At 38.0% G+C, this 63744-nt stretch overlaps 1 protein-coding gene, 4 non-coding genes and 2 pseudogenes across 5 annotated transcripts in view; all 7 read right to left on the minus strand.

Annotated features, from left to right (window-relative positions):
* nr3c2 (nuclear receptor subfamily 3, group C, member 2) overlaps nt 1–7361 on the minus strand; it is a 281598-nt gene extending 274237 nt beyond the window's left edge. The window contains exon 1 of the mRNA XM_061922877.1: nt 7299–7361. The gene's annotated coding sequence lies outside the window, so the exon portion shown is untranslated. The remainder of the gene's footprint in view (nt 1–7298) is intronic.
* Nucleotides 7362–25837: 18476 nt separating this feature from the next.
* On the minus strand, nt 25838–25956 carry LOC133570415 (5S ribosomal RNA). The gene has a single exon (XR_009810183.1). It is a non-coding gene; the product is annotated as a 5S ribosomal RNA (ribosomal RNA).
* Nucleotides 25957–28377: 2421 nt separating this feature from the next.
* On the minus strand, nt 28378–28496 carry LOC133570447 (5S ribosomal RNA). The gene has a single exon (XR_009810214.1). It is a non-coding gene; the product is annotated as a 5S ribosomal RNA (ribosomal RNA).
* A 3422-nt stretch (nt 28497–31918) lies between these two features.
* LOC133570332 (5S ribosomal RNA) lies at nt 31919–32037 on the minus strand. The gene has a single exon (XR_009810107.1). It is a non-coding gene; the product is annotated as a 5S ribosomal RNA (ribosomal RNA).
* A 2419-nt stretch (nt 32038–34456) lies between these two features.
* LOC133570390 (5S ribosomal RNA) lies at nt 34457–34598 on the minus strand (annotated as a pseudogene).
* A 3411-nt stretch (nt 34599–38009) lies between these two features.
* Nucleotides 38010–38118, minus strand: LOC133570355 (5S ribosomal RNA; annotated as a pseudogene).
* A 3402-nt stretch (nt 38119–41520) lies between these two features.
* LOC133570303 (5S ribosomal RNA) lies at nt 41521–41639 on the minus strand. The gene has a single exon (XR_009810080.1). It is a non-coding gene; the product is annotated as a 5S ribosomal RNA (ribosomal RNA).
* Nucleotides 41640–63744: the final 22105 nt, after the last annotated feature.

Consider the following 63744-nt stretch of genomic DNA (forward strand, 5'->3'; position numbering starts at 1 on the left):
ATAGGGTGTAAATCCTGTCAACACACCTTCAACTGATTTTACAAGCGAGTGTTCTCGTTTGTGAGACCCACTGGGGCTCAATCCTGTCAACAGATCCAACCTAAAAAAATTGCATTTTTAAACGAAAAAAAAACCTCTTGTTCGTACGACAACTATAGGAATCAACAGTGTCAATTCACTCAATACCACCATGGAGTGCATCCTGTCAACACACCTCTAAATCAATAAGATACATTTAAACAATGGCATCACTAGCTTATAACACAATCATGGGGTGTAAACCCTGTCAACGCACCTCCAAATCAACAAGATAACGTGTTTTTAAGCACTACCTTATAACACAATCATAGGGTGTGAATCCTGTCAACATACCTCCAACTCAATTTTTTTTTTTTTTGTACAACCAACAGCACTCGTTCCCAATATCCGCCATAATATGAGTCAATCCTGTCACAAATCTAAATAAATAATATTGTATGTAATTAGTGGCAGCAATCACTAAAGTAAATATGTGGCGTGGTCAATCCTGTCAACACAGCTCCCACCTAAAAAATTGTTTCCATTTTTTACACAAAAAAAACCCCCCTTGTTCTTAAGACAACTATAGGAATCAATCATGTCAATTCACTCAATGGCATCATGGAGTGCATCCTGTCAACACACCTCCAAATCAATAAGATAAATTTAAAAATGGCAGCACTAGCTTATAACAATCATAGGGTGTAAATCCTGTCAACACGCCTTCAACTTAAGACTGATTTTACAAGTGTGTTCTCGCTTGTGAGACCCACTGGGGCTCAATCCTGTCAACACTCGAACAAAATGATTATTTGCACAGACAAGTGGCAAAACTAGCTTACAATCATAATGGACTCAATCCTGTCAACACACCCCTTACTCAAATAGATTGTATGCTTCAACAAGTGGTAGCCTTTGCTCACAACCAGTTCTGTCAGCACTCCTCTCACGCTTCAAGCTGGTATTTTTACAAGGGGGTAGTACTCCCTCATACCACCAACAAGCCTGTCACTCCTGTCGACCACAGCATGTACTTTATCACCCTGACTGAAAGGTCAATCCCACTTAACACCGCTGCTTTAACGAGAGACTGACATCAGCGTATACAAATCTTAAACCTCCACACTAGCGAGACTTTTTAATCAACCTGGAGCTGACGTCGGTACGTTTTGTTCATCCAGAACATCAGCGTTGTCTTTTTGTAAAATAAAAAATAAAAAATCTATTGTGGCTGTACACGCTCAAAACAAACAAACTTTCAATTGGAATGAATAAAAGGAACAAATTCTTCAACATGCGAGCTGTGCCGGGCCAACGTGAGACGGAACCAAATGAAAATGAGCAACAGATGGCTGGAATGGAAGAGGAGATGAAAACGATGCTGTCGACTTTGAGCTTGGAGAGGCTTTGGAGGCAGATTTTGCTCCTTTGTTCCCTCCCCGCTAATAAAACAATTCATTGTGATTGAGATTTATGTGAGAGTAAACACACTCTTATTACCTTGTACACCTTAAAGACGTTACACCAGCTGCACTGACAAGTGAAAAAAAGCTGCACAATCAATAATAGCATCATTACTTCTAACTTACTTATATTTTTTTCAGGTCTTTTATTTTGAAAGACTACACTTTTAGTCATGATTCAAGTGTGATGAAGCTGTTTTATAACTACCGATTAATCAACATAAGGGGGTTTTGCTTTTTGACCTCAAAGTGCTGAAGGGAGCACCTTTGTAGGTTGCTCTGCTGCCCCCAAGTGGCCGAAGAAAATAATTGCTTTAGCTTTAATGATAAACTTAACATTCATTAAGTGCATTGTGATATTATTTGATCATTTAGTCGATTGAGAGGTATTGATTTGTTTTAATAGCGTAGATGTTCTAGGGGGATATATATATATATATGTGTGTGTGTGTATGTATACATATATAAACACACACACAATCATAGGGTGTAAATCCTGCCAACACACCTTCAACTTAAGACTGATTTTACAAGTGAGTGTTCTTATATACAGGTAAAAGCCAGTAAATTAGAATATTTTGAAAAACTTGATTTATTTCAGTAATTGCATTCAAAAGGTGTAACTTGTACATTATATTTATTCATTGCACACAGACTGATGCATTCAAATGTTTATTTCATTTAATTTTGATGATTTGAAGTGGCAACAAATGAAAATCCAAAATTCCGTGTGTCACAAAATTAGAATATTACTTAAGACTAATACAAAAAAGGGATTTTTAGAAATGTTGGCCAACTGAAAAGTATGAAAATGAAAAATATGAGCATGTACAATACTCAATACTTGGTTGGAGCTCCTTTTGCCTCAATTACTGCGTTAATGCGGCGTGGCATGGAGTCGATGAGTTTCTGGCACTGCTCAGGTGTTATGAGAGCCCAGGTTGCTCTGATAGTGACCTTCAACTCTTCTGCGTTTTTGGGTCTGGCATTCTGCATCTTCCTTTTCACAATACCCCACAGATTTTCTATGGGGCTAAGGTCAGGGGAGTTGGCGGGCCAATTTAGAACAGAAATACCATGGTCCGTAAACCAGGCACGGGTAGATTTTGCGCTGTGTGCAGGCACCAAGTCCTGTTGGAACTTGAAATCTCCATCTCCATAGAGCAGGTCAGCAGCAGGAAGCATGAAGTGCTCTAAAACTTGCTGGTAGACGGCTGCGTTGACCCTGGATCTCAGGAAACAGAGTGGACCGACACCAGCTGGACTGCTGCTGAGTGGTCCAAAGTCATGTTTTCTGACGAAAGCAAATTTTGCATTTCCTTTGGAAATCGAGGTCCCAGAGTCTGGAGGAAGACAGGAGAGGCACTGGATCCACGTTGCCTGAAGTCTAGTGTAAAGTTTCCACCATCAGTGATGGTTTGGGGTGCCATGTCATCTGCTGGTGTCGGTCCACTCTGTTTCCTGAGATCCAGGGTCAACGCAGCCGTCTACCAGCAAGTTTTAGAGCACTTCATGCTTCCTGCTGCTGACCTGCTCTATGGAGATGGAGATTTCAAGTTCCAACAGGACTTGGCGCCTGCACACAGCGCAAAATCTACCCGTGCCTGGTTTACGGACCATGGTATTTCTGTTCTAAATTGGCCCGCCAACTCCCCTGACCTTAGCCCCATAGAAAATCTGTGGGGTATTGTGAAAAGGAAGATGCAGAATGCCAGACCCAAAAACGCAGAAGAGTTGAAGGCCACTATCAGAGCAACCTGGTCTCTCATAACACCTGAGCAGTGCCAGAAACTCATCGACTCCATGCCACGCCGCATTAACGCAGTAATTGAGGCAAAAGGAGCTCCAACCAAGTATTGAGTATTGTACATGCTCATATTTTTCATTTTCATACTTTTCAGTTGGCCAACATTTCTAAAAATCCCTTTTTTGTATTAGCCTTACACAATATTCTAATTTTGTGACACACGGAATTTTGGATTTTCATTTGTTGCCACTTCAAATCATCAAAATTAAATGAAATAAACATTTGAATGCATCAGTCTGTGTGCAATGAATAAATATAATGTACAAGTTACACCTTTTGAATGCAATTACTGAAATAAATCAAGTTTTTCAAAATATTCTAATTTACTGGCTTTTACCTGTATATATACATATACACACACATCTAATACATATGTATACATAAACACACATATATATATACACATACACACAATATATTATATATATATATATATATATGTGTGTGGATATATATAAATGTGTATTTATGAATATATATATATTCATAAATACACATTTATATATACACACACACATATATACTGTATATGTGTGTACTTATGAATATATATATATATATATATATATATATATATACACACACGAAATGATAGCTTTAAGGTATATGTATGTAAAGTATGTGTATATACTGTACATATATACATATACAATGAATGTGGAAATACTGTGAAAACGCTTTGAGTTCCTTAAAAAAAAGGTAGAAAGTTGTTGTTTTTTTCTGTTTATTTAATCGATGTATTTGTAGATATTACTTTGTTTTTTTGTTGTTACTTTTTTTTTGGGGGGGGGGGGTATGGATGGGATATAAACAAAAATATTTTGACATTTAGGGCAGACAATAGATATGATTTATGTGAATATGATGTAATGGATAGGAATGTCTGATGCTGGATGTCAATAAAAATAAAATGAAAAAATGAAAAAAAATTTTTTTTAAAAAGGTAGAAAAGCGCTATAAAAGTACAATGATTCAAGGAGCCATATTTAATGGGAGGGTGGATGGATATTTAGTGATCGCCACAGGCATCATATACATATATTTTAGTATTATTATACGTACTGTGCTGCTGTAACGTAAAATATTGAAATCTGGATATTACTATTTTTTTTAAGTAATTAAGAACAAATAATAATGTACATGTATTTCTGATGTTACTTATTGTGACATGTTTATGGTGAAAAAAATATATGTATAATATATGTATATATATTTGTACAGTACAGGCCAAAAATGTTGGACACACCTTCTCATTTCAATGTGTTTTCCTAATTTTCATGACTCTTTACATTGTAGATTGTCACTGAAGGCATCAAAACTATGACACCTGTGAAGTGAAAACCATTTCAGGTGACTACCTCTTGAAGCTCATCCAGAGAATGCCAGGAGTGTGCAAAGCAGTAATCAGAGCAAAGGGTGGCTACTTTGAAGAAACTAGAATATAAAAACGTGTTTTCAGTTATTTCACCTTTTTTTTTTGTTAAGTACATAACTCCACATGTGTTCATTCATAGTTTTGATGTGACAATCTACAATGTAAATAGTCATGAAAATAACGAAAACGCATTGAATGAGAAGGTGTCCAAACTTTTGGCCTGTACTGTACAAATATACATACATATACATATATTATACTTTTTTTTTTTCACCATAAACATGTCACAATAAGTAACATCAGAAATACATGTACATTATTATTTGTTCTTAATTACTTTAAAAAAAAAAAAAGTAATATCCAGATTTCAATATTTTACGTTACAGCAGCACAGTACGTATAATAATATTAAAATATATGCATGTGGCTGCTCTGCTGTTTTACAATGATGCCTGTGGCGATCACTAAATATCCATCCACCCTCCCATTAAATATGGCTCCTTGAATCAATACACCTGAAAAATGAAGGCAGAGACTTTCTGATACAGATTCTATTGGATATGGTATGTAAAATAAGTTTGTCAGTAACTTTCCCCAATAGCACACAAACAACAGTGTTACATCACCGCCATCGTGGCTCACTCGAGCACAGCATCACTTCCTGCCATCTCACGCCACAGACCACAATGGGGAGTCGTTACCAGGCGACGGATGCAAGGTGTGACTCCCACTAAACAGGATAAATAGGCCAGTCTTAACCACTTCTAATCTATTGTTGTGTGAGGAAGGCAAAAAAAAAAAAACAAAAAAAAAAAAAACAGACACAGGTTGTAATAAAACACACTAATGGGTCGTATTGTAATCTTTACAATAATATTACACAGTCCACCTCCAAAGTGGCCATCAAACCATTTTTTTTTACATGAGATAGGTACCTTTCACATTTGAACGGATACAGTGCCAATTCCCGACATCTGGGAATTGATACCGGTACACAACAATACCAATTTTAGGTACATCTAATCAGTAATAAATGTATAACTTTTGAATTTAAAAACATATAATTGTATCATGTAACATTTAACAGTGATCTGTAGGGCTGTAACGGTACACAAAAATTTCGGTTTGGTACGTACCTCGGTTTAGAGGTCACGGTTCGGTTCATTTCCGGTACAGAAAGAAAACAAAATATACATTTTTTGGTTATTTATTTACCAAATTTGTAAACAATGGCTTTATCCTTTTAACATTAGGAACACTATAATAATTCTGCCCACATTAATCAACATTAAACTGCCTCAGATTACCGTAAATAAAATGACAAAACTTTTCTTCTACATATAAAAAGTGCAACATTATACAGTTTCAAGTCAACTCATCATGCTTAATTTATTACAGCATTTGGGAAGCCTGTAGTTGATTTTTATTATGTAAATGTTATATTTTTATGATAGCAGGGACCCTGCCATTCAAAACTAGGCTGCTGCATTACTAATGATTAATGTAACTATAGCTGAAAAAAAAAAAAGAGTACAATAGCAATAGGAGAGACTATTCATCCCTGAACACCATGGAGTTCCTGTAGGCTTAATGATGCACTTACATTATTATATCAACTATCAGAGACAGAAACTCTTCACTTAACATAATGTCATTTTTTGTTGCTTCAACACAGCTCAATCAACACAGAAAAAGGTAAAGTGAAATAACAGACATGGCTTTGCTGTCCGTAACACACACACCGCAAAATGAGCTAACGTTACGCTAAAAGCGAATTAGCCTTCACCTCAAGCCAAGACTGCGAACGAGCTGAGCTGCCTTTTATATTTCTAGGTCAATGGACTCACAGTGATGTTACTAGTAGTTGATTGGGAGGTGTTTAATATAATTTGGGGAGAGTCCGCTGCCTGATGCTTACCTGCTAAACGCTAAGCACTGACTACATGCGCTCTGAATACGCACTGCTGATTGGCGGTTACCGCTCTGTTTGTAGCCAATCAGATGGTTGTGTGGGTGGGACAATGCTGGGTGCTGTGTAGAGGACTGACAGAGACAGAGGCAGAAGGAAGCGGAGCAGCTTGTTAAGACTTTAGTTTAGGCGGGTACTTAATACGTTTGTGTGGAAACTCGTTCGGTACACCTCCGAACCGAACCCCCCGTACCGAAACGGTTCAATACAAATACACATACCGTTACACCCCTAGTGATCTGACAACAGTAACTGTGTTGTCCACTTGCTGGTATCTGGTTTTCTTACACTTCTGAGTCTCATTTGCAAGTATTATATGGCTGACTTTGCATGCAGTTGCAATTCCAAGACATCGGAAGGCAATGGCCGTAGACTACGTAGCTAAGTATGAATTCACTTCAGTTTGACCTAAGAGTGTTGCCGTAGTCAGGAAGTAGTCTTTGCCAATAAGTCGAATGTGCCAAACTTGTCTTTTGTTAAGTCCTACAAAGTGCTTATGCTGCAAATATATTACACGCATGGATTTCCTACTAAATATAGGCGTACATTCAAATTTAAAAAACAGCATACGTAAGAAAAAGTTCAAATGTAACAAATTGTGTGGGAACGCCCCGAGACCACTCCCCCTTTTGAACACACAAATCATATTAAAAAGTGGTCACGTACCTGAGAGCGGCACGCTCTGCCCAATCAGGACTCAGCATGACTCAGTAGGAGGTGCTTGTTTTTCCGGTTTCCAATTGTGAGATGGCATCAGGAAGAAGGTGAAGAAGATGAGCGTGCATGACCAAAACGGATGAGCGTTTGAAAAGGTAGTCATTGCAATGATACGTAAAACTTTAGAAGAGTGGGGGATTATCCCCAATATAAATATAATTTGTGTAATTTACAACAAAATGTGTTCATACAGTAGCCTGCGCACAGCCAGATTAGAAGGTCATGTGAAAATAACGGCACTTTTGATTTTAAAACAGGCCAGCTTGTCACAAAGGATACAAAAGACTGACTCGGCTTGATTACTCAGTTTATTATTACAACCCAGGAGAGTACTTGCTGTCGCAGCCGTCGGTGACACATGCATATAAAAGTATACAATTGAATACCCATCCCTACTGTACGTTCATTGTTTTAAGTCAGTGGTCCCCAACCCGGTACCGGGCCGCACAAGAAATTAAAAAAAAATATATATATATTTTTTTTTATTTTTTTTTATTTTATTAAATAAACATAAAAAACACAATATATACATTATATATCAATATACTGTAGACCAGAGGTCGGCAACCCAAAATGTTGAAAGAGTCATATTGGACCAAAAATACAAAAAAAAATCTGTCTGGAGCTGCAAAAAATTAAAAGCCATATTACATACAGATAGTGTGTCATGGGATATAAATTGAATTAAGAGGACTTAAAAGAAACTAAATGACCTCAAATATAGCTACAAATGAGGCATTATGATGCAATATGTACATATAGCTAGCCTAAATAGCATGTTAGCATCGATTAGCTTGCAGTCATGCAGTGACCAAATATGTCTGATTAGCACTCCAACAAGTCAATAACATCAACAAAACTCACCTTTCATGCACAACCTTAAAAGTTTGGTGGACAAAATGAGACAGAAAAAGAAGTGGCATAAAACACGTCCTCGAAAGTCGGAGAAAGTTATACATGTAAACAAACTACGGTGAGTTCAAGGACCGCCAAAATTAGTAGGACAAAACGGCGCTCGCCAAATACTTGAATCAGTGAAGCATGTTTAATATAAACAGTGTGTTTTATAACAATTAGGGAGGTTTGTGTCATGTTTGTCCTCCTACAGAAGCCATATTAAAACAAAAAATAGATTTTTTTCCCCTCATCTTTTTCCATTTTTCATACATTTCTGAAAAAGCTCCAGAGAGCCACTGGGGCGGCGCTAAAGAGCCGCATGCGGCTCTAGAGCCGCGGGTTGCCGACCCCTGCTGTAGACCAATACAGTCTGCAGGGATACAGTCCGTAAGCACACATGATTGTATTTCTTTATGAATATACTCCATAAACAAGAGCAGTAAAAATAAATAAATAATTAGTGAAGTAAGTTATATTTCATATAGTGAGATAAATAAGATTATCAATTAGTTTAGAATGTTAGTCATGGTTTTTCTTAATTGTACTTTGTAAACACTTAAATTGTATCATATTAGTACATTGTTTAATTTCTTTACTTAATCCATTCCATCATTTAATTCCACATACTGATATACTAAAGGTTTTAAGTGTTGTACGTGCATACACATGTTTAAAATTACATTTTCTCTAAGGTTATATTCCTGCTTCCAATAGTATTGGTTTCAAGTTTGTATTTTAATAAGCACACTCAATTAAATAAAGTTACTTTATGGGATTTCAGTTAGGGTCTGAAAAAAAAAAAAAAAAGTTTCATATCAGGGGTTCAAGCTCGGGCTTATTAAAAATATTTCATTCAGACAAGGCTTCTTAAAGAAGAAAAACCTCCGGAAACATAACACTTGGAGAATTCTGGCATTAATCCCTCCACGTGTTCTATGACGTGAACCTCGCTTATAAGAAGTTCAACTTTGAGCCCAGTAGACCGAGTCCAAACATAATTAAAAAGACGAGGTGGCTGAGAGGTTGATGCGGCGGACCGCTGATCCATTGTGTTCTACACAGGTGGGTTTGAATCATGATGTAGGGTTTCAAGTTGAGTTTAGGGTTTTATATTAGGTTTTCAAGCTAGATCTCCGATTTCAAGGGGTCTGACTGTGGTTAGGGTAAGATTTCAAGCTTTACAAGAGTTAACGGTTTAAATTTAGAGTTCCTAGTTAGGCTTCACATCGGACAAAATAACCTAAGTTGGCTCGGTGAATTGGGGGCTATCCCAGGCTAATGCCTTAAACATAGGTTTTTTGTTTTGTTGTATCTATTTTTACTTACATTCTGCCTGAAAACATTTTTTATAAGGATGGCTGCACCTGTCTCTTTTTCTCGTCGTGTTGCAGTCCACATTTACATTAGGACACAGTGCTGTTCAAGTCCCTGGAGGACTGAGACTGACTGACAGACATGAATCCGGGTGCACTTGACTTTCCAAGAAATTAGACAACAAAAAAATGACTACCTTACCGGAGGAAAGAGTGCCATCTACTGGTATGGCTTCTTCCTGACGGACAGTCATTCCAGATCATTCCTTCGCCTGACATTTCATTGAGGACGTCCGCACTAGCTAATGACGTCGCACACACTGAGCCCGCCAGCCTGCTGGTTGTTATTCACAGCGAAAGACAACCGTCAGTGTCCAACTGCTCACCATGCTAATGTCCTGACACCTTCCATTCCAGTGCAAGGCTGCAGTGACCACGCAAGTGTACATTATTCTTCACGTTAGGTAACCACGCAGAGGGAGGTGGAAATCATACACAGACCAATATTTCACCCGTCTTATAAACAGTGGAACCTCAATTTGCAATTGTGAAGCATTTGTTTCCATAAGAAACGATGTACCGTATTTTTCAGACTATAGAGCGCACTAGGATATAAACCGCACCCACAAAATTGTCGAGGAAAAGGTTATTTTTCTACATATTAGCCCCACTGGACTATAAGCCGCAGATATACAATGCAAAGTTAGTTATTTACGCAGAAATTTACATACCTTTAATTGTTCCCAAAAGTGTCTGTAACACGGCAGTAAAACGTCCGATCAAGCAAAACAGAAGTCATCGTCATGGACCCACTAGCTGAGGAAGCTTGCTCTCCAATCCGCTCAACGGACCCAACAACTCCAAGGTGACGTCTTGGTGAATTTACTGAGGAATTTGTGAATCTGAAACAATACAAAAAGAATGCTATTGTAAGTTAATAATACCAACACAGACACTTGTAAACACGCTAGCGTCATTACATCGCGATAACAGGTACAAATATGCACGAAAACACTCCTACAGACGTCACACATGGCACGGTTTAGTAAGTATCAACAGTTGTAGTTATATTGTAAAACTTACAAACATCGCTTGGAGTGATGAATGAAGACTCCATACCAGTAGGAACGCTATGGACTGCTGGCAAAGTTAGTTTTTTACGCAGAAATTGACATACCTTTAATTGTTCCCAAAAGTGTCTGTAACACGGCAGTAAAACGGCCGATCAAGCAAAACAGAAGTCATCGTCATGGACCCACTAGCTGAGGAAGCCAGCTCTCCAATCCACTAAACAGACCCAACAACTCCACGGTGACGTCTTGGTGAATTTACTGAGGAATTTGTGAATCTGAAACAATACAAAAATAATGCTATTGTAAGTTAATAATACCAACACAGACACTTGTAAACACGCTAGCGTCATTACATCGCGATAACAGGTACAAATATGCACGAAAACACTCCTACAGACGTCACACACGGGACAAATTATATTGTAAAACTTACAAACATTGCTTAGAGTGATGAATGAAGACTCCATACGAGTAGAAACGCTATGGACGGCTAGCAAAGTTAGTTATTTACACAGAAATTGACATACCTTTAATTGTTCCCAAAAGTCTGTAACACGGCAGTAAAACGTCCGATCAAGCAAAACAGAAGTCATCGTCATGGCCCCACTAACTGAGGAAGCTTGCTCACCAATCCGCTCAACGGACCAAACAACTCCAAGGTGACGTCTTGGTGAAATTACTGAGGAATTTGTGAATCTGAAACAATACAAAAAGAATGCTATTGTAAGTTAATAATACCAACACAGACACTTGTAAACACGCTAGCGTCATTACATCGCGATAACAGGTACAAATATGCATGAAAACACTCCTACAGACGTCACACACGGGACAAATTATATTGTAACACTTGCAAACATCGCCTAGAGTGATGAATGAAGAATCTATACGAGTAGAAACTCTATGGACGGCTAGCAAAGTTAGTTATTTACACAGAAATTGACATACCTTTAATTGTTCCCAAAAGTCTGTAACACGGCAGTAAAACGGCCGATCAAGCAAAACAGAAGTCATCGTCATGGACCCACTAGCTGAGGAAGCCTGCTCTCCAATCCGCTCAACGGACCCAACAACTCCAAGGTGACGTCTTAGTGAATCTGAAACAATACAAAAATAATGCCATTGTAAGTTAATAATATCAACACAGACACTTGTAAACATGCTAGCGTCATTACATCGCGATAACAGGTACAAATATGCACGAAAACACTCCTACAGACGTCACACATGGGACGGTTTAGTAAGTATCAACAGTTGTAGTTATATTGTAAAACTTACAAACATTGCTTAGAGCAGTGGTTCTTAACCTGGGTTCGATGGAACCCTAGGGGTTCGGTGAGTCGGGCTCAGGGGTTCGGCGGAGGTCGAGACACACCCGACTCATCGTGTAAATAAAAACTTCTCCCTATCGGAGTATTACGGATACGGCAACAGCAGAAGTCACACTGATTTGCAGGTGTGTAATTTGTTGTGAGTTTATGCACTGTGTTGGTTTTGTTCTTTGAACAAGGTGATGTTCATGCACGGTTCATTTTGTGCACCAGTAAAAAAACATGGTAACACTTTAGTATGGGGAACATATTCACCATTAATTAGTTGCTTATTAACATGCAAATGAGTAACATATTGGCTCTTAACTAGACATTATTAAGTACTTATCAATGCCTTATTCGGCATGACCTTATTATAACCCTAACCAAACAACTCTAAATTAAGTCTTTGTTACTTAGAATATGTTCCCCATACTAAAGTGTTACCAAAAACATATAACTTTGTCTTGAATTTGAAAAAAAACTATTTTATTTTTCACTAAAGAAGGGTTGGGTGAATGCACATATGAAACTGGTGGGGTTCGCTACCTCCAACAAGGTTAAGAACCACTGGCTTAGAGTGATGAATGAAGAATCCATAAGAGTAGAAACACTATGGACGGCTAGAAGACTGTATGGTACTCCGGCTGGAAAAGAAAGAAAAAAAAAAGCACTCGCAGAAGGACTCTGCAGCAGCTGCAGAGAGCAAACTCCTCTAAAAATTGTGTCATAACACAAACAATAACACTTTCTCACTGTATTTGCTCGTTTTATTGGAAAACTTTTTTTTTTTTTTTTAATGTGAGCCATTGGCTTGGGAATCATTTTTTAATGGTTGGGCATTAAAAAAATTCTACAAAAAGTCATGTTTAAAAGGAAACTTGGCAGCATATATATTCACACAATATATATAAAATGTTTTATAATACCTATATTTTTATTATTTTGAATCTCTTCTGTGTCATGAATATGTAGTGCCGTATTTTTTGGACTATAAGTCGCAGGTTTTTTTTTTTCATAGTTTGGCCGGGGGTGCGACTTATACTCAGGAGCCACTTATGTGTGAAATTATTAAACACATTACCGTAAAATATCAAATAATATTATTTATCTCATTCACGTAAGAGACTAGACGTATAAGATTTCGTGGGATTTAGCGATTAGGAGTGACAGATTGTTTGGTAAACGTATAGCATGTTCTATATGTTATAGTTATTTGAATGACTCTTACCATAATATGTTATGTTAACATACCAGGCACGTTCTCAGTTGGTTATTTATGCCTCATATAACGTACACTTATTCAGCCTGTTGTTCACTATTCTTTATTAATTTTAAATGTCTATTCTTGGTGTTGGCTTTTATCAAATAAATGTCCCCCAAAAATGCGACATATACTCCAGTGCAACTTATATGTTTTTTTCCTTCTTTATTATGCATTTTCGGCCAGTGCGTCTTATACTCCAGAGCGACTTATACTCCGGAATATACGGTAGCTCAAGCGTACACACACCAGGTAGGGTAGTCCAATGTTGTACTCACATTTTTATCCTTCTTTTTTTTGTTCGAGTTTCAACTATACTTAGTTAATACATTTTATCCTGACTTACTATTTAGTGTGTACTACTAAAATGCTCTCGTGCTAAAGCGTTTTTAAAAAGGTGAGGGAACATTCAAACTAGTGCAGTGGTTCTTAACCTTGTTGGAGGTACCGAACCCCACCAGTTTCATATGCGCATTCACCGAACCCTTCTTTAGTGAAAAATAAAATGTTTTTTTTTTCAAATTCAAGACAAAGTTATATGTTTTTGGTAACACTTTAGTATGGGGAACATATTCTAAGTAACAAAGACTTAGTTTAGAGTTATTTGGTTAGGGTTAGAGGGTTAGGGTTATCATAAGGCCATGCCGAATAAGGCATTAATAAGTACTTAATAATGACTAGTTAAGAGCCAATATGTTACTAATTTGCATCTTAATAAGCAACTAATTAATGATGAATATGTTCCCCATACTAAAGTGTTACCATGTTTTTTTACTGGTACACAAAATGAACCGTGCATGAACATCACCTTGTTCAAAGAACAAAACCAACACAGTGTATAAACTCACAACCAACTACACACCTGCAAATCAGTGTGACTTCTGCTGTTGCCGTATCTGTAATACGCCGATAGGGAGAAGTTTTTATTTACACGATGAGTCGGGTGTGTCTCGACCTCCGCCGAACCCCTGAGCCCGACTCACCGAACTCCTAGGGTTCCATCCAACCCAGGTTAAGAACCACTGAACTAGTGATATAATTGTCAAAGCATGAACATGTGACATCGCCATATGGAATGTTTACAATGAAAAATATTTCAGAATAATTACCGCCAAAAAAGTCTTTAGACCGACTCCCTTCAACAGGCCCGGCCCTAACCAATCTGGCGCCCTAGGCAAGATTTTAGGTGGCGCCCCCCCACATCGGCAGTGAAGTGTATATACTCACAAGAAACCGAATAGCTTTGTCTTTGACCTTTTTTTTTTACTTACAACCAGAGGTGGGTAGTAACGCGCTACATTTACTCCGTTACATCTACTTGAGTAACTTTTGGGATAAATTGTACTTCTAAGAGTAGTTTTAATGCAACATACTTTTACTTTTACTTAAGTATATTTATAGAGAAGGAACGCTACTTTTACTCCGCTACTTTTATCTACATTCAGCTCGCTACTCGCTACTAATTTTTATCGATCTGTTAATGCACGCTTTGTTTGTTTTGGTCTGTCAGACAGACCTTCAAAGTGCCTGCCTTACTGGTGACGTTTCACTTCGTTCCACCAATCAGATGCAGTCACTGGTGACGTTGGACCAATCAAACAGAGCCAGGTGGTCACATGACCTGACTTAAACAAGTTGAAAAACTTATTGGGGTGTTACCATTTAGTGGTCAATTGTACGGAATATGTACTGTACTGTGCAATCTAATCATAAAAGTTCCAATCAATCAATCAAAAGTGTGAAGGAAAAATATACTTTTTTTTATTTCAACCGTACATCCCGTCAAAAGCCTCAAGACTGACCGCACATGAGGACGTTCCTGTCTTCACAATAAAAGTGCCTCTCCATCGCGCCTGCGCTTTCAAAACAAGAGTCTCCGAAAGCCAGCGCAAACAAGCTAGCAAGCTACGGAGTTTGACGCCAATATATTTCTTGTAAAGTGTATAAAAACGAATATGGAAGCTGGACAAATAAGGTGCCAAAAACCAACCACTTTCATGTGGTATTAGACAGAAAGGAGGAACTTTTCTTCTCCTCCATTTGAAAACGTGGACGTTATCATCACTACTGTCTGATTACAATCAACGCAAGTCATCAGAATCAGGTAATACACCAACTTATATTCTAGTCTGCATGAAAGAAAGGAATCTATATGTTAAACATGCATGTATATTCATTAAAACATCTTTAACATGTAAACAAAAACAGCAAAATAAATACATATAAATGATATACTGTATATATCAATGTATATGTATGTATGTATATATATATATATATATATATATATATATATATATATATGTGTGTGTATGTGTATGTTACTCATCAGTTACTCAGTACTTGAGTAGTTTTTTCACAACATACTTTTTACTTTTACTCAAGTAAATATTTGGGTGACTACTCCTTACTTTTACTTGAGTAATAAATCTCTAAAGTAACAGTACTCTTACTTGAGTACAATTTCTGGCTACTCTACCCACCTCTGCTTACAACTATACCTAATATATAAAGGGGTGGAAAAGTGACTATTACCTGCAGGGCAAACATTAGCTAACCAGAAGGCAATAACAATGTAAACAAAAACACCTGCTTAAAAGATCTAATACAAATGTCCCTGAGGAATGTAAGGTGGGAGTACTGTAATTACCTAACGTTACATTATTATTTTCCATAACAATTTAGCCCCCTCCACAATATTAACCCGACGTTAAAACAGAACTAGCTATTTATTGATTAGCAATTGCCGAATCATGTAACATTAGCTTAATGCTAAAAAGCCAGGTTACTATCACATTCTGTAACAGACAAATAATTTCATGTAGGCTAACATTACCTACTTGCTACCTCTGTCTTTTCTCGTTTCTCCTCCTCTTCTTTTCTCTTTTTTCTTCCCTGGGCACCTGACAGTTTTGGCCGTTTTGACATCTTGTGTTGATTTTTTGATGTGGTGACGTCCAAAAAGAGTCATGATACGGGAAGGGGGGGGGGGGGGGGGCGTAATGTTGTAACAAATAATATTTCTATTAAATAGGCTTTAATTTGCATTTTAATTAACGTGGGATTATTTTTTGTATTTAGAAATAATAGTACCAACTTTCTTTTTTTTTTTTTTCTCCAACATTTGTGACACTGGCATGGCGCCCCCTGATGGACGGCGCCCTTAGCATTTGCCTATACGGCCTATGCCACGGGCCGGCCCTGCCCTTCAAAGACCCATAAATCTCATCTTAAATTAGGATGACATATCCACATTTTTTTTAAAAACAACTCATTCCTCTGCTCACTGATTCCGATCTGCAAGGAAAACATCCACATTGTATTCCTATCACCTCCCACATCCGTTATGTTTATTGCGTTACACAATAGTACTATTGTTCCACTAGCTGGGAAGTGTGTCTCTGGGTCAATTGTGTTGCTATGAGCTATGTTGCAACCCACAAAATAAATACTCAAAACGTTTCATAGCATTCATTATACACCATGTGCATGGAGCATTGAAAATAGGTACAACAGCGCTCTCTAGTGGTTAAAAACACCATAGCTGCTAGTCTCATTTTCATGTAAACCAGGGGTGTCAAACTCAAATACAGAGTGGGCCAAAATTTAAAACTGAACAAAGCCGCGGGCCAAGGTTGAACAAATTAACCTTTTAATAGGGACCCAAACAAGTTTTGTATTGAATATTGAACAAGCAAGGCTTATATAACTTTATAGTGACATGCAAAATCGAGTTTCAAATAATAATAATAATTAAAATACATCAATGGCATATCAAATAAAATTTAAATAAAAATTGAATGCCTCTTTTCTATTTGCAGCCTTCTGAGGTAAATATCAAAATAAACTTTTTCCACAGGCTAGTAATACATTTTAAAATAAAATAATAATGAATGAATCAAACATTCAAGCCTTGAAGTAGCAAGAGAAAGTGCATGAATAAAACGTTAATTATTGCTCAGTTTGCTACACTGATTTGCTTTAACACTGAATATGGAACAAGCAACGCTTATATAACGTAATAGTGCAAAATCAACTTTCAAAAAACAAACGAAAAAACATCAATGGTATATTAAATAAAATTTAAATAAAAAATGGAATGCCTCTTTTCTATTTGCAGCCTTCTGAGGTAAATATCAACATTAACTTTTTCCACAGGCTAATAAATTTGAAAATAAAATAATGAATAAACCAACCATTCAGGCCTTTTTACTGCTCAGTTTGACACACACTGATATAATCTGATGTGCCCAAGCCAGATACCTGCCATCTTTTCTGGGATGCTAGTTCAATAATATCGTGGTTGAGGTAGGCGGGGTTGGGGTTGGGGGGGCGGGGTTTGGTGGTAGCGGGGGGGTGTATATCGTAGCGTCCCAGAAGAGTTAGTGCTGCAAGGGGTTCTGGGTATTTGTTCTGATGTGTTTATGTTGTGTTACGGTGCGGATGTTCTCCAGAAATGTGTTTGTCATTCTTGTTTGGTGTGGTTTCACAGTGTGGCGCATATTTGTAACAGTGTTAAAGTTGTTTATGCGGCCACCCTCAGTGTTGACCAAGTATGCCTTGCATTCAGTTATGTGTGTGTAGAAGCCGCATATATCATGTGACAGGGGCCGGCACGCTGTTTGTATGGAGGAAAAGCAGACGTGACGACAGGTTGTAGAGGACGCTAAAGGCAGTGCCTTTAAGGCACACCCCCAATATTGTTGTCCGGGTGGAATTCGGGAGAATGGTTGCCCCGGAAGACTTTCGAGAGGGGCACTGAAAATCGTGAGGGTTGGCAAGTATGAGTATTAGCGTTGAATGCGGTGTTACAGTGGCACCACCGCTGTATAATACCGGCGGGCCAGCTCTAATGTTAATTTGATATTGCCTCAAGGGCCAAATGAAATTACACGGCGGGCCAAATTTGGCCCGCGGGCCAGAGTTTGACACCGATGATTTAAACAATTAAGCGGGTTGTTTTAATGCTTTTATACATTTTTTATTGATTGCTTTTTAAAGAACTTAGAAGCTGATATTTTAATAAACAAATTAGAACGATATGGCATCAGGTTTGGTCTTGAACTGGGTAAGAAGCTATTTAACCAACAGGAAGCAATATGTGAAAATGGGTGAAAATATGTCAACACGGCAAGATATAAGGTGTGGTGTACCCCAGGGATCAATCCTGGGACCAAGATTGTTTAATCTTTAAACAAAACGACATTTGTAAAGTTACAAATGACTTAAAGTTAGTTTTATTTGCTGACGACCCAACTGCCATGTGTTCGGGAGAGAACACACAGAAGATAATACAAATATTAACAGAATAAATGAACAAATATATACTACACATTTTGCAGGGTTTGGTGAAAGCCCAAAAACAAATGGAGTCTTCTTTTTATAGTTTGACAATTTATTATTTTGGGGGATTTTGTGTTCTGTTTATGCTCAAGGCAAGCTTGTTATGAGTTTATAGGAACAATGTGGCAACTCATTTGGGTTAGGGTTCTCTCTCTCTTTCTCTTTCTTTCTCTCCCTCTCAGACAGGGGTCGGCAACCCAAAATGTTGAAAGAGCCATATTGGACCAAAAATACAAAAACAAATCTGTCTGGAGCCGCAAAAAAAATGTAAAAGCCATATTACATACAGATAGTGTGTCATGAGATATAAATTGAATTAAGAGGACTTAAAGGAAACTAAATGATCTCAAATATAGCTACAAACGAGGCATAATGATGCAATATGTACATATACAGTAGCTAGCCTAAATAGCATGTTACCATCGATTAGCTTGCAGTCATGCAGTGACCAAATATGCCCGATTAGCACTCCACAGAAGTCAATAACATAAACAAAACTCACCTTTGTGCATTCATGCACAACGTTAAAAGTTTGGTGGACAAAATTAGACAGAAAAATAAGTGGCATAAAACACGTCCCAGAAAGTTATACATGTAAACAAACTACGGTGAGTTCAAGGACCGCCAAAATTAGTGGGACAAAACGGCGCTCGCCAAATACTCGAATCAGTGAAGCATGTTTAATACAAACAGTGTGCTTTATAACAATTGGGGAGGTTTTTGTCATGTTTGTCCTCCTACAGAAACCATATTAACACAAAAAACATATTTTTTTCCCCTCATCTTTTTTCATACATTTCCGAAAAAGCTCAAGAGAGCCACTAGGGCGGCGCTAAAGAGCCGCATGTGGCTCTAGAGCCGCGGGTTGCCGACCCCCGCTCTAAGAAAAGCTTAAAATGTTGGCAATTATATGAAGAGTCATAATTTTACTCAACAAAAGTCACAATTTTATAAGAAAATTGTAAAATGTTGGCAATATTATGTATATATTAGGGATATCCGATAATGGCTTTTTGCCGATAACCGATATTCCGATATTGTCCAACTCTTTAATTACCGATACCGATATCAACCGATATATACAGTCGTGGAATTAACACATTATTATGCCTAATTTGGACAACCATGTATGGTGAAGATAAGGTACTTTTTTTTAAAATAATAATAAAATAACATAAGATAAATAAATTAAAAACATTTTCTTGAATAAAAAATAAAGTAAAACAATATAAAAACAGTTGCATTAAACTAGTAATTAATGAAAATGAGTAAAATTAACTGTTAAAGGTTAGTACTATTAGTGGACCAGCAGCACGCACAATCATGTGTGCTTACGGACTGTATCCCTTGCAGACTGTATTGATATATAATGTAGGAACCAGAATATTAATAACAGAAAGAAACAACCCTTTTGTGTGAATGAGTGTGAATGGGGGAGGGAGGTTTTTTGGGTTGGTGCACTAATTGTAAGTGTATCTTGTGTTTTTTATGTTGATTTAATAAAAATGAAAAAAAAATTGAAAAAAAATTGAAAAAACGATACCTATAATAAAAAAAAAACAATACCGATAATTTCCGATATTACATTTTAACGCATTTATCGGCCTATAATATCAGCAGGCTGATATTATCCATACTTGCCAATCCTCCCGGATTTCCCGGGAGACTCCCGAAATTCAGCGCCTCTCCCGAAAACCTCCTGGGACAAATTTTCTTCCAAAAATCTCCCGAAATTCATGCGGACCTGAGTGACGTGTCGACAGCCTGTTTTCACGTCCGCGTTCCCACAATATAAACAGCATGCCTGCCCAATCACATTATAACTGTAGAATGATCGAGGGCGAGTTTTTGGTTTCTTATGTGTGTTTATTGTTAGGCAGTTTCATTAACGTCCTCCCAGCGCGGCAACAACACACAACAACAGCAGCAGTCACGTTTTCGTCTACCGTAAAGCAGTTTGTCTGCCGTAAACAGCAATGTTGTGACACTCTTAAACAGGACAATACTGCCATCTACTGTACATGCATATGTGACAATAACATCTACAGCTTTTAGAGAGTGCAGTGCACAACTGGAGACGAAGCAGAATGCATCATCAGAGAGGGTGTTCAGCATGGTTAGAAAAATAGTGACAGAGAATAGAACAAGGATGGACAATTCAACCCTTAACTCAACAATGAGTAGATGAGTGTTATGTGTGTGTATATGTAGAAATAAATGAACACTGAAATTCAAGTATCTCTCTTATGTATGTATGTATATATATATATATATATATATAGCTAGAATTCACTGAAAGTCAAGTATTTCTTATATATACGTATATACATACTTGCCAACCTTGAGACCTCCGATTTTGGGAGGTGGGGGGTGGGGTCGTGGTAGGGCGTGGTTGAGGGCGTGGTTAAGAGGGGAGGAGTATATTGACTGCTAGAATTCACCAAGTCAAGTATTTCATACACATATATATACACACACACATATATACATATACATATACATATATATATATATATATATATATATATATATATATATATGTATATATCTACTACCTGAAAATATGCAAACAAAACTGTGTTTAGATAATTGATACTTCAAACTTGCATAAATAAATATTAAGGAATATAACATAACTTGGCTTCTGAGAGCTTCAAAATGTAATGAATAAAATGCTAAAGTTGTTGATAAACAAGCAATTATTTTAAAAATTAAATATGGTAATTTTAAATTAATTATTATGATAATTTAAAATTAATTATTTCAAATATGTTTATTTTAATGTATAATTCTAATGCCTTTATGTAATAAGGAGTCAGAAAAAATACAAATAAAAATACAATTAATTTTGATGTTTTTAGCAAAATATAGTAAAAATGTATTTAGTTTTTTTTTGTTTTTTTTAAATTAATAAATATATTTATTTGTAGGTAAGATAAACATAATACAATTTATCTCTAGTCTGGATGATTTATTTCTTGTCACCCAGTTGTCCTCCCATCGAAAAAAGGCTGTCCTCACTCAGGTCCGCATGGAGCTGGAGGGGGCGTGGCCTCCAGCTCCGGCTGAAAATCGGGAGATTTTCGGGAGAGGCGCTGAATTTCGGGAGTCTCCCGGAAAATTCGGGAGGGTTGGCAAGCATGACCGTATATATATATGAAATACTTGACTTGGTGAATTCTAGCTGTAAATATACTCCTCCCCTTTTAAACACGCACCCGACCACGCCCCTCCCCCTACCCCCACCTCCCGAAATCGGAGGTCTCAAGGTTGGCAAGTATGATATTATCAGACATCTCTAGTATATATATATATATATATTAGTGATGGGTCCGGCAACACCGATGCATCGGCGCATGCGTCGAGCTCATAGAACAAAACCCTGTGTCGGTGCGCGTACCGCTTTTAGAAAGTCACGTGACCGATCATGAGCTGTTTTGGTCACGTGACCGATACGCGAACTGTGTCGCACTGACGCCTCCTCTGTGCCCTGTGAGCGGGTCTTTTCTACGGCCGGAGAAATAATAACTAAGAAGAGAAAGCGTCTAAAATTGAATACGTCGGAAAACCTTTTTTTTTTTCTTTTTTTTTTTCAACGTGTAAAAAATAAAATTAAAAAAATTCCCAGTCCACAATCATCCACAACACGTTCTCTTAGATTTCTATGTAATGATACATGTTCACATTATTTATTGACTGTATCTAAAAATGATAAAAATATATTTTTATTTAAATGAAGATATGAAATAATCCTAAATGAAATACAATGACTTGGTTTATATTATTGTATATACTAGGGCAGGGGTCACCAACGCGGTGCCCGCGGTCACCAGGTAGCCCGTAAGGACCAGATCAGTCGCCCGCTGGCCTGTTCTAAAAATAGCTCAAAGAGCAGCACTTACCAGTGAGCTGCCTCTATTTTTTAAATTTGATTTATTTACTAGCAAGCTGGTCTCGCTTTGCTCGACATTTTTAATTCTAAAAGAGACAAAACTCAAATAGAATTTGAAAATCCAAGAAAATATTTTAAAGACTTGGTCTTCACTTGGAATAAGCGGTAGAAAATGGATGGATGGATGGGTCTTCACTTGTTTAAATAAATTCATTTATTTTTGACTTTGCTTCTTATTACTTTTAGAAATACAATTTTAGAGAAAAAATACAACCTTAAAAATGATTTTAGGATTTTGAAACAAATATACCTTTTTACCTTTTAAATTTCTTCCTCTTCTTTCCTGACAATTTAAATCAATGTTCAAGTAAATTTATTTATTTTTTATTGTAAAGAATAATACATATTTTAGCTTCTGTTTTTTCGACGAAGAATATTTGTGAAATATTTCTTCATACTTACTATGATTAAAATTCAAAAAAGATATTCTGACAAATCTGGAAAATCTGTAGAATCAATTTAAATCTTATTTCAAAGTATTTTGAATTTCTTTAAAAAAAATTTGTTCTGGAAAATCTAGAAGAAATACTGATTTGTCTTTGTTAAATATTCTAACAAAGTGCAGATTGGATTTTAACCAATTTAAAACATGTCATCAAAATTCTAAAATGTATCTTAAATCAGGAAAAATTACTAATGATGTTCCATAAATTCTTTTTTAAATTTTTTCAAAAAGATTCAAATAAGCTAGTTTTTCTCTTCTTTTTGTCGGTTGAATTTTGAATTATAAAGAGTCGAAATTGAAGATAAACTATGTTTCAAAATTTTATTTTAAATTTTTTCTTGTTTTCTCCTCTTTTAAACCGTTCAATTAAGTGTTTTTTTCATCATTTATTCTCTACAAAAAAACCTTCCGTAAAAGGAAAAAAAATGTACGACGGAATGACAGACAGAAATACCCATTTTTTTATATATATAAATTTATTTATTTAGCTATTTTTGTTTAAATCACACTTACGTGTAACTTACAAATGACAATATATTTATTTATTTAAGTGTGTATTAAACTGGTAGCCCTTCGCATTAATCAGTACCCAAGAAGTAGTTTTTGGTTTCAAAAAGGTTGGTGACCCCTGTACTAGGGCAAAAAATCAGTCAGTTGAGTCGGTCCATAGGTTGCCTGTAGGGATTTTTAATGTCCAGCAGATGTCAGTATTTAGTGACACAGTATCGACACAGTATCAATACAGTTTTGCAATGTGTCAAAACGCTTCATGACGCCTCATCAACCCATCACTATATATATATATATATATATATATATATATATATATATATATATATATATATGCAAAGCATTTTGATCGTCATCAAATGAAGCATATTCACCCGACCATTGGTGTGTTTGGAGAAATTTGTAGAGTAGATCTTGCGGTTGTGTCTGCTTGCTGTTCTTCCTTGCATGCAGCTTGTTTGGTGAATGACTCTGACTGAACCTCCTTCCTTTTCAGGTGCCTTCAATCAGTAATTTGGCGGCAATTTTCCCTTGGCATTCTGGGAATTGTAGTTTTCAATGATTTTGACCATGTAGGGGCATGGATTACTGACACTTCTGAGGTTTTTAACTCCACAGTGAGTTTTACTAGATTCAGATATTTTTGTAAGGTTTGCAAATAAAAAACATGTGGTTTTACTCAATGTGGAATAACTTGGAATATTTATCACGCTATCTTTAGGCAGTCACATAGCCACAAAAGAACTAAACATTAATGTGTGCACTAATTTGTGAGTCATTTTCATAAAAGGGTCATTTTTGCAGCTCCTTTGCAGGTTCAGGCCTGGTTAGTACTAGAATAGGAGACGACCTGGGATAAACAGGTGATGTAAACATTTTACACTTGCGGCACTCTCACAGCAGAGGGCGCTGTTTCTGACATGCTGAGAGAAAAAAATCAGTTGAGTTGAATTAACTTTCAATTCAATTCTTGGCTATTATCTACTCTATGGACAGTTTTTTTTGCCATTTTACTCAGCCACACAGACTTGATGTATGCTGAATATGCTATTTTTGACCTCTTTTCTCTCTGCATCTTTTTTTACCCCTCTTCTTCCCCATTTTTGATGGATTGTTGTTCCCCAAAAAATGAGTTTGACACACAGATAGACAGACAACATTCACACACTAGGGACTATTTAGTGTTGTTAATCAACCTATCCCCAGGTGCATGTTTTTGGAGGTGGGAGGAAGCCGGAGTACCCGGAGGGAACATGGAAACTCCACACAGAAACAATGAGATAGAACCCAGGACCTTCTTATTGTGAGGCACACGAACTAACCCCTGTTCCACCGTGCTGTCCCAGTCTAAATCCATTAATAATACATAATATCGTTCTCAATAAACAGTTAAACATGTTGTAATTCACATTATGAGATGAGCAAGATTATCTCATTTTTCTATAAGGTTTAAAATGTTTAAAAGGATTCTTCTTCTTCGCACTTTGTAAACACTTTGGCTTTGAACAGTTTCTTAAAATGGATCCTATTATTACATTGTTTAACTTTGTTGCTTAATCCAGGGATTCTCAAACTGTGATGTGTGTACCATTAGTGGTACGCTGGCTCCATCTAGTGGTACGCCAAAGAATCACTTCATTAATGTACAGTGTTGTATTTTCCTACGTATAAACACAGTGCTACTGGCCAAAAATATTCAATATAATTGTTATATAATACCTCTGCCTTGTTTTTTTTGAATGAATACTTAAGCCTATTATGCTTCTGTATTTTAATGTTGGTCATTATGGTGGTGCTTGCAGAGACAAGTTTTTTTCTGAGGTGGTAAAAAAAAGTTTGGGAACCACTGGCTTGATCTTTTCCACAACTTAAGTCCACACACTGATATGCTAAAGCTCTTAAATATGTTATGTGCATACAAATGTTTTGAATTACATCTTATATTTCTCCTCTTTTGCTGAGAATAAATGTTCTAAATTTGAGGGTAGCAAGTTATAGTTTACTTAGTACATAATTTTAGCTGTTTGCAAATGTACCAAATCATTGAATTTCAATGTTTGATTACATTAATAAAGGGTTTGAATAGCCAACATTATGTGTTGAATCTAACTGACCTTTTTTTTATTACACGGTTAGTAAATAAAGTTGACTATTGTAGTTACTGTATTTCCCCATATTTCTACACAATAACTCAGATATGGTAACACTAGCGAGCAGTAGATAATATGGAGTGATTTGACATATTTAGCTTTACCCATGATTGAAAATTTTCTTGCCAATTATTGCTGTATATTTGGAAATGAAAAATAATGAATAAAACAATTGATATTTTGTGAAAGGAAACAGCGCCCTCTGCTGTGAGTGTGCCGCAAGTGTAAAAAAGCTTACGGCACCTGGTATTCCCAGGCGGTCTCCCATCCAAGTACTAACCAGGCCCGACCCTGCTTAGCTTCCGAGATCGGACGAGATCGGGCGTGTTCAGGGTAGTATGGCCGTAAGCCGACAATTATCGCAAAATGTACCTACTTAAATCAAACAGTGGGTAACACTATTGTTTAGCCTACAGCCTCGCACGCATGCGCACACTAGTGTTGTGTTTGTCGTGGCTGTGTGACTGTTGTCTTCCTTTTACTGCACTTCACGCTGAGGCCATGTCAGGAACAAACACGCTTGGCTCAGCCAATCACAAGTCCAACAACTGACATTAGTCCCGCCCCCTGCCAGCCCAAACATCTGTGTGACGTTCCAAAAATGTCCTGTAGTCAAATATTGGCCAGGTTAGTGGAAATCAAAGGCTATGTCATTAATGGTCATTTAAAGTGACAATCGTACACAGTCCGTGATTGGTCATTTTTAAACATGCAATTTTTAATCCGGCAATATTTTCACAATTTGGGGAAATGAACCAATCAGCGTCTCTTATTCCAACACAACTTTATCAGCCAATCAGCTCCGCTTCTGGCCAACTTCTCCCAACAAATTGGCCAATGGGAGCGAGCGCACCAAACGGCTTCCGGCCTCATTAGCATATTTATCAATTCACCAATCACCGACTTGTTGGAGATGCTGCGAGTGAACACTTTAAATTGCTATTAAAGGACAAAGTCTTTCATTTCCTCTAACCTGACTAATATATATTTATCCACAGGTTATTTATGGAACGTCACAGCGGTTTGTTGGCTGCCAAGGGGCGGGACTAACGGCAGTTTGAGACTTGTGATTGGCTGAGCCAAGCGTGTTTGTTCCTGACATGGCCTCACGTTGAACCGAAGCAAAGGAAGACAACAGTCACATAGCCACAAAAGAACTGAACATTAATGTGTGCACACGTCATTTTTGAGGCATTTTCATGAAAGGGTCATTTTTGCAGCTCCTTTGCAGGTTCAGGCCTGGTTAGTACTAGAAAAGGAGACGACCTGGGATAACCAGGTGATGTGAACCTTTTACACTTGCGGCACACTCACAGCAGAGGGCGCTGTTTCTGACATGCTGAGAAAAAATCAGTTGAGTTTAATTAACTTTCAATTCAATTCTTGGCTATTATCTACTCTATGGGCAGTTTCTTTGCCATTTTACTCAGCCACACAGACTTGATGTATGCTGAATATGCTATTTTTGACCTCTTTTCTCTCTGCATCTTTTTTTACCCCTCTTCTTCCCCATTTTTGATGGATTGTTGTTCCCAAAAAATGAGTTTGAGACACAGATAGACAGACAACATTCACACACTAGGGACCATTTAGTGTTGTTAATCAACCTATCCCCAGGTGCATGTCTTTGGAGGTGGGAAGAAGCCGGAGTACCCGGAGGGAACATGGAAACTCCACACAGAAACATTGAGATTGAACCCAGGACCTTCTTATTGTGATGCACACACACTAACCTCTGTACCGCCGTGCAGTCCCAGTCTAAATTCATTAATAATACATAATATCGTTCTCAATAAACAGTTAAACATGTTGTACTTCACATTATGAACTGAACAAGATTATCTAATTTTTCTATAAGGTTTAAAATGTTTAAAAGGATTCTTCTTCTTCGCACTTTGTAAACACTTTGGGTTTGAACAGTTTCTTAAAATGGATCTTATTATTACATTGTTTAACTTTGTTGCTTAATCTAGGGATTCTCAAACTGTGATGTGTGTACCATTAGTGGTACGCTGGCTCCATCTAGTGGTACGCCAAAGAATCACTTCATTATTTTCCTACGTATAAACACAGTGTTACTGGCCAAAATATTTAATGTAATTGTTAAATACAACCTCTGCCTTGTTTTTTTTGAATGAATACTTAGGCCTACTATGCTACTGTATTTTAATGTTGGTCATTATGGTGGTGCTTGCAGAGACATGTTTTTTTCTGAGGTGGTACTTGGTGAAGAAAGTTTGGGAACCACTGGCTTAATCTTTTCCACAACTTAAGTCCACACACTGATATGCTAAAGGTCTTAAATATGTTATGTGCATACAAATGTTTTGAATTACATCTTATATTTCTCCTCTTTTGCTGAGAAGAAATTTTGTAAATTTGAGGGTAGCAAGTTATAGTTTACTTAGTACATCATTTTAGCTGTTTGCAAATGTACCGAATCGTTGAATTTCAACATGTTTGATTAAATTAATAAAGGGTTTGAAAAGCCAACATTATGTGTTAAATCTAACTGACCTTTTTTTATTACACGGTTAGTAAATAAAGTTGACTATTGTAGTTACTGTATTTCCCCATATTTCTACACAATAACTCAGATATGGTAACACTAGCGAGCAGTAGATAATATGGAGTGATTTGACATATTTAGCTTTACCCATGATTGAAATATTTATTGCCAATGCTGTATATTTGGAAATGAAAGTGAATGAAAAAACAATTGAAAGAAAGAAAACAGCGCCCTCTGCTGTGAGTGTGCCGCAAGTGTAAAAAGCTTACAGCACCTGGTATTCCCAGGCGGTCTCCCATCCAAGTACTAACCAGGCCCGACCCTGCTTAGCTTCCGAGATCGGACGAGATCGGGCGTGTTCAGGGTAGTATGGCCGTAAGCCGACTATTCACGCAAAAATGTACCTACTTAAATCAAACAGTGGGTAACATTATTGTTTAGCCTCCAACCTAGCACGCATGCGCACACTAATGTTGTGTTTGTCGTGGCTGTGTGACTGTTGTCTTCCTTTTACTGCACTTCACGCTGAGGCCATGTCAGGAACAAACACGCTTGGCTCAGCCAATCACAAGTCCAACAACTGACATTAGTCCCGCCCCCTGCCAGCCCAAACATCTGTGTGACGTTCCAAAAATGTCCTGTAGTCAAATATTGGCCAGGTTAGTGGAAATCAAAGGCTATGTCATTAATGGTCATTTAAAGTGACAATCGTACACAGTCCGTGATTGGTCATTTTTAAACATGCAATTTTTAATAAGGCAATATTTTCACAATTTGGGGAAATTAACCAATCAGCGTCTCTTATTCCAACACAACTTTATCAGCCAATCAGCTCCGCTTCTGGCCAACTTTATCTCCCAACAAATTGGCCAATGGGAGAGCACCCAGCTGCTTCCGGCCTTATTAGCATATTCATCAATTCACCAATCACCGACTTTTTGGAGTTGCTGTGAGTGAACACTTTAAATTGCTATTAAAGGACAAAGTCTTTAATTTCCTCTAACCTGACTAATATATATTTATCCACAGGTTATTTATGGAACCTCACACCGGTTTGTTGGCTGCCAAGGGGCGGGACTAACGGCAGTTTGAGACTTGTGATTGGCTGAGCCAAGCGTGTTTGTTCCTGACATGGCCTCACGTTGAACCGCAGCAAAGGAAGACAACAGTCACATAGCCACAAAAGAACTGAACATTAATGTGTGCACACGCCATTTGTGAGGCATTTTTGAAAAAAAAAGGGTAATTTTTGCAGCTCCATACTAGAATAGGAGACGACCTGGGATAACCAGGTGATGTAAACCTTTTACACTTGCGGCACTCTCACAGCAGAGGGCGCTGTTTCTAACTTGTTGAGAGAAAAAAATCAGTTGTGTTGAATTAACTTTCAATTCAATTCTTGGCTATTATCTACTCTATGGGCAGTTTCTTTGCCATTTTACTCAGCCACACAGACTTGCTGTATGCTGAATATGCTATTTTTGACCTCTTTTCTCTCTGCATCTTTTTTTACCTCTCTTCTTCCCCATTTTTGATGGATTGTTGTTCCCCAAAAAATGAGTTTGACACCCCTGCTGTATACATTAAACCCACTCCCAGTCCCAAAAAGCGGGCCATGACTCAAAGATTATTTTTGTGTATGCAGGTCCACTCTCTCCACCAACATGTCAAACTAACCAGCACATTGTTTGTTTTTCCACCGCATTTGACAGTTCAGGGTAGTTTATACAAATCAGGCTGATGACCTATGTAGGAGTGGTTTACTATATTTTTGTACTGATACCATGTCAATAATCAGACAATATTAGGTCAGAGTTATTTTATTAAAAAGTAAGTAAGTGAAATACAAAGCAATAATATACAAAACAATATGATTTTAAAAATAAAGTGTACCAAATTGTTCTTAAAAAGTCAGGCTTTTGTCCACAATGTCCAACAGTCAGAAAGTCATCCTCTCAGTAAATGATGAATTCATGAGGGTCAGGGATTCTTTTTGGTCCATTTCAGCTGTAAATAACTATATAAATAATAAATGTCAATGTTTATCTCACGCCGACAACACAAACACATTAAACACTTTAGCGTTATCTTCTTAGCATTAACATTCTGTTCACTGGAGTTGAGGCTAGTAACTACACAAATGGAGTGTCACTGAGTACTTTTACTACATGTAATCAAGTAAATAGTAAATATTTGATGTTATTTACCTTTGTTCCACTTGTGTGCTGCCTCCTTTATTTCACATTTATCCAATGAAGTCTCAGAGTAGCAAGCAGCTGATGTCGCAGCTTCGAGTCCGGCTTCATACTCTTCTGCAAATATGTCCAATTTCTTATTGCAACATGTCTGAAATGGAGTAGGAAGAAGCAGAGTTTATTTAATCACACCTCTTTTCTTTTTCATAACAACTACTAACACATGTTTTATTCTCCTGTTCTCAACTTGTAGACAGTCTGAATACATCCATCTATTTTCTACCGCTTGTGCCTCTCGGGGTCGCGGGGGTGCTGGAGCCTATCCCAGCTGCATTCGGGCGGAAGGCGGGGTACACCCTGGACAAGTCACCACTTCATCGCAGGGCCAACACAATATTCACACACTAGGGACCATTTAAGTTGCCAATCAACCTATCCCCAGGTGCATGTCTTTGGAGGTGGGAGGAAGCCGGAGTAACCGGAGGGAACATGGAAACTCCACACAGAAACATTGAGATTGAACCCAGGGCCTTCTTATTGTGAGGCACACACACTAACCCCTGTACCGCCATGCTGCCCCAGTCTAAATCCATTAATAATACATAATATTGTTCTCAATAAACAGTTAAACATGTTGTACTTCACATTATGAAATGAACAAGATTATCTCATTTTTCTATAAGGTTTAAAATGTTTAAAAGGATTCTTCTTCTTTGCACTTTGTAAACACTTTGGCTTTGAACAGTTTCTTAAAATGGATCATATTATTACATTGTTTAACTTTGTTGCTTAATCCAGAGATTCTCAAACTGTGATGTGTGTACCATTAGTGGTACGCAGGCTCCATCTAGTGGTACGCCAAAGAATCACTTGATTAATGTACAGTGTTGTATTTTCCTACGTATAAACACAGTGCTACTGGACAAAAATATTCAATATAATTGTTATATAATACCTCTGCCTTGTTTTTTTTGAATGAATACTTAAGCCTATTATGCTTCTGTATTTTAATGTTGGTCATTATGGTGGTGCTTGCAGAGACACGTTTTTTTCTGAGGTGGTACTCGGTGAAGAAAGTTTGGGAACCACTGGCTTAATCTTTTCCACAGTTTAAGTCCACTCACTGATATGCTAAAGGTCTTAAATATATTATGTGCATACAAATGTTTTGAATTACATTTTTTATATTTCCTCTTTTGTTGAGAATAAATGTTGTAAATTCGAGAGTAGCAAGTTATAGTTTACTTAGTACATCATTTTAGCTGTTTGCAAATGTACCAAATCGTTGAATTTCAATATGTTACATTAAAAAACGGTTTGAATAGCCAACATTATGTGTTATATCTAACTGACCCTTTTTTTATTACGTGGTAAGTAAATAAAGTTGACTATTGTAGTTACTGTATTTCCCCATATTTCTACACAATAACTCAGATATGGTAACACTAGCGAGCAGTAGATAATATGGAGTGATTTTACATATTTAGCTTTAACCATGATTGAAATATTTATTGCCAATGCTGTATATTTGGAAATGAAAGTGAATGAAAAAACAACTGAAAGAAAGAAAACAGCGCCCTCTGCTGTGAAAGTGCCGCAAGTGTAAAAAGCTTACAGCACCTGGTATTCCCAGGCGGTCTCCCATCCAAGTACTAACCAGGCCCGACCCTACTTAGCCTCCGAGATCGGACGAGATCGGGCGTGTTCAGGGTAGTATGGCCGTAAGCCGACAACGTATGCAAAATGTACCTACTTAAATCAAACAGTGGGTAACATTATTGTTTAGCCTACAGCCTCGCACGCATGCGCACATAATGTTGTGTTTGTTGTGGCTGTGTGACTGTTGTCTTCCTTTTACTGCACTTCACGCTGAGGCCATGTCAGGAACAAACACGCTTGGCTCAGCCAATCACAAGTCCAACAACTGACATTAGTCCCGCCCCCTGCCAGCCCAAACATCTGTGTGACGTTCCAAAAATGTCCTGTAGTCAAATATTGGCCAGGTTAGTGGAAATCAAAGGCTACGTCATTAATGGTCATTTAAAGTGACAATCGTACACAGTCCGTGATTGGTCATTTTTAAACATACAATTTATAATCAGGCAATATTTTCACAATTTGGGGAAATGAACCAATCAGCGTCTCTTATTCCAACACAACTTTATCAGCCAATCAGCTCCGCTTTTGGCCAACTTTATCTCACAACGAATTGGCCAATGGGAGAGCACCCAGCTGCTTCCGGCCTCATTAGCATATTCATCAATTCACCAATCACCGACTTTTTGGAGTTGCTGTGAGTGAACACCTTAAATTGCTATTAAAGGACAAAGTCTTTAATTTCCTCTAACCTGACTAATATATATTTATCCACAGTTTATTAATGGAACGTCACAGCGGTTTGTTGGCTGCCAAGGGGCGGGACTAACGGCAGTTTGAGACTTGTGATTGGCTGAGCCAAGCGTGTTTGTTCCTGACATGGCCTCACGTTGAACCGCAGCAAAGGAAGACAACAGTCACATAGCCACAAAAGAACTGAACATTAATGTGTGCACACGCCATTTGTGAGGCATTTTCATAAAAGGGTCATTTTTGCAGCTCCTTTGCAGGTTCAGGCCTGGTTAGTACTAGAAAAGGAGACAACCTGGGATAACCAAGTGATGTAAACCTTTTACACTTGCGGCACTCTCACAGCAGAGGGCGCTGTTTCTGACATGCTGAGAGAAAAAAATCAGTTGAGTTGAATTAACTTTCAATTCAATTCTTGGCTATTATCTACTCTATGTGCAGTTTTTTTGCCATTTTACTCAGCCACACAGACTTGCTATATGCTGAATATGCTATTTTTGACCTCTTTTCTCTCTGCATCTTTTTTTACCCCTCTTTTTCCCCATTTTTGATGGATTGTTGTTCCCCAGAAAATGAGTTTGACACACAGATAGACAGACAACATTCACACACTAGGGACCATTTAGTGTTGTTAATCAACCTATCCCCAGGTGCATGTTTTTGGAGGTGGGAGAAAGCCGGAGTACCCGGAGCAAACATGGAAACTCCACACAGAAACGTTGAGATAGAACTTAGTGCCTTCTTATTGTGAGGCACCCACACTAACCCCCATACCGTCGTGCTGTCTCAGTCTAAATCCATTAATAATACATAATATCGTTCTCAATAAACAGTTAAACATGTTGTAATTCACATTATGAAATGAACAAGATTATCTCATTTTTCTATAAGGTTTAAAATGTTTAAAAGGATTCTTCTTTGGGTTTGAACAGTTTCATAAAATGGTTCATATTATTACATTGTTTAACTTTGTTGCTTAATCCAGGGATTCTCAAACTGTGATGTGTGTACCATTAGTGGTACGCTGGCTCCATCTAGTGGTACGCCAAAGAATCACTTGATTAATGTACAGTGTTGTACTTCCCTACGTATAAACACAGTGTTACTGGCCAAAATATTCAATATAATTGTTAAATAAAACCTCTGCCTTGTTTTTTTTGAATGAATACTTAGGCCTACTATGCTACTGTATTTTAATGTTGGTCATTATGGTGGTGCTTGCAGAGACATATTTTTTTCTGAGGTGGTACTCGGTGAAGAAAGTTTGGGAACCACTGGCTTAATCTTTTCCACAGCTTAAGTCCACACACTGATATGCTAAAGGTCTTAAATATGTTATGTGCATACAAATGTTTTGAATTACATTTTTTATATTTCTCCTCTTTTGTTGAGAATAAATGTTCTAAATTTGAGGGTAGCAAGTTATAGTTTACTTAGTACATCATTTTAGCTGTTTGCAAATGTACCGAATCGTTGAATTTCAATATGTTTGATTAAATTAATGAAGGTTTTGAAAAGCCAACATTATGTGTTAAATCTAACTGACCTTTTTTTATTACACGGTTAGTAAATAAAGTTGACTATTGTAGTTACTGTATTTCCCCATATTTCTACACAATAACTCAGATATGGTAACACTAGCGAGCAGTAGATAATATGGAGTGATTTGACATATTTAGCTTTACCCATGATTGAAATATTTCTTGCCAATGCTGTATATTTGGAAATGAAAGTGAATGAAAAAACAATTGAAAGAAAGAAAACAGCGCCCTCTGCTGTGAGTGTGCCGCAAGTGTAAAAAGCTTACAGCACCTGGTATTCCCAGGTGGTCTCCCATCCAAGTACTAACCAGGCCCGACCCTGCTTAGCTTCCGAGATCGGACGAGATCGAGCGTGTTAAGGGTAGTATGTTAAGGGTGTTAAGGGTAGTATGGCCGCAAGCCGGCAATTTACGCAAAATGTACCTATTTAAATCAAACAGTGGGTAACATTATTGTTTAGCCTACAGCCTCGCACGCATGCGCACATAATGTTGTGTTTGTCGTGGCTGTGTGACTGTTGTCTTCCTTTTACTGCACTTCACGCTGAGGCCATGTCAGGAACAAACACGCTTGGCTCAGCCAATCACAAGTCCAACAACTGACATTAGTCCCGCCCCCTGCCAGCCCAAACATCTGTGTGACGTTCCAAAAATGTCCTGTAGAAGTCAAATATTAGCCAGGTTAGTGGAAATCAAAGGCTATGTCATTAATGGTCATTTAAAGTGACAATCGTACACAGTCCGTGATTGGTCATTTTTAAACATGCAATTTTTAATCCGGCAATATTTTCACAATTTGGGGAAATGAACCAATCAGCGTCTCTTATTCCAACACAACTTTATCAGCCAATCAGCTCCGCTTCTGGCCAACTTTATTTCCCAACAAATTGGCCAATGGGAGAGCACCCAGCTGCTTCCCGCCTTATTAGCATATTCATCAATTCACCAATCACCGACTTTTTGGAGTTGCTGTGAGTGAACACTTTAAATTGCTATTAAAGGACAAAGTCTTTCATTTCCTCTAACCTGACTAATATATATTTATCCACAGGTTATTTATGGAACGTCACAGCGGTTTGTTGGCTGCCAAGGGGCGGGACTAACGGCAGTTTGAGACTTGTGATTGGCTGAGCCAAGCGTGTTTGTTCCTGACATGGCCTCACGTTGAACCGCAGCAAAGGAAGACAACAGTCACATAGCCACGAAATAACTGAACATTAATGTGTGCACACGCCATTTGTGAGGCATTTTTGAAAAAAAAGGGTATTTTTTGCAGCTCCATACTAGAATAGGAGACGACCTGGGATAACCAGGTGATGTAAACCTTTTACACTTGCGGCACTCTCACAGCAGAGGGCGCTGTTTCTAACTTGTTGAGAGAAAAAAATCAGTTGTGTTGAATTAACTTTCAATTCAATTCTTGGCTATTATCTACTCTATGGGCAGTTTCTTTGCCATTTTACTCAGCCACACAGACTTGCTGTATGCTGAAAATGCTATTTTTGACCTCTTTTCTCTCTGCATCTTTTTTTACCTCTCTTCTTCCCCATTTTTGATGGATTGTTGTTCCCCAAAAAATGAGTTTGACACCCCTGCTGTATACATTAAACCCAGTCCCAGTCCCAAAAAGCGGGCCATGACTCAAAGATTATTTTTGTGTATGCAGGTCCACTCTCTCCACCAACAAGTCAAACTAACCAGCACATTGTTTGTTTTTCCACCGCATTTGACAGTTCAGGGTAGTTTATACAAATCAGGCTGATGACCTATGGAGGAGTGGTTTACTATATTTTTGTACTGATACCATGACAATATTAGGTCAGAGTTATTTTATTAAAAAGTAAGTAAGTGAAATACAAAGCAATAATATACAAAACAATATGATTTTAAAAATAAAGTGTACCAAATTGTTCTTAAAAAGTCAGGCTTTTGTCCACAATGTCCAACAGTCAGAAAGTCATCCTCTCAGTAAATGATGAATTCATGAGGGTCAGGGATTCTTTTTGGTCCATTTCAGCTGTAAATAACTATATAAATAATAAATGTCAATGTTTATCTCACGCCGACAACACAAACACATTAAACACTTTAGCGTTATCTTCTTAGCATTAACATTCTGTTCACTGGAGTTGAGGCTAATAACTACACAAATGGAGTGTCACTGAGTACTTTTACTACATGTAATCAAGTAAATAGTAAATATTTGATGTTATTTACCTTTGTTCCACTTGTGTGCTGCCTCCTTTATTTCACATTTATCCAATGAAGTCTCAGAGTAGCAAGCAGCTGATGTCGCAGCTTCGAGTCCGGCTTCATACTCTTCTGCAAATATGTCCAATTTCTTATTGCAACATGTCTGAAATGGAGTAGGAAGAAGCAGAGTTTATTTAATCACACCTCTTTTCTTTTTCATAACAACTACTAACACATGTTTTATTCTCCTGTTCTCAACTTGTAGACAGTCTGAATACATCCATCTATTTTCTACCGCTTGTCCCTCTCGGGGTCGCGGGGGTGCTGGAGCCTATCCCAGCTGCATTCGGGCGGAAGGCGGGGTACACCCTGGACAAGTCACCACTTCATCGCAGGGCCAACACAATATTCACACACTAGGGACCATTTAAGTTGCCAATCAACCTATCCCCAGGTGCATGTCTTTGGAGGTGGGAAGAAGCCGGAGTAACCGGAGGGAACATGGAAACTCCACACAGAAACATTGAGATTGAACCCAGGGCCTTCTTATTGTGAGGCACACACACTAACCCCTGTACCGCCATGCTGCCCCAGTCTAAATCCATTAATAATACATAATATTGTTCTCAATAAACAGTTAAACATGTTGTACTTCACATTATGAAATGAACAAGATTATCTCATTTTTCTATAAGGTTTAAAATGTTTAAAAGGATTCTTCTTCTTTGCACTTTGTAAACACTTTGGCTTTGAACAGTTTCTTAAAATGGATCATATTATTACATTGTTTAACTTTGTTGCTTAATCCAGAGATTCTCAAACTGTGATGTGTGTACCATTAGTGGTACGCAGGCTCCATCTAGTGGTACGCCAAAGAATCACTTGATTAATGTACAGTGTTGTATTTTCCTACGTATAAACACAGTGCTACTGGCCAAAAATATTCAATATAATTGTTATATAATACCTCTGCCTTGTTTTTTTTGAATGAATACATAAGCCTATTATGCTTCTGTATTTTAATGTTGGTCATTATGGTGGTGCTTGCAGAGACACGTTTTTTTCTGAGGTGGTACTCGGTGAAGAAAGTTTGGGAACCACTGGCTTAATCTTTTCCACAGTTTAAGTCCACTCACTGATATGCTAAAGGTCTTAAATATATTATGTGCATACAAATGTTTTGAATTACATTTTTTATATTTCCTCTTTTGTTGAGAATAAATGTTGTAAATTCGAGAGTAGCAAGTTATAGTTTACTTAGTACATCATTTTAGCTGTTTGCAAATGTACCAAATCGTTGAATTTCAATATGTTACATTAAAAAACGGTTTGAATAGCCAACATTATGTGTTATATCTAACTGACCCTTTTTTTATTACGTGGTAAGTAAATAAAGTTGACTATTGTAGTTACTGTATTTCCCCATATTTCTACACAATAACTCAGATATGGTAACACTAGCGAGCAGTAGATAATATGGAGTGATTTGACATATTTAGCTTTAACCATGATTGAAATATTTCTTGCCAATGCTGTATATTTGGAAATGAAAGTGAATGAAAAAACAATTGAAAGAAAGAAAACAGCGCCCTCTGCTGTGAGTGTGCCGCAAGTGTAAAAAGCTTACAGCACCTGGTATTCCCAGGCGGTCTCCCATCCAAGTACTAACCAGGCCCGACCCTGCTTAGCTTCCGAGATCGGGCGTGTTCAGGGTAGTATGGCCGTAAGCCGACAATTCATGCAAAGTGTACCTACTTAAATCAAACAGTGGGTAACATTATTGTTTAGCCTCCAACCTAGCACGCATGCGTACATAATGTTGTGTTTGTCGTGGCTGTGTGACTGTTGTCTTCCTTTTACTGCACTTCACGCTGAGGCCATGTCAGGAACAAACACGCTTGGCTCAGCCAATCACAAGTCCAACAACTGACATTAGTCCCGCCCCCTGCCAGCCCAAACATCTGTGTGACGTTCCAAAAATGTCCTGTAGACAAATATTGGCCAGGTTAGTGGAAATCAAAGGCTATGTCATTAATGGTCATTTAAAGTGACAATCGTACACAGTCCGTGATTGGTCATTTTTAAACATGCAATTTTTAATCCGGCAATATTTTCACAATTTGGGGAAATGAACCAATCAGCGTCTCTTATTCCAACACAACTTTATCAGCCAATCAGCTCCGCTTTTGGCCAACTTTATCTCACAACGAATTGGCCAATGGAAGAACACCCAGCTGCTTCCGGCCTTATTAGCATATTCATCAATTCACCAATCACCGACTTTTTGGAGTTGCTGTGAGTGAACACTTTAAATTGCTATTAAAGGACAAAGTCTTTCATTTCCTCTAACCTGACTAATATATATTTATCCACAGGTTATTTATGGAACGTCACAGCGGTTTGTTGGATGCCAAGGGGCGGGACTAACGGCAATTTGAGACTTGTGATTGGCTGAGCCAAACGTGTTTGTTCCTGACATGGCCTCACGTTGAACCGCAGCAAAGGAAGACAACAGTCACATAGCCACGAAATAACTGAACATTAATGTGTGCACACGCCATTTGTGAGGCATTTTTGAAAAAAAAGGGTATTTTTTGCAGCTCCATACTAGAATAGGAGACGACCTGGGATAACCAGGTGATGTAAACCTTTTACACTTGCGGCACTCTCACAGCAGAGAGCGCTGTTTCTGACATGCTGAGAAAAAAATCTGTTGTGTTGAATTAACTTTCAAATAAATTCTTGGCTATTATCTACTCTATGGTCATTTTTTTTTGACATTTTACTCAGCCACACAGACTTGCTGTATGCTGAATATGCTTTTTTTGACCTCTTTTCTCTCTGCATCTTTTTTTACCCCTCTTCTTCCCCATTTTTGACGGATTGTTGTTTCCCCAAAAATGAGTTTGACACCCCTGCTGTATACATTAAACCCACTCCCAGTCCCAAAAAGCGTGCCATGACTCAAAGATTATTTTTGTGTATGCAGGTCCACTCTCTCCACCAACATGTCGAACTAACCAGCACATTGTTTGTGTTTCCATCACATTTGACAGTTCAGGGTCGTTTATACAAATCAGGCTGATGACGTATGGAGGAGTGGTTTACTATATTTTTGTACTGATACCATGACAATATTAGGTCAGAGTTATTTTATTAAAAAGTAAGTAAGTGAAATACAAAGCAATAATATACAAAACAATATGATTTTAAAAATAAAGTGTACCAAATTGTTCTTAAAAAGTCAGGCTTTTGTCCACAATGTCCAACAGTCAGAAAGTCATCCTCTCAGTAAATGATGAATTCATGAGGGTCAGGGATTCTTTGTGGTCCATTTCAGCTGTAAATAACAATATATAAATAATAAATGTCAGTGTTTATCTCACGCAGACAACACAAACACATTTAGCGTTATCTTCTTAGCATTAACATTCTGTTCACTGGGGTTGAGGCTAATAACTACACAAATGGAGTGTCACTGAGTACTTTTACTACATGTAATCAAGTAAATAGTAAATATTTGATGTTATTTACCTTTGTTCCACTTGTGTGCTGCCTCCTTTATTTCACATTTATCCAATGAAGTCTCAGAGTAGCAAGCAGCTGATGTCGCAGCTTCGAGTCCGGCTTCATACTCTTCTGCAAATATGTCCAATTTCTTATTGCAACATGTCTGAAACGGAGTAGGAAGAAGCAGAGTTTATTTAATCACACCTCTTTTCTTTTTCATAGCAACTACTAACACTTTTGATCTCCTGTTCTCAACTTGTAGACAGTCTGAATCCATCCATCCAATTTCTACCATTTGTCCCTCTCGGGGTTGCGGGGGTGCTGGAGCCTATCACAGCTGCATTCGGGCGGAAGGCGGGGTACACCCTGGACAAGTCGCCACCTCATCGCAGGGCCAACACAACATTCACACACTAGGGACCATTTAGTGTTGTTAATCAACCTATCCCCAGGTGCATGTCTTCGGAGGTGGGAAGAAGCCGGAGTAACCGGAGGGAACATGGAAACTCCACACAGAAACATTGAGATTGAACCCAGGGCCTTCTTATTGTGAGGCACACACACTAACCCCTGTACCGCCGTGCTGTCCCAGTCTAAATCCATTAATAATACATAATATTGTTCTCAATAAACAGTTAAACATGTTGTACTTTACATTATGAAATGAACAAGATTATCTCATTTTTCTATAAGGTTTAAAATGTTGAAAGGATTATTCTTCGCAGTTTGTAAACACTTTGGGTTTGAACAGTTTCTTAAAATGGATCCTATTATTACATTGTTTAACTTTGTTGCTTAATCCAGGGATTCTCAAACTGTGATGTGTGTACCATTAGTGGTACGCTGGCTCCATCTAGTGGTATGCCAAATAATCACTTGATTAATGTACAGTGTTGTATTTTCCTACGTAAAAAACACAGTGCTACTTGCCAAAATATTCAATATAATTGTTAAATAAAACCTCTGCCTTGTTTTGTTTTGAATGAATACTTAGGCCTACTATGCTACTGTATTTTAATGTTGGTCATTATGGTGGTGCTTGCAGAGACAAGTTTTTTTCTCAGGTTTTGCTTGGTAAAAAAAAGTTTGGGAACCACTGGCTTAATCTTTTCCACAACTTAAGTCCACACACTGATATGCTAAAGGTATTAAATATGTTATGTGCATACAAATGTTTTGAATTACATTTTATATTTCTCCTCTTTTGTTAAGAATACATGTTGTAAATTTGAGCAAGTTATAGTTTACATTGTACATAATTTTAGCTGTTTGCAAATGTACCAAATCATTGAATTTCAATATGTTAGATTCAATTAATAAAGGGTTTGAATAGCCAACATTATGTGTTAAATCTAACTGACCCTTTTTTTTATTACACGGTTAGTAAATAAAGTTGACTATTGTAGTTACTGTATTTCCCCATATTTCTACACAATAACTCAGATATGGTAACACTAGCGAGCAGTAGATAATATGGAGTGATTTGACATATTTAGCTTTAGCCATGATTTAAATATTTATTGCCAATTTATGCTGCATATTTGGAAATGAAAGTGAATGAAAAAACAATTGGAAGAAAGAAAACAGCGCCCTCTGCTGTGTGTGTGCCGCAAGTGTAAAAAGCTTACGGCACCTGGTATTCCCAGGCGGTCTCCCATCCAAGTACTAACCAGGCCCGACCCTGCTTAGCTTCCGAGATCGGACGAGATCGGGCGTGTTCAGGGTAGTATGGCCGTAAGCCGGTAAACATTTCAAAATGTACCTACTTAAATCAAACAGTGGGTAACATTATTGTTTAGCCTCCAACCTAGCACGCATGCGCACATAATGTTGTATTTGTTGTGGCTGTGTGACTGTTGTCTTCCTTTTACTGCACTTCACGCTGAGGCCATGTCAGGAACAAACACGCTTGGCTCAGCCAATCACAAGTCCAACAACTGACATTAGTCCCGCCCCCTGCCAGCCCAAACATCTGTGTGACGTTCCAAAAATGTCCTGTAGTCAAATATTGGCCAGGTTAGTGGAAATCAAAGGCTATGTCATTAATGGTCATTTAAAGTGACAATCGTACACAGTCCGTGATTGGTCATTTTTAAACATGCAATTTTTAATCCGGCAATATTTTCACAATTTGGGGAAATGAGCCAATCAGCGTCTCTTATTCCAACACAACTTTATCAGCCAATCAGCTCCGCTTTTGGCCAACCTTATCTCACAACAAATTGGCCAATGGGAGAGCACCCAGCTGCTTCCGGCCTCATTAGCATATTCATCAATTCACCAATCACCGACTTTTTGGAGTTGCTGTGAGTGAATTAAATTGCTATTAAAGGACAACGTCTTTCATTTCCTCTAACCTGACTAATATATATTTATCCACAGTTTATTAATGGAACCTCACAGCGGTTTGTTGGTTGCCAAGGGGCGGGACTAACGGCAGTTTGAGACTTGTGATTGGCTGAGCCAAACGTGTTTGTTCCTGACATGGCCTCACGTTGAACCGCAGCAAAGGAAGACAACAGTCACATAGCCACAAAAGAACTGAACATTAATGTGTGCACACGCCATTTGTGAGGCATTTTTGGAAAAAAAGGGTAATTTTTGCAGCTCCATACTAGAATAGGAGACGACCTGGGATAACCAGGTGATGTGAACCTTTTACACTTGCGGCACTCTCACAGCAGAGGGCGCTGTTTCTGACATGCTGAGAGAAAAAATCTGTTGTTTTTAATTAACTTTCAATTCAGTTCTATGGGTAGTTTTTTTTTGACATTTTACTCAGCCACACAGACTTGCTGTATGCTGAATATGCTATTTTTGACCTCTTTTATCTCTGCATATTTTTATCCCCCTCTTCATCCACATTTTTGACAGATTGTTGTTCCCCAAAAAATGAGTTTGTATACAGTAAACCCACTCCCAGTCCCAATAAAGTGTGCCATGAGTCAAATATTATTTTTTGTGTATTCAGGTCCACTCTCTCCACCAACATGTCGAACTAACCAGCACCTTGTTTACCATGAATTGATTAACGTGGACCCGACCGACTTAAACAAGTTGAAAAACTTATTGGGATGTTACCATTTAGTGTTCAATTGTACGGAATATGTACTGTGCAATCTACTAATAAAAGTTTCAATCAATCAATCAATCAATCAAAGCTACAAAGTAGCAATCAAATAATTCACGTGGTCTGGTACTTCTTTCCATGTTTACGACAAGTCATGGTTATTGTTTGCATGTCAGGGGTCACAGCTTTAAGAACCACTTCATAATCTAACACCAAAAAAGATATGAACATTTCATATCACGATTATTATTGTGACCAAGATGATTACGGTCATCATTATTACAGCGGGATTGTTGAATGTGCGCAAAAAGTACAGATACACACTGAAATATTGTAACCAAGTTTTATTTAGAATAAATAACTACAAATAAATAGACAAACTATATACTTTGTGGGAAGAAGAAACAATAAACATTGCCATATTATTTTATAATGTGTATATTATATAACAATAATGTGTATAAAAGTTTAGATTGGTGTATGTCATTTTTCGGAAGAAAGAAGTTATTGTCTCTGGTTTTTGTGTTAGCATTTAAGCTACCAAGCAAGTTAGCGATAATCGCTTTGGGAGTTTATCAACGCGCTGTGATCAATCACGGTTTTACGATAACTTCAATTTAAAACGGTAATACAAAAACATGCACCTGGGGATAGGTTGATTGGCAACACTAAAAAAATTGGCCCTAGTGTGTGAATGTGAGTGTGAATGTTGTCTGTCTATCTGTGTTGGCCCTGCGATGAGGTGGCAACTTGTCCAGGGTGTACACCGCCTTCCGCCCGATTGTAGCTGAGATAGGCTCCTGTGCCCCCCGCAACCCCGAAGGGGTTAAGCGGTAGAAATGGATGGATGGATACTAACCATCTGGATTTTTATTGTGGTTATTATTAATACAGTGTATCGCTACATCCCGAGTTAACTACCTGGTATGTAGTCCCTTGAAAAACCGAATCGTCTCATTTTTAGAAATACATTTTTTTATTTTTTTTGGTCATAAAAAAACACAGTCATGTGTGCTTACGGACTGTATCCCTGCAGCCCAATTTTCATCAATTAATATATTCTGTAGACATACCCTCATCCGCTGATCTGTCCAGTTTTGGAGTTGATGTCAGCAGGCCAGGGAAGCTAGGGTCGATATTCTTCTCTTGATCATCTTCGCTGGCATAAGGGACGTTGTGAGCCAAGACATCCAGGGGGTTTAGCTCGCTCGTCTGCGGGAACAAACTGCCGCCATTTCTTGCCGTGCTACCGAGGCCCTTTGTCCCTGAATTGCTCACACACTCCGGCAGATTCAATGGGGGTCTGGCGGCAGATTTCTTTGACTTTATCGTTGGAAATGCATCTGCTTTGAGTGTCGCAGGATATCCACACATTCTTGCCATCTCTGTCGTAGCATAGCTTTCGTCGGTAAAGTGTGCGGAACAAACGTCCAATTTCTTGCCACTTTCGCATCTTTGGGCCACTGGTGCAACTTGAGTCCGTCCCTGTTCGTGTTGTTACACCCTCCGACAACACCCCGACGAGGCATGATGTATCCAAGGTACGGAAAACAGTCGAAAAAACGGAAAATAACAGAGATGATTTGACTCGGTGTTTGAGAAAATGGCGGATTGCTTCCCGATGTGACGTCATCGCTCCGAGCGAATATTAGAAAGGCGTTTAATTCGCCAAAATTCACCCATTTAGAGTTCGGAAATCGGTTAAAAAAATATATGGTCTTTTTTCTGCAACATCAAGGTATATATTGACGCTTACATAGGTCTGGTGATAATGTTCCTCTTTAATTTCTTGTGCGGCCCGGTACCAATCGATCCACGGACCGGTACCGGTGGTTGGGGACCACTACCTAACAGGGTTGTCAAAATCATGTTTGCTTCGGGGCCACATTGAGTAAAATCTATTCCCAAGTAGGCATTATGTGGTAAAATCATGGTGTGATAACTTAAAAATAAAGACAACTTCAGATTGTTTTCTTTCTTTAAAAATAGATAAAGTATTTTCTTTAAAAGTAAAAATAATAATGTCTTTTTTTTACACTCCACATTCCGTCTTTATTTGTCGCTATTTATACTTTCTGAATAAATTATTTTATAATGTTCATCAGTCAATTAGGTGGGATTTAGTCTGGGTTTCAACATGCTCCCATTGGTGTTAATATTTCATCCATCAGATCATCAATTTACAGGATTGTATTAATATAAATGACTCATTTCCCTCAACTGACGTACTAACATCATGTGGTTTATTCTGTACACATGTAGCATCATCTACAACACAACTTGTGAATTTGGACTCATTTCAATAATCACACATGAAGTTCAAAGGAGATGCTTATTATTTTATTAGAAAATGTGTCCTCAGTCTAAGCACAACCTGAAATGTACAGATGATCAAAAGCATTGATATGTGTAAACATGTCACAGGTTACATTGCCAACAATATCTTTGACGATCAAGGCATGAACGTAACAATCCACATTGTAGATGCTATCACTAATAAGCAGCGTAAGTACGTAGCGGCCAAATATGGAAGTGGTGCCTCTGGCTTTACGCGGCAACTAGCTCCGCCCCCTTGGAAGATGCGTGGCAGGGGATACAAAGAATTGCTATTGCGACATCCAGTGGACACATTTAGGACAGCAGTTTATATATATATATATATACAATATATATATATATATATATATATATATATATATATATATATATATATATATATATATAAATAAAAGAAATACTTGAATTTCAGTGTTCATTTATTTACACATATACACACACATATCACTCATCTACTCATTGTTGAGTTAAGGGTTGAATTGTCCATCCTTGTTCTATTCTCTGTCACTATTTTTCTAACCATGCTGAACACCCTTTCGCAGGTACCCAGAAAGGTTTCGAGTACCACCAAAAAACCTGAATCTCTGAGGACAGTATAAAAATCTGTGTTAAAGGTGTACAAATACTGTTTGTATAATAATTATGTTATTTTTTTTTTTTTACAAATGAGGGTTAAGAGTTCAGCACTAAAAAAAAAAAAAAAAAGAATGTGGCTTGAGTACAGTTTTTTAATTGAGCTGCTGCATTTTTTTGGTTGGGTTGTTTATTTATTTTGAGTAACTTCTATACATTTCTAAAAGGGGAATAATGCAATAGAGTTATTTATGTTTGTCTGTTGCCATCTCCTGGTGAATGTTGGCTATAGCATACTGGGGTTACTTTTTGGTTGGCCAACGATTTACGTGGTGTTGCGCACCTGACGTCAGTCAGGTCCGCACGGAGCTGGAGGGGGCGTGGCTTACAGCTCCGCCTGAATTTTGGGAGATTTTCGGGAGAAAATTTGTCCCGGGAGGTTTTCGGGAGAGGCGCTGAATTTCGGGAGTCTCCGGGAAAACCCGGGAGGGTTGGCAAGTATGGATTAAAACCTGTTCCCGGGCCTGAACTGGCGTACTTTTTACACCCCGGTTTATCATTTTAAGTTTGTTTCGAACATGCATACAGTTACAACATGGTGCATCACATTTTTTTAATTTCTCATTGCAACACGTTTTAAAAGAAGTAGGAAGAAGCAGATCTCATTTAGTTCTGCCCCCTTTTCTTTTTTACTTGGGCGGAAGGCAGGGTGCACCTTGGACAAGTCGCCACGTCATCGCAGGGCCAACAGCCAACAGACAAGCATTCACTACATTGATGATAAATAATAAAGTTCCCAATAAATACTTATTATTATGAAAATGTTTATGAAAATTCTTCTTTTTTGTACTTTGTAAACACTTTGAGTTTCATAAACTGTATCATATTAGTACTTTATTGGATTTATTTTGCCCCATTCCATCAATTAATTCCACATAACGATAAACTAAAGGTGTTACTGTAAGTGTTGTACATGCATAACAATGTTTTATGTTAGATTTTACTCTAAGATTACATTTCTCCTCTTTTGTTGAGAAGAATTGTTGTAAATTCTTGGGTAGCAAGTTTTAGTTTACTTTTACATCATCTTTGCTGTTTGCAAATGCACCAAATCATTGAATTTGAATATTTTTGATACAACAAATAAAAAGTTTGTATGTTGTTAATATCCAACATTATGTATTATTCTGACCGACCCTTTTTTTAACACAATTAGTGAATACAATTCACTTTTGTAGTTATTTGCTCATATTTCTACACAACAACTCAGATCCAGTATGGCAGGGGTGTCAAACTCAAATACAGAGTGGGCCAAAATTTAAAACTGAACAAAGCCGCAGGCCAAGGTTGAACAAATTAACCTTTTTAACAGGGACCCAAACAAGTTTTGCATTGAATATTGAACAAGCAAGGCTTATATAACTTTATAGTGACACGCAAAATCGAGTTTCAAATAATAATAATAATAATAAAAAAATATCAATGCAAATACAATTTAAAAAAAATTGAATGCCTCTTTTCTATTTGCAGCCTTCTGAGGTAAATATCAACATTAACGTTTTCCACAGGCTAATACATTTGAAAATAAAATAATGAATAAACCAACCATTCAGGACTTTAAACTGCTCATTTTGCAACACACTGATCTAATCTGATGTGCCCAAGACAGATACCTGACATCTTTTCTGGGATGCTAGTTCATTAATGTCGGGGCTCAGGCTTTGAGCTGAGGCAACCTTCATTATCGAACGAAGGTGGTCATCAGTCATTATATCTTGGAGTCCACCCGGACCACAGTCTTGGGGCGTGCCTTAAAGACACTGCATTTAACGTCCTCTACGAGCTGTCGTCACGTCCGCTTTTCATCTATTCTAACGTGCCGGCCCAGTCACAAGATATGTCCGGCTTCTGTACGCACACAAACGTGAATGCAACGCATACTTGATCAACAGCGATACAGGTTACACTTAAGGGTGCCAGTATAAAAAACTTTAACACTGTTAGAAATATACGCCACACTGTGAATCCACAACAAACAAGAATGACAAACACATTTCGGGAGAACATCCGCACCTTAACACAACATAAACACAACAGAACAAATACCCAGAATCCTTTGCAGTACTAACTCTTCCGGGACGCTACAAAATTCACCCCCGCTACCACCAAACCCCCCCCACACACCTTGTAGCGTCCCGGAAGAGTTAGTGCAGCAAAGGGTTCTAGGTATTTGTTCTGTTGTGTTTATGTTGTGTTACGGTGCGGATGTTCTCCCAAAATGTGTTAAAGTTTTTTATTCAGCTACCCTCAGTGTAACCTGTATCGCTGTTGATGAAGTATGCGTTGCATTCAATTGTGTGTGCGTGCAGAAGCCGCACATATTATCAATCAATCAATCAATCAATGTTTATTTATATAGCCCTAAATCACAAGTGTCTCAAAGGGCTGCACAAGCCACAACGACATCCTCGGTACAAAGCCCACATAAGGGCAAGGAAAAACTCACCCCAGTGGGACGTCGATGTGAATGACTATGAGAAACCTTGGAGAGGACCGCATATGTGGGTAACCCCCCCCATCTACGGGAGACCGAATGCAATGGATGTCGAGTGGGTCTGACATAATATTGTGAGAGTCCAGTCCATAGTGGATCCAACAGAATAGTAATTATGTGACTGGGCCAGCACTCGTTGGACTGGCTGAAAAGCAGACCTGCCGATTTTTGGGAGGGTCGCTGAAGTTTGGAAGACTCCCGGGAGGGTTGGCAAGTATTAGAATTAGCGGTGAATGCGGTGTTACGGCGGCACCGCCGCAATATATAATCGGCGGGCCAGCTTTAGTGTTAATTTGATATCGCCTCAAGGGCCAAGTGAAATTACACGGCGGGCCAAATTTGGCCCGCGGGCCAGAGTTTGACACCCATGCAGTATGGTAACACCAGCAAGCAGGATAGAATATGGAGTGATTTTGTCCAAAACATAATTAGCCTCATTCATTATTTAAATATTTCTTGCCAACTTACGTTTTACATTTTTTTATACGAGATTTCTAGTTTATTATTTATTATTACACCGCATAATTTGGTTTCTTTCACCCTTTCAATATCTACTCTGTCTATTTGTATTTGACTTTCTCTTCTACTGTTACCAAATAGCATTATTTTATCAAAGATTGTCTGTTTTTGTCAAACCATCTTTTTAATTTGTTCATTTCTTCCGTTATTATTTGTATTATCTTCTGTGTGTTCTCTCCTGAACAATACACAGCTGTGTCGTCTGCAATTAATACTAACTTTACGTACTTTGTAACTTTACAAATTTCTGGTCCCAGTATTGATCCCTGGGGAACGCCACAAGACATATTCAGCTCTGTAGACGTATGTCCGCCCAGCTTCACGTATTGCTTCCTCTTAGTTAAGTCGCTTCTTATCCAGTCCAGGACCAACCCTCTGATGCCATACTGTTCTAATTTGTCATTTAAAATTGTATGATTAATTGTGTCAAATGCTTTAGTTAGACCCTTAAACACTGCAGTTGCACACTGTTTGTTTACCAGCTATGGTATTGGTCATTTCCTCTGTCAATAATGCAGAATAATATCCGTATTGGTTTTCTGCAAGTGTTCCACTTTTACTTATGAATTTGTCAAATCTATTGAACATTTAAAAAAAATAATTTTAGAAAAATATGGAAGTAAGGAAACAAGTGTATAGTTTGTATTTGTCTCCAGTCTTATAAATCGATACCACTTTTATTTTCATTTTGTTTGGGAATTTGCCTGTTTGAAATGATAGATTGCTGATGTATGTTGAAGGTTCTGAAATTTCTTCAATAACTTTTTTAAAATTATTTTTCATATTAATTCAGTCTGTTGGGGTCTTGAATTTACATATATTCACTATTTTGACTAATTCCTCTTCTGTCACTTCTGAATATGGACTTCTGTCTATGGTGTCATTCAAGTCCTCAACCGACCCGGGATCTGGAATCCTTTCCACCAAATGATTTGGTCCGATATTTTACTTCTTTGTTCGTATTGTCATATTTTTTTCAAGTATTGAGGGTAATCTTTCTTAACACCATTTTTAATAATGCTGTCATTTATTAATCGCAATTAACCCAATAATTATACACCCCTTATATTTTTGGACAGCAAAAATGGAAACCAAGTATGGCATGGCAACCTTGACATTATTGGTCAAATGGTCTTGAGTGACATCATCCCCAGCGTGACCCCCCTTACCAGATGACTCCTTATACTATTTATGAGGAATGAGACATTTTTACAAAAGTGGGGGGAAAGTGAACTTTATCCCGTCTCACACTTAAGAGCATGGTTCCAAGCAAACACTTTGCTAGGTTAATAAGACTTTCCTGAAATTCTTGACCACATTTTTTCACTCCCCAACTTTCATCGCGATCAGTGCTACTTTGACAAAAAGAAACAAAGAATAAAGTGTTAAATTGTATCTTATCCGCGAAGCAGATCTCCACTCAAACAGTGCGGTCGATGTCTTTGATGTTTTCTGCTAACTTGTCATAGAATCACACTGTCTGAATGTGCATTAGATACTTCAAATGAGGTGAGGATGGCAGCTAACAAACTAAATGTTAGAGAGCCCTGCTATATATTCAAATGCACAGAAAGCATGAACAATGTTTGAGAAAGTGGAACAAAGTGACAAGAGGGCAACTTTCACAGTCAAGTGTGTTCATTGACCTTGTGGAAAGAGAAGACGACTGTGTGCTGAGAGAACATGATAACACTACTTGGACCAGATGATGTTCACAGTACAACATTGTAACAGTTTTCATGTATTTCACTGGCCGAATAGTTTGCATGACCTTAACTTGAAAATATTAATAGCTACATAGTTACATGTCCTTTTCCAAAGCACCTTTCAGGCAAGAATACTGTTTGTGTATTCTAATCCACCAGGACACAATTAGGAAGAATTGAACTGTATTTATCACATTTACAACATACTGTGAAATGAATCTCTGCATTCAACACATGTACATTTAACTGCTTTTTTTTTTAGACCAGTATGTATTTTTTAGTCTCAATGTGCTTGTGCTGTATTTTATTTTTTGTTTTTGTTTATTTCGAACATATAAATAAGAATACACAGTAATATATTACGTATTTAAAGTTTCACACTTCAGCGTGTCCAAAAATGAGTAGGAATAAACAGTATAAGTATTTAATATATAATCACCTCATGACATAATTACACAATTGCCTATGCATTTGATTATTAAATCTGATTTTTTTTTATTTCAACAAAATATGTTTGGAATATATGTTAATATGATGTTTTTACATTAACATTTAATTTATTTTTTTTCTTTCCTTTTTTTAAGACAACATAATTTAAAAAATGCACTTTTATGCAGTACATGCAATTTATTAAAATAACAAATATGTTTAGTACGACAAACATAGTGCTTTATTGATGTACATTATTTCCAGGTCAGTTTGACACAAGCATGGAAGAAGTTTAGAAGGTGTATACCTGATTTATTATTTAGGCTCAAGATTCTTCTTTGTCCATTGAAAACACTTGAAATGTCAACTGTTTCTTAAAGGGGAACATTATCACAATTTCAGAATGGTTAAAACCATTAAAAATCAGTTCCCAGTGGCTTATTATATTTTTCGAAGTTTTTTTCAAAATTTTACCCATCACGCAATATCCCTAAAAAAAGCTTCAAAGTGCCTGATTTTAACCATCGTTATATACACCCGTCCATTTTCCTGTGACGTCACATAGTGATGCCAATACAAACAAACATGGCGGAAAGAACAGCAAGCTATAGCGACATTAGCTCGGATTCAGACTCGGATTTCAGCGGCTTCAGCGATTCAACAGATTACGCATGTATTCAATCAATCAATCAATCTTTATTTATATAGCCCTAAATCACAAGTGTCTCAAAGGGCTGCACAAGCCACAACGACATCCTCGGTACAAAGCCCACATAAGGGCAAGGAAAAACTCACCCCAGTGGGACGTCGATGTGAATGACTATGAGAAACCTTGGAGAGGACCGCATATGTGGGTAACCCCCCCCCTCTAGGGGAGACCGAAAGCAATGGATGTCGAGTGGGTCTGACATAATATTGTGAGAGTCCAGTCCATAGTGGATCCAACATAATAGTAAGAGTCCAGTCCATAGTGGGGCCAGCAGGACACCATCCCGAGTGGAGACGGGTCAGCAGCGCAGAGATGTTCTCAGCCGATGCACAGGCGAGCGGTCCACCCCGGGTCCCAACTCTGGACAGCCAGCACTTCATCCATGGCCACCGGACCTGTGCCCCCCCCCCCCTCAAGGAAAAGGGGAGCAGAGGAGAAAAGAAAAGAAACGGCAGATCAACTGGTCTAACAGGGGGGCTATTTAAAGGCTAGAGTATACAAATGAGTTTTAAGATGGGACTTAAATGCTTCTACTGAGGTAGCATCTCTAATTGTTACCGGGAGGGCATTCCATAGTACTGGAGCCCGAATAGAAAACGCTCTATAGCCCGCAGACTTTTTTTGGGCTCTGGGAATCACTAATAAGCCGGAGTTCTTTGAACGCAAATTTCTTGCCGGGACATATGGTACAATGCAATCGACAAGATAGGACGGAGCTAGACCGTGTAGTATTTTATACGTAAGTAGTAAAACCTTAAAGTCACATCTTAAGTGCACAGGAAGCCAGTGCAGGTGAGCCAGTATAGGCGTAATATGATCAAACTTTCTTGTTCTTGTCAAAAGTCTAGCAGCCGCATTTTGTACCAATTGTAATCTTTTAATGCTAGACATAGGGAGACCCGAAAATAATACGTTACAGTAGTCGAGACGAGACGTAACGAACGCATGAATAATGATCTCAGCGTCGCTAGTGGATAAAATAGAACGAATTTTAGCGATATTGCGGAGATGAAAGAAGGCCGTTTTACTAACACTCTTAATGTGTGACTCATAGGAGAGAGTTGGGTCGAAAATAATACCCAGATTCTTTACTGATTCGCCTTGTGTAATTGTTTGGTTGTCAAATGTTAAGGTGGTATTATTAAATAAATGTCGGTGTTTAGCAGGACCGATAATCAGCATTTCCGTTTTCTTGGCGTTGAGTTGCAAGAAGTTAGCGGACATCCATTGTTTAATTTCATTAAGACACGCCTCCAGCTGACTACAATCCGGCGTGTTGGTCAGCTTTAGGGGCATGTAGAGTTGGGTGTCATCAGCATAACAATGAAAGCTAACACCGTATTTGCGTATGATGTCGCCTAGCGGCAGCATGTAAATACTAAAGAGTGCAGGGCCAAGAACCGAACCCTGAGGAACTCCGCACGTTACCTTAACATAGTACGAGGTCACATTATTATGGGAGACGCATTGCATCCTGTCAGTAAGATAAGAGTTAAACCACGACAAAGCTAAGTCTGACATACCAATACGTGTTTTGATACGCTCTAATAAAATATTATGATCGACGGTATCGAAAGCAGCGCTAAGATCAAGAAGCAGCAACATAGATGACGCATCAGAATCCATCGTTAGCAGTAGATCATTAGTCATTTTTGCGAGGGCTGTCTCCGTAGAGTGATTTGCCCTGAAACCGGATTGAAAAGGTTCACAGAGATTGTTAGACACTAAGTGTTCATTTAGCTGCTGTGCGACAATTTTTTCGAGGATTTTCGAAATAAAGGGAAGGTGGGACACCGGTCGGTAGTTTACCATGAGGTCAGGATCAAGGTTAGGTCTTTTGAGCAGAGGATGAATAACCGCTTTCTTGAATGCTAGGGGAACAGTGCCAGAGGACAGTGATAAGTTTATAATATTTAGCACTGATGGACCTAATAATACAAAAAGCTCCTTGATAAGTTTCCCAGGAAGTGGGTCAAGTAAACATGTTGTTTGTTTTATCCCACTTACACGCTGTAATAGTTCCTCTAATGTTATTTCATCAAAAAGAGAGAGACTATTTTGTATTGCAGTATCCGTCGTAGATACAGTTGTATCTGTGTTCATAGAACCCAGTTGTAGCTGGGATGCGTTGTCTTTAATCTCCTTTCTAATGAGTTCAATTTTCTTATTAAAGAAATTCATAAAGTCATCTGCCGAGTGGGTGGAGCTATTGGGAGGAGTCCCTTGTTGGGTTAGCGATGCTATTGTACTAAACAAAAATTTAGGGTCGTTTTTGTTGAGGCGGATGAGATTCGAGTAATATTTAGCTTTAGCTAAGGTAAACATGCGTTTATACAATATTAAACTATCACTCCATGCTTGATGGAAAACCTCAAGCTTGGTCGCGCGCCATTTGCGTTCCAACTTTCTACATGATAATTTATGAGCTCTGGTTTCTTCTGTAAACCATGGGGTGCGCCTTTTAGGGGCCCTTTTTTGTTTTAGCGGTGCTATACTATCAATGGTTTTGCGCAGGGCATTGTCAAAGTTGTTAGTTAGGTTATCAATAGAGCCGACATAATTTGGGAATGGTGCCATTACCGAAGGCAGTAGGTCAGCAAGAGTCATTGTTGTGGCAGCATTAATGTTGCGGCTGCTATAGCAGTTATTATTATTATTAGTTTGTTGACAATGAGTCAGAACTTCGAATTTTATAAGGTAATGATCGGACATTACTTTAGTATACGGGAGTACCATACCTTTGGAGGTGGTGACACCCCTGACCAGCACTAGATCTATCGTATTGCCGTTGCGATGCGTAGGTTCATTTATTATTTGTGTAAGACCACAGCTATCAATTATAGTCTGGAGCGCCACGCACTGAGGGTCCGATGGGGTATTCATATGGATATTAAAGTCCCCCATTATGATTATATTGTCTGCGTGCGTCACTAGATCAGCAACGAACTCTGAGAATTCATTAATAAAGTCCGAGTAGGGCCCTGGGGGGCGGTAGATAACAGCCATATCGAGAGGCAGCGGTGCGACAGACCTCATAGTAAGCACCTCAAACGATTTGTATTTATTATTTAGGTTAGGGGTAAGGTTAAAGTTTTCATTGTATATTAGTGCGACCCCCCCACCCCTTTTAAGGGGACGGGCAATATGCGCATTCGTATAGTTAGGAGGAGATGCCTCATTTAGCGCAAAAAGTATTGAAACGGATGGTTGTAGTGTGGAGGCAGGTAGCGAAAACGAAATTGAAGAAGAAACTGAAGCTATTGAGCCATATCGGTTTGAACCGTATGCAAGCGAAACCGACGAAAACGACACGACAGCCAGCGACACGGGAGAAAGCGAGGACGAATTCGGCGATCGCCTTCTAACCAACGATTGGTATGTGTTTGCTTGGCATTAAAGGAAACCAACAACTATGAACTAGGTTTACAGCATATGAAATACATTTGGCAACAACATGCACTTTGAGAGTGCAGACAGCCCAATTTTCATCAATTAATATATTCTGTAGACATACCCTCATCCGCGCTCTTTTCCTGAAAGCTGATCCGTCCAGTTTTGGAGTTGATGTCAGCAGGCCAGGGAAGCTAAGGTCGATAGGGGGTTTAGCTCGCTCGTCTGCGGGAACAAACTGCCGCCATTGCTTGCCTTGCTACCGAGGACCTTTGTCCCTGAATTGCTCACACACTCCGGCAGATTCAATGGGGGTCTGGCGGCAGATTTCTTTGAGTTTATCGTTGAAAATGCATCTGCTTTGAGTGTCGCAGGATATCCACACATTCTTGCCATCTCTGTTGTAGCATAGCTTTCGTCGGTAAAGTGTGCGGAACAAACGTCCAATTTCTTGCCACCTTCGCATCTTTGGGCCACTGGTGCAACTTGAATCCTTCCCCGTTCGTGTTGTTACACCCTCCAACAACACACCGACGAGGCATGATGTCTCCAAGGTACGGAAAACAGTCGAAAAAACGGAAAATAACCGAGCTGATTTGACTCTGTGTTTGAGAAAATGGCGGATTGCTTCCCGATGTGACGTCATCGCTCCGAGAGCGAATACTAGAAAGGCGTTTAATTCGCCAAAATTCACCCATTTAGAGTTCGGAAATCGGTTAAAAAAATATATGTTTTTCTGCAACATCAAGGTATATATTGACGCTTACATAGGTCTGGTGATAATGTTCCCCTTTAAAACACCTCAATTTAGTACATTTGAGTTCTTTGTTTAATCCCTTCTATGATTGAATCCCACATACTGATATACTAAAGGTTTTAAGTGTTGTAAGTGCATAAAAATATTTTAAATTGAACTTTTCCATAAGGTTATCTTACTCCTGTTCTTTTGAAAAAAAATTGTTGCACATTATATATTGGGTAACAGGTTATTGTTTGCCCTATACATGATTGTACCTGTTTTAGTTGTACCAGATCAGTGAACTTCAGTATTTGTGATTTAATAAATAAAATGTTTAAATGTTCTCTATAACCAACATTATATTCTACCCTAACTGATCTTTTTGTAAGACAGTTAATTGATGTACTTTTCCTTTTTTTCCGCCATATGTCTACACAATAGCTCAGATATGGTAGCTCTAGCAAACAGTAGAGAATATGGATCGATTTCTGGTCCAGTAATAATTTACTTTTATTGTTTATTTATATATTTCTCCCTACGTTATGTTGAACTTTTCTAATGCAATATTTCCAGCTCATTTTTGTCATGTATTATTATAAAAAGATTTATGTTTTCCTTCATTTTATCAATATCTATAGCATCTATTTGTATTTGTGTTTGAATATCTTGTGTATCTTTTCTGAGTAGCATTATTTTAGTTTTACTTCAATTGAGTTTTTTTTAATCAAACCATTTTTTTCAGTTATTCATCCCTCCTATTATCTCCACTGAGCTCTCTCCTGAACAAAACACAGTAAAATCATCTGAAAATAATACTAAGTACAAGTCCTTTGTGACTTTACAGATGTCTTTTATATAAAGGTGGAACCATTTTGGTCCTAGTATTGACCACTGAGGTACACCACAAGTTATGTTTAAGCTTGTATTCTCTGAGTTTCAAATATCACATCCTCTTCTAAGGTTAAGTAGCTTTTAACCCAAATCAAGACCCCTCTGATGCCAGCCCTCTCAAATGTATTTAATTAGTTATATAAAATGCTTTTGTTCGGTCCATAAATTCTCAGGCAGCACACTGTTCATGATTTATTGCAAACTACATGTAATAAACTAGAAAAGCCCTCAACACCCTTTTTCCACTGCAGCAAACTTTGGTGCCGGAGTAGATGAAGTCCCAAGTCAGAGTTGAACCGTATTTATGTTAGTATCTGCTTTTAAATATTTAGGATTTTTAATTGATGACCACTTGAGTTTTAAGGAGCACATTCAGTATGTTGTAAAAAAACTGAAACTTTTACTGGGATTTTATTATAGAAACAAGTCTTGCTTTTCTTTTACTGTGAAACAGAAATTGGTGGAAACAACCTTTTTACCTGTTATTGACTATGGAGATGTGTTGTACATGAATGCTACTGCTGGTTGTCTCCACAAGCTGGATAGTGTGTACCACGGGGCACTGAGATTCATCACCAACTGCGCTCCCCTTACTCACCATTGTTTGTTATACTCAATGGTTAACTGGACATCTTTATGTGCTCGACGCCTCAATCATTGGTATGTTTTCATCTACAAAACCATTCTGGGTATCACTCCATCTTATCTGTCTTGTCTTTTAACAAAGAAACAAGGAAGTCACAATCTTCGTTCAATGGATGTTCTGCAATTTGTTGTCCCCAAAGTAAGAACTGAACTGGGCAAGAAAGCATTTAGGTTTTCAGCACCGAAGGCTTGGAATAACCTACAATCGAACATTAAACTTCAAACCCTAGTTACGCTGAATGAGTTTAAAACTTCTATGAAAGGACTGCAGTCTACCTTGTCTGTATGCACATGTGTCATGTGAGCAAGTTTTAATGTTGTAAATGTGATGTTTTATGTATTTGTTTACTGTTTTTAATGTAACCTTGCGGCTGCCCTCTTGGCCAGGTCTCCCTTGGAAAAGAGATCTTTGATCTCAATGGGATTTTACCTGGTTAAATAAAGGCTAATAATAATTTATACGTACCAATGTACACATTAACACGCATACGAACACAAATCCACATGACCAAAACACAGCACACCACTAAGCGTGATTTACTCTTAATACTATCGTAAGTAGGGATGTATACCGAGTAGCGCTAGTTTTTGGTCGAGGTTCCTAATTAGGTTGGTCCATGAGCACCGTGAAGATTCTGCACTAACGATACAGTTATTGCTATTTTCTGTTCCAGCTGACTGACGTTATAATGACACACTGTTACATTGAGTTCAACTGCCGTTGCTACACATTAAAATCAGCTTTGAATAATGACAAATAAGGAAGCAACACCACAAAAAAGTTTGTAACATATCAATTCGCACTTTACTCACAAGTCACGACCACGTTGGGGCGGTATAGCTCGGTTGGTAGAGCGGCCGTGCCAGCAACTTGAGGGTTGCAGGTTCAATCCCCGCTTTCGCCATCCTAGTCACTGCCGTTGTGTCCTTGGGCAAGACACTTTACCCACCTGCTCCCAGTGCCACCCACACTGGTTTAAATGTAACTTAGATATTGGGTTTCACTATGTAAAGCGCTTTGAGTCACTAGAGAAAAGCGCTATATAAATATACTTCACTTAGCATTTTATCAACCATCCTCCTAGCGATCCATAAATCCACAAGCCAATATTAATCCACTCAAAAAAGTGAAAATCGAGGGAATATAATAATCCATAAAGTTGGTTTGAAGCAAGTTAACATCCACTGTGACTGACAGGTCTCTGGTTGCCGTCTGACGTCACTCCATTGCGCCGCATTTTGCTTGAATGTGTTTCAGTTCCTTCTGTATCTTGACTTCCAACTGGACGATTGAGCATTATACTTGCTCGCTGAGTCTTTTTATTAAAGGCCTACTGAAACCCACTACTACTGACCACGCAGTCTGATAGTTTATACATCAATGATGAAATCTTAACATTGCAACAAATGCCAATACGGCCGAGTTAGCTTACTAAAGTGCAATTTTAAATTTTGCGCAAAATATCCTGCTGAAAACGTCTCGGTATGATGACGTCTGCGAGTGACGTCACAGATTGTAGAGGACATTTTTGGGACAGCATGGTGGCCAGCTATTAAGTCGTCTGTTTTCATCGCAAAATTCCACAGTATTCTGGACATCTGTGTTGGTGAATTTTTTGCAATTTGTTCAATGAACAATGGAGACAGCAAAAAAGAAAGCTGTAGGTGGGAAGTGGTGTATTGCGGCCGGCTGCAGCAACACAAACACAGCTGGTGTTTCATTGTTTACATTACCGAAAGATGAAAGTCAAGCTTTACCATTGGCCTCTGGAGAACTGGGACAACAGAGACTCTTACCAGGAGAACTTTGAGTTGGATACGCAGACACGGTATCGTGAGTACGCATGCAGCTGCGGCTTCCAAACATTTGATCGCTTGCCTGTACGTGCGTGCCGCTATGTGCATGTCACGTACGTAACTTTGGGGAAATATATGTGCTGTATGAACTTTGGGGAGGTGAACGGTACTTTGGGCTGTGGGATTGAGTGTGTTGTGCAGGTGTTTGAGTTGTATTGGCCGGTTATATGGATGGGAGGGGGGAGGTGTTTGTTATGCGGGATTAATTTGTGGCATATTAAATATAAGCCTGGTTGTGTTGTGGCTAATAGACTTGTGTTTATTTACTGTTTTAGTTATTCCCAGCTGAATATCAGGTCCCACCCGCCTCTCACAGCATCTTCCCTATCTGAATCGCTCCCACTGCCCTCTCGTTCTTCACTCTCACTTTCCTCATCCACAAATCTTCCATCCTCGCTCAAATTAATGGGGAAATGGTCGCTTTCTTGGTCCGAATCGCTCTCGCTGCTGGTGGCCATGATTGTGAACAATGTGCAGATGTGAGGAGCTCCACAACCTGTGACGTCACGCTACTCGTCTGCTACTTCCGCTACAGGCAAGGCTTTTTTATCAGTGACCAAAAGTTGCGAACTTTATCGTAGATGTTCTCTACTAAATCCTTTCAGCAAAAATATGGCAATATCGCGAAATGATCAAGTATGACACATAGAATGGACCTGCTATCCCCGTTTAAATAAGAAAATCGCATTTCAGTAGGCCTTTAATGTAATACACACCACACACACATGCATCGGCATAGCTGTCAACAGTCAATATTGTTTTCGGTCCGTCACTCAAATACGTCCGTGTGCAACATAAACACAAACAACCATGCCTGTGGTTACAAAACGCACATCCACATAACATGCTAAGTGATTGTATTGATTTATATGATATATTTGATATGATACATCATGTAAAAGGTGTGTGTTTTACACATGCATGCCATATATACATATTATTTCCAGCAGAGTGTAATTGTAATGAATAGAAACAGAGTGATGGATCTGTGTGGTCTTTACAAGAAGATGACATCACTGCATCTCACCTTGCACTGCACACATAGTTGACTTCATCATGTTGGAGGTGTTCAACCTCTTGAGCTACTATGAATGCTAATCAAAATGCATTTTTTCACATGTCACATTCCCACAAATATAGTACCGATAAGAGTTCTGACAAATACCTGCGTCAATGAGGAATATCAATTAGGGTATTGTATCGATAAACATTTAACATCTCTAATCGTTACAATTTAAATGTTTATATATTTATCTCCATTCTTTTTAAAATTTTCTCCTTCTTTCTCTTATAAAATACTTGTAATCTAATGTATTTATTGCTCTGTTTGAATTTATAGTAATGGTGATAATAAAAGTAAAATATTATCATTCTTTATCAATATTGTTATTGCTCCATTTGAGTTGATGTAATGGTGATAATAGAGATAAACATAATTATTATTATGTGTTAATATTGTTGTATTGATGGAGGTAATATTGGATATATATATACAGTCAAGCACAAAATTATTCATACCCCTAGCAAATTTTGACATAAAGTTACTTTTATTCAACCAGAAAGTTTTGTCTTGATTGGAAATAACAAAGGCATCCTCCAGAAGATAATCAAACAATGTACAAGAGACATCATTGTTGGATAAAAATGTATATCAGGTTTTATTTACATTAAATTAGACAAAAAGTGGCATGTTTAAAATTATTCATACTCTTAGCAAATTGTCACACACCATGGGAAAATTAAACGATCTATACCATTCTAAATAGTCCAAGATGTTTTAAAGCATCCTAATCATCTGCAGTTGGTTTGTGGACAGTCATGGCTCGGACCAAAGAACTCACTGAGGACTTGTGGCTGCACATTGTGGCTGATCACAAGTCAGGAAAGGGCTACAAGGCCATATCTAAATGTTTTCAAGTTCCAGTGGCTACAGTGCAAAGTATTATTAGAAAATACAATGCACTGTGGAAAATCTCAGAGGCCGGAAGCCAAAAGTGACAACTGTGCTGGCCAGGAGGATAGTGAGAGAGGTGAAAAAGAATGAATCTGATAAATCTGGGCTCCACTGGTGGCAACATCTCAAGGCAGACAGTCCAATGAACACTGCACAATGCTGGGTTCCATGGATGCAGACCATGGAGGACATCCCTTCTCCTGGTAAGTCACACTAGAACAGGGGTGGCCAAACTTTTTCCACTGAGGGCCGCACACTGAAAAATCAAAGCAAGCGGGGGCCATTTTGATATTTTTTATTTAAAAAACCAATACAATATATATATAAATATTATAAATTTAGGTCTCCACTCAGGCTTGATCCCAGGGACCCCGAATGGTTTTGATCAAAAATATATATAAAACATGTATTATTATTATTATTATTACTCAAGGTTTAAATCTCTAGATCAACATTAGGTCTACCTGTCAATATAATGTTGTTAAAGATTTAAGTTGTGTGCCCTTTTTGTCAAAGAAAATCCTATTTTTTATGGAAAAAACACAAAATATGCAATATTTTCACCCAATAAAATTTTTAAGTGGAATATTTGAGATTATATAATAATTGGAGCCTTAAAAAGGTCAATAACTCAAAAAAACATTGATTTTAATTAATTATTATTTTTGGAGCAATGACACTTAAAAAAACAAAAGTCCCACTGAAATGATTGGGTATCCAAAAGGGTCCTACTCATTAAAGTGTTAAAAGATAATTTATACATTTTTTTTTTACTTTTAACACAATAATCTTGAGATCAACTTCAGATCTATTCGTCAATTATAAGTTTTATTGTTGTTTATGTTTTTTGTTTGTTCGTTTTAGGCCCTTCTTTAAAAAAATAAAAAAAATGTTTTTTTATATGGCAAACACAAAATATGCAACATTTTCCCCAAAAAATATCTCAAAGTGGAATATTCAATGTGACGTAGTTGGAGCCTTGAATAGGTCAATAGTTCATAATGACATTGATTTTGATTCATCATTATTTTTTAAAGAAAGAAAGAGCCTGCATGGCAACTTACGTTATTAGAGTCAACAATGCAACATTTTCTTGTTACATTTCACCTGTTTGCTTTTTTATACCACTTTTTATGTTTTGTTTAGTTTTTTATCGTATTTTTAGAATGTGTTGTGGGGCCGTTAAAAAATTACCTGTGTGGGGCAAATGGCCCCCGGGCCGCACTTTGGACACTCCTGCACTAGAGCCTCCTTGGCCTTTGCAAATGCTCATCTGGACAAAGAAGAAGATTTCTGGTCTTGTGTTTAATGGTCAGGTGGAACATAAATTGAATTGTTTGGCCACAATGACGTATGCTTCATTTGGTGTAAAAAAAAAAGAAACTTCATCTCTAAGAACACCATTCCTACTGTCATACACGGTGGTGGGAACCTAATGCTTTAGGGGTGTTTTTAAACTAATGGACCAGGGAACCTAATCACAGTAAACGGCACCATGAAACAAGAGCAATACATCGAGATTCTCAACAACAACATAAGGTAGTCTGCAGAGAACCTTGCCCTTGGACCCCAGTTGACATTTCAACACGACAACGACCCAAAACACATTGCAAAAGTGGTGAAGAAATAGTGAATCCAATGAAGAATCTGTGGAGGAAGCTAAAGATCAGGTTGATGGTAAGAAGACCCTCCAACCTGGAAGAGTTGGGGCTCATCGCTAAAGATAAATGGGTAAAAATACTAGTGGAGACATGCAAAAAGCTGGTCAGCATTTATAGGAAGCATTTGATCTCTGTAATAGCCCAAATATGGCTTTTTTTTTATTGATTATTGAGAAGGGTATTAATGATTTTGGACATGCCACTTTTTGTTCAAATGTAAATAAAAGCTGACCAGCTTTACTTTCCACAATAACGCCTCGTGTACGTCGTTTTATTATCTTCTGGAAGACACCTGAGTCAGTTCCAATCAAGAAAAAAACTTGCTGGTTGAATAAAATTGACTTTATTTGCCAGGGGTATGAATACCTTTGGGCTCTACTGTATATATTTATATATATATATATATATATATATATATATATATATATATATATATATATATATATATATATATATATATATATATACTTACTGTATTATAACTGTTTACATTGCTTTTTTAATTAATTCTGGTATCATATTTGTAAATAATGTATCTGCCCTTTTGTTGTTGTGTTTTGTTGTTGTGTCCTCTCAGTATTGTCCCCCACAAGACTTCTTTTTTTCTTCTTTCTATGTCCTCCTGTTGCACCAAACATTTAATGAAGTAAATACTAATAATGTAACAAGAGAAGTATCTCACACTTATCCTTTATAAAGTAAATCTGTACAGCAGATACATCATCCAGATCAGTACATTTTAATCTAAAAAAAAAAAATAGTAAAGGTGTTACGACCCAGCTTTTCCCTTCTGCTAGCTGGTACTGGAGGT

This window comes from Nerophis lumbriciformis, linkage group LG27 (assembly GCF_033978685.3).
Source record: "Nerophis lumbriciformis linkage group LG27, RoL_Nlum_v2.1, whole genome shotgun sequence".
NCBI lineage: Eukaryota > Metazoa > Chordata > Actinopteri > Syngnathiformes > Syngnathidae > Nerophis > Nerophis lumbriciformis.